The sequence below is a fragment of the Zingiber officinale genome, chromosome 9B, assembly GCF_018446385.1.
Source record: "Zingiber officinale cultivar Zhangliang chromosome 9B, Zo_v1.1, whole genome shotgun sequence".
NCBI classification, from domain to species: domain Eukaryota; kingdom Viridiplantae; phylum Streptophyta; class Magnoliopsida; order Zingiberales; family Zingiberaceae; genus Zingiber; species Zingiber officinale.
This window is the reverse complement of record NC_056003.1, coordinates 44,448,478-44,520,566: the sequence shown is the minus strand read 5'-3', so window position 1 is coordinate 44,520,566 and position 72,089 is coordinate 44,448,478. Positions and strand designations below refer to the sequence as shown.

Genomic DNA, 72,089 nt, shown 5'->3' with positions numbered 1-72,089 from the left:
GCACTCTATATTCACGAGTATACCTCAAGTACCTCAGTACTCATGTTATTCATTTCCAGTGCTCAATACCGGGATTACTTGTGTATTTACTCAATGTACTTACTACATAGGCCAAGTTTTGTCGTGTACAACTCATCAAGTACATCAAACTTCCAATCACTCGAGAGTACACTATTTGAGAGATACTTTCACCTTAAGTTTTAGATAGATGTTGACTCATATCTATCGATATTCGTGCCAACGCAGTATCACCCTTGGTGAATTTTTCAAGAATCTTATTCATGTAATGGGGCTGACTAAGAACAAGTCCTTCTATTGTTCTAAGAATTTTGATTTCTAAAATCACATCAGCTGGGCTCATGTGTTTCATGTCAAATCTTGAGTTCAACATATCTTTAATGGATTTGATTATCTTATTATTACTCCCAATGATAAGTATGTCATCTACATATAGGCACAAGATGACGTAGTCATTCTCTGTGACTTTCATGTAAACACATTTATCACATTCATTAATCTTGAATCTACATTCCTTCATGGCATTATCAAAATTTTCATGCCACTGATTTGGTACTTGTTTCAAGTCATATAATGACTTCACCAATCTATAAATCTTATTTTTCTATCCTGACACAAAAAACCCTTCTGGTTGCTCCATGCAGATTTTCTCTTCTAAATCCCCGTTTAGAAAGACTGTCTTACATCCATCTAATGTATTTCGAGATTCCATAGAGCGGCAATAGCTAACAATACTCTAATGGAAGTTATTCTCAACATCAGAGAATACATATCAAAGTAATCAAGTCCTTCTTTTTTGTCTATATCCTTTGATTACTAATCTGGCTTTGTACTTACCAATTGTACTATCTGACTTCATTTTCTTCTTGAAGATTCACTTGCAACCTAGTGGTTTATTTCCCGGAGGAAGATCCACAAATTCCTAAGTGTGATTTTGCAAAATAGAGTCTATCTCAAATATAATTGCCTCTCTCCAATGAGGTACATCAAAAGAGCCTACAACTTCTAAATAACTTCGGGGTTCACTTTCCAACATAAAATGATAAAATTTGATCCATAGGATTTTTCTACCTGAGCTCTTTTGCTCTGTCTAAGCTCAACCTCCACTAGTTTCTCATCATCATCTTCACCTTATGTTTCATATGCCTTCTTTGAGGAGCTAGCATCCTCTCGGGTCTTATACGGAAACACATGTTCAAAGAATGAGGTATTTCTCGATTCTATTATCGAGCTCTTGTGTATCTCCGATATTTGTGACTCATGCACAAAAAATCGATACGCACTGTTGTTCTGTGCGTATCCAATAAATATGCAATCAATAGTCTTTGGTCCTATCTTAATCCTTTTCGGATCAGGCACCAATACTTTGGTAAGACATCCCACATTCGTAAATATTTGTAGGATGGTTGTCTTCCATTCCATAACTCATAAGGGATCTTATCTATTTTCTTTCGGGACACCTTATTTAAAAGGCAATTAGCTGTTAACATAGTTTTCCCTCACATGAACTCTGCAGTCTAGAGCTCAATAGAAGAGCATTCATTATCTCTGTTAGAATAAGTATAGGGGTAGTTTGGTCTTTTGACTTATTTCTTCTTTTCTATATAAAGGCCTAACTCGTGGTTCCTAGTGACACGAGATTTTAGGTTTTACTTTGTACATGGTATCAGAGCCAGGTTAAAACCCTAAACCTAATTTCCTCATCTCCTCGTCAGCGCCGCGCGCCTCTCTCGCCACGCCTCTCTCTCTCGCCGCGAGCATCTCCAGCGGCCTCCTTCCTCGCGCCGCCTCCTTCCACGCTGCCTCCTTCCTCACGCCGCCTCCTTCCTTTCTGCCGCGCGAGTTCTCCACAGGACACCTAATTTCCTTCCTTCCACGCTGCCTCCTTCCTCGCGCCGCCTCCTTCCTTTCTGCTGCGCAAGTTCTCCACAGGACACCTAATTTCCTCAGTGTTTTTTGGCCACCGTCTGTGTTTCGTGGTCGGCAACCCTAGACCAAGATCTCTCGGAGGTTCTTCTCCCGTGGCGGGCGGCCGCTGGTCTGGGCTCGGGTTCGTGTTTCTTTTCTCCTGTTCGCGATTTCTTCCATCCGGCGACGGCAGCAACTCCGACAGCCCCTACGAGTGGCAATGATCTCGTATTAGGGTTATCTACTGGCGGTGTGGATCTGCTCCGGCGGTGGTGAGTCCCTTCGCTCCCGATTCTGCCGTCTCCAGCGGCCTTTCTCCAGCAGCCAACAAACGTTTCTGCGGCAGCCAAGAACCTGTGACGCAAAGCTGCTATCATAACCTGATGTCTTGCTTCCTTACCTCTTTCATTGAATGGAAATGGATTGAGGAAGGAACCAGGGACCCCTTAGATTAAGATTAAGTTGAGGCAGCCCTTGCCCTTTCCGGTTAAGGTGGAGCTCCTTCCAGTTGTTGTTTCCGATTTGAGAGTTCAAGCAGCCAACAAGCCTGACGCCAGAAGAAGCACTGCTGACAGAAGCAAGCGCAGTCCGGTTCATAGTTCTATTCATGGCTACATCTGGCGCTCTAAAGCCAGATACCTCAATCTTTACCAACCATATTACTGCACCCCTCTCTTCCGAGCAGTTGGATGGTAAAAATTATATCTCCTGGGCATCTCACATTGAACTTTGGCTTGTTGGACAGGAGTATGAGACACATCTCACTCAAACTGAAGAAGATGTTCAAGACGCCGATCGTCCTCTGTGGAAGAAGGTTGACGCTCAGTTGTGTTGTATTATCCGAGCCACCATCCATTCATCTCTTAGGAATGTCTTCCGTACTCACAAAACCTGCAAAGCTGTTTGGACACAAGCTCAACAACTCTTTACAAACACCTCTCGGCGACTCTATCAAGTTTGTGAAGATCTCATGACTATCCTCAACGCCAATCAGATTAAGGATTCAATGTCAACTTATCTGGGTTCAGTTTCTAGCCTTCTTTGTGACTTCAATGAATTACTCCCACCTGCGGCTGATCCTGTTGAAGAGCTTGAAAATCGGAAGAAATTTTTTATGTCTTTGGCTTTATATGGTCTGCCTACAGATTACTCTCATGTCCGTGACCAGATCCTGGGCAGCCCCACAGAAGCTACCATGGAAAATACCTGGGCGACTCTTCTCCGTGTTCCGGCCAAAGTCTTGACGATGCCTTCTTCTGTTCCTGTCGACTCGTCAGCTTTGGTCTCTCGACACAAAGGACCTCCACCTCGTAAGGGTGGCAAAGGACGCCCTTGGTGTGATCATTGCCACCGACCGGGACACACGATTGATAAATGCTGGAGTCTACATGGTCGTCCTCCTCGTGCTGCTCAGATTGTTCAGAGTTCTGTTACTCCTTCAGCTTCCACCTCACAGTTAACACCTGATTCGACTTCAACACCCTCCTATACTGACTTTCTGAAATGGTTTGAGGATCGACAGGCTTCGGGTTCCACTGCTACCATTGCAGACGCTGGTACTTCCTTTGCTGGCATATCTCGTTCTTCGGGTCCTTGGGTTCTTGATTCGGGGGCCACCGATCATATCACTGTAATAAATCCCTATTTTCCTCTCTCACTACTTCTGGTAATTTACCGATGGTCACCATGGCCAATGGTTCCCAAACTCAATCCCAGGGTATTGGTATTGTTCATCCTTCTTCATCTCTTTCAATTCATAATGTTCTTTATGTTCCCGGCGCCCCTTTTAATTTATTGTCGATAAGTCAACTTACTCGATCTCTTGACTGTGTCATTTCTTTTACTAATACATCTGTTTCCTTACAGGACCGGAGTACGGGGAGTATGATTGGCTTCGGATGTGAATCCCATGGCTTATATCGGCTTCAACAACCCTCTTTTGTTGGTTCGGCGGCAACATCTCCACTACTTATTCATGCTCAGTTAGGATATCCAGGTCTTAATAAGTTGAAACAGTTACATCCTAGTCTTTCTCACTTAGAGTCTTTATCTTGTGAGTCGTGTCAATTAGGTAAGCATGTTCGTAGTTCTTTTTCTCCTCGCATTGAGAGTCGGGCTATGTCTCCTTTTGCTTTGGTTCATTCTGATGTTTGGGGTCCGAGTCGTATTTCTTCCACAATGGGGTCAAGATATTTTGTTACTTTTATAGACGATTTTTCCCATTGTACATGGCTATATTTAATGAAGGATCGTTCAGAATTGTTTTCTATTTTTGAATCCTTTTTCTTTAAAATAAAAACTCAATTTGGTACTTCCCTTCGAATTTTGCAAAGTGATAATGTACGCGAATATTTGTCTACTCAGTTTTGTACCTTCTTGACATCTCATGGCGTGTTGCATCGCACGTCTTGCCCTCATACCCCTCAACAGAATGGGGTTGCAGAACGTAAAAATCGTCATCTCCTTGAGACGACTCGGACTCTTCTTCTCCATTCTCATGTCCCTCATCAGTTTTGGGGTGATGTCGTACTTACTGCGTGTTATCTCATCAATTGCATGCCTTTATCCACTCTCCAGGGCAAAATACCTCATCAGGTACTTTATCCACATCAGTCCCTTCATCCTCTACCACCTCGGGTCTTTGGTTCTATATGTTTTGCTCATGCTCTTGATCCCGGCGTTGACAAGCTCTCTCCCCGGTCTCATAAGTGTGTTTTCCTTGGGTACCCACGGTCTCAGAAAGGGTACAAGTGTTATTCTCCTACCCTTCGTCGGTACTTCATCTCTGCTGATGTCACATTATTTGAGTCGGTTTCTTTTTTTGCTCCTTCTGCTTCACAGGTCGAGGTTTCTCCCTCTCCACCTGCGCCAGTGACTATCTTTTGTCCTCCAGAGGCGCCTCTATCTTCTCCAGCCTCGCCTCCTCCTTTGCAGGTTTATCAACGTTGTACTCGTCCTGCTTTGCCGCCGGCCAACACTGACACTGCTGTGGGCACATCTTTGGAGCCAAGTCCTTCGCCGTTTCCTCTGGTCTCATTTCCTGACCCTGATGTTCCTATTGCACTTCGAAAGGGTATGTGCTACACTCGTAATCCTTCTCCTCACTATGTTTCTTTGAGCTATCATCATCTTTCCCCATCCTATTATTATTGCCTGTCTTCCTTGTCTTCTGTTTCTCTTCCAAAGACTGCAGGTGATGCCTTTGCTCATCCAGGATGGAAACAGGCTATGCTTGATGAAATGAGTGCATTACAGAGCAGTGGGACTTGGGATCTCGTTCCTCTACCTCCTGGGAAGTCAGTAGTTGGTTGTCGATGGGTGTTTACGGTAAAAGTTGGTGTAGACGGCACGGTTGATCGGCTTAAGGCTCGTCTTGTCGCTAAGGGCTATACTCAGGTATTTGGATTGGATTATGGAGACACCTTTTCTCCTGTTGCCAAGATGTCTTCTGTGCGTCTTTTTCTGTCTATTGCTGCAATTCGCCATTGGCCCCTTCATCAATTGGACATCAAAAATGCATTCTTACATGGTGACCTGCTCGAGGAAGTCTACATGGAGCAACCTCCGTGTTTTGTTGCTCGGGGAGTCTTCTGGTCTTGTATGTCGCTTGCGGAAATCTTTATATGGTCTCAAGCAGTCACCCAGAGCATGGTTCAGTAGATTTAGTATCGTAATTCAGCAGTTTGGCATGACTCGAAGCGAGGCTGATCATTCTGTTTTTTATCGCTACTCATCTACTGGTTGCATCTATGTAGTGGTTTATGTTGATGATATTGTCATCACAGGTAATGATTATCTTGGGATTTCACAAGTAAAATAATATCTTTTCAAACATTTCCAGACAAAGGATCTTGGCAAACTCAAATATTTTCTAGGGATAGAAGTGGCACAGTCTAAAGATGGGATCATTATATCCCAAAGGAAGTATGCAATGGATATTTTGGAAGAAACAGGAATGTTAAACTCAAAGATAGTCGACAATCCCATAGATCCTAATGTCAAGCTCCTACCAAATCAGGGGGAGCCTTTTTCAGATCCTGAACGGTATAGGCGATTGGTAGGGAAACTAAGCTACCTTACTGTCACTCGTCCGGATATCTCATTTGCAGTAAGCGTAGTAAGTCAGTTTCTTAGCTCTCCATGCAAAGAACATTGGGATGCAGTGACTCGCATTGTTCGATATATCAGGGGTGCACCAGGAAAGGGTCTTCTATATGAAGACAAAGGACATACTCAAGTCGTAGGATATTCTGATGCAGATTGGGCAGGATCTCCCTCTGATAGAAGATCCACTTCTGGATTTTATATATTTGTCGGAGGTAACCTTGTTTCTTGGAAAAGCAAAAAACAGAATGTTGTGGCAAGATCCAGTGCAGAGGCAAAATATCAAGCTATGGCTATTGCTAGTCAAGAACTTATATGGTTAAAACAGTTGCTTCAGGAACTAAGGTTTGGAGAGGTTACACAAATGTCACTCATATGTGACAATCAGGCTGCTATGCATATTGCCTCAAATCCAGTCTTCCATGAGAGAACAAAGCATATTAAAGTTGACTGTCACTTTGTCAGAGAGAAAGTCATATCTGGAGAAATATCTACTAGTTTTGTCAACTCAAATGATCAGCTGGCAGATATATTCACTAAATCACTTAGAGGTCCTCGGATTGACTACATATGTAACAAGCTTGGTGTATATGATCTATATTCTCAAGCTTGAGGGGGAGTGTTAGAATAAGTATAGGGGTAGTTTGGTCTTTTGACTTATTTCTTCTTTTCTATATAAAGGCCTAACTCGTGGTTCCTAATGACACGAGATTTTAGGTTTTACTTTGTACAAACTCTTTTAGAGATTGATTCTTTTATTCAACAACTCTATTTTGCTGAGGAGTGTAAGGAGCTGTAATTTCATATTTGATCCCATGTTCAGCACACAACTCAACGAACAGTGATACATATTCACCGCCTTGGTCACTTCTAACCACCTTAATCTTTCTATTAAGCTGGTTTTCAATCTCATTTTTATAAAGTGTAAATTTTTCTATAGCTTCATTCTTACTTTTAAGAAGATACACATAATAGTATTTTGTGATATCATCTACAAAAGTGATGAAATATTTATTCCCATTACATATTGGTGTACCTTTGAGATTGCACACGTCGATGTGAATTAGCCCGAGTGGTTCGTTGCTTCTTTCAATAAGTTGAAAGGATGACCTTATCATTTTTACTTTAACACAAATCTCACACTTGTGTTTCAAGTCAAGATGGAATGCAAGTATGCTTTGCATATTTATTAATCTACGCAACACATCGTAGTTAACATGTTCTAGTCTACCATGCCACAAACATGAAGACTCAAGCATATACGTGGAAGAACTTTCATTTTTTATTTATCTTAGGCCTAATGGCTATTACATTGAGCTTAAACAGCCTATCAGATACATAGTCTCTTCCAACAAGCATTCCATTCTTAGACAGTATAACCTTGTCTAACTCAAAAATAATGCAAAAGTCATGCTTACTGGACAGTGATCCGGACACTAGATTCTTCCGAATCTCCTAAACATACATCACATTGTTCAAAGTAAGGTCCTTTCCTGAGGTCATCTTCAGTACCACCTTTCCTTGGCCCTTGATGTCCAAGGTTGCTCAGTTCCCCATAACAGCTTGTCTCCAATGACTTCTTCGAAGTTATGGAGCAGCTCCTTATTGCAGCACACATATTTGGTATCTCCAGTATCAATATACCATTATCGCGGGTTTGAACCAACCAGGTTTAACTCAGAGACCATAGCACAGAGGTCGTCCATTTCTGGTCCCTCATTCAGGTTGGCTTCCTACTTCTTCTTTAACTTTCTACATTCCGAAGATTTGTAACCCACTCGGTCACAGTTGAAGCACTTCCCAGAGAACTTCTTCTTACTGATTCCTCCTCTGGGTCCCATTTTGGAAGATTTGAGGTTCTTCCACTTTGAGCTTTGACCATGCTCGACTACATTGATTTTCACAGTAGCTTGAGAGAACAACTTTCTCTTTGAACACTTGTTGTTTTCTTCGATGTGAAGTATAACGATGAGTTCCTCCACATTCATCTCCTTCCATTTGTGGTTCAGGTAGTTCTTGAAGTCCTTCCACCTGGAGACAGCTTCTCAATGATAGTAGCCACCTGGAAGGTTTCACTCAGAACCATTCCTTCTGAGTGGATCTCATGCAAGATCACCTGAAGCTCCTGAACTTGGCTGATCATCATCTTGGAGAACCATCTTGTAGTCCAGGAAATGACCCACGATGAACTTCTTGACCGCTACATCCTCCATCTTGTACTTCTTGTCCAGGGACTCCCACAACTCCTTAGCCGTTCTTTTTATGTTATACACAGCATACAATGAGTCGGCAAGGCAATTAAGGATGTAATTTTGGAAAATGAACTAAGAATAAGTACATGCCTTCACTACACTGATGGTCTACACATCAATATCCTCAGCACGCTTGGGAGGGTCCTCGGTCAAGAACCGAGCCAGATTGAGCATGGTCAAGTAGAAGAGCATCTTCTACTATCATCTCTTGAAGTTCAGTCCACTGAACTTCTCTGGCTTTTCCCTGTAATTGATTGACACAGTTTTAATCTGAGCGAATGGGACCTTCATATATTGAGTCTGTTGTATCTCAACATTTTGTTCTATGACCATCTCAACTGAACTGACTCTATTTCAAAATTGTTGAAGAAAACAATCTGCCGGAGATATTTGGGATTTTGTCAAATTTAAATTACATGAAATTAAATTCAACTTATCTGTAAAGATGACCTAAGCTGATAATCTCATACTGCCAGCAGAAGCTGGTTTCTACTAATTGTTGAGTGCAGACTAAGCTCCAAGTCCGAGCAGCAAAGTTCAAGATGACTGATGGGTCGGGCAGGCAAGCAATAGATTGGTCGACCAGGTATTAAGGTCGAGCAAGTTCAACCGGACAGAGCAGTCGACTGGGTGAGAGGTCGGTCAGGTGAGCAGACAAGCCGAGCGAGAGGCTGGTCGGGTGAGCAGACAAGCTGAGCGAGAGGCCGGTTGGGTGAGCAAACAAGCCGAGTGAGTGGTCGGTCAACGAAGCAGAGAAGTCAAGCGAGTGGTCGGTCGGGCAAAGTAGACAAGTGGCCAGTTGAGCAAAGCAGCAGAGTGACCGAATGAGAAAAAGGGCGGCCGAACGAACGGGTGACCAGGTGAGTGTGTGGCCGGCCGAGCGGAAGCCGAGTGACCAGGCGAACAAGCGGTCGATCAAACTGAGTGAGCGGTCGAGTGAACTGAATGAGTGGTCGGTCGAGAGGCCGACCGGGTGAGCTTGAGGTCGGCCGAGCAGAGAGGCCAACGAGCTTCTACCAAACGAATGAAACAACCGAGTGGGCAATGCGAGCGGCCGCACGTGTGAATCGAGGCCTGCGATAAGCAATTTCCTTGAAACAAATTCACCCCACCTTCGGTTGTGCTTTGAGGGTTTCTCGAATCGTCTGTTTCCCAAGATACAATAGTGAACCATGATTCCCCCCAAGCATTGATGGTCAGTACAAACTGAGAGGTATCCGACTGCTATCACGGGCTCTCCGTCGAGCAAGAAATGCACGACAGAGGAGAAGGGAATGTAGGTGGAGAGCTTCAATTTTTTTGAGTGTGTAGCCTAAACAATTTTTTTGTCCGACATTCTATGCGCACAGGTCGTGCTCACACACGAGTCAACTTGGTTCAGTACAATCAAAATCCTGGATTTGCACCCCCGTATGCACCCACTCGTGAGAAAGAGCGTCTCCCCATGCATTTGTTCACATCATCAAAATATGTGAATCAATATAAACTAACCAAAATACTTTAAAACTCCCAATGTTGAACTAAGTCCTATTCATAATGAACCTTCTTCCCTCTTCTACCTCTTCTTCATTCATATATATCCAACACATACAGAACTTGGAAGACTTTTAGGGCAAATGTCCTTAAATATATGAGAAGTTTCCATTCTAATACTTAGATTTGTTGGAAAACCAATTGGTTAGAACAAGTTCTTTTTTTCTAGAATGTAAAAATTAATTAGAAAAGCAATTGATTACTAATTAGAACAAATTTTTATTCTTCTAAAATGTTAAAATTACCTGGTAGGCAAACTTCGTCACCTTTAGGAGGCAAAACCCAAACATTTAAATTATATATATACACGAAAAAAAACCACTAGTATTTTACTAAATAGTTCGATTCAGGTTGAGTAATATACAAATAAATAAATAAAATACGAAATTAGTTTTATCAATTTCATTTAGTATAAATTTAAAAGTAATTAATTTAATTTCATCATACAGTTTGTTGAAATAACTAAAAATTCAAAATTGATTAATTTGATTCTATTAGAAAACATTTAGTGAAATAAAATTAAAATTAAGTTATTTTATTTAAAATTAAAACCTATCATAAAACAGATAATTACCCTTTTCTTCAAAATAGTAAATTGTCGCAAGCTATTTTGGAAATATTAAAAAACTCCATTTTGTCAGAAATTAATTTTTAATTATTATATCAAATTGTTTCGGTTGTCATTAACAACATCAAATATTTTTGTTTTCTTTAAAAATATCGATACCAATTAAATTAAATACGAATTTGAGGAAACAACTTGATTTTTAAATTAAGCTATTTGCTAAAAGAATAAAGGAATTTTTGCATCTAATATTTGACTTAGATATCTTACAATAGGAGTATGGCGTTTCTCAATGTTTGATTTATAGACAATTGCAATATAAATTTTCATAATAATAAAATATACTCTTCTATTAATTGACCATTTAACTCACTCAACCATTCAATGGGTCGTTCGAGTAGATCCAATTTCTCTTATTGGTCGATGGACTGAGTCAATCATTCTCAAAATTTATCAGAGTAAACTAAATATATAATATCAACTAAAAAAATTAAATCCAATTCTCTTATCAGTAAAATTGCTTGATTGATTAAACTTCATTTGACCTCATCCATTATCTAGTAGTTAGAACATGAAATATTACCATCAATGAGATCTGGGGTTTGAATCTCGATAAAGTCGAAATAAATGTCTCCCTTATATGTCAGTCACTATTCCAAAGACTAGTAGCCGTCTATGATTTACCTCCTTCGTATTGATCCTGAGACGGATTGACAAAAACACTAGGGGTGAACATATTCACCTTTTATCACCAATGTCACCAACCAATGAGCTCCTACCAATTTAACTTGCACAGCTCATTAGACTTAACTTATTCCTTCAAAATATATACGTTTTAAAAAAGCTGGATAGGTTTAAATTTGTTTTTTAGAAAATTAAATAGATGAAGAATTGATAAAGGTTATCTGAGACTAATGATAACACAATGACAACTCTGTAAAAAAAAATAATATTTTAAATTTATTTTTGGCCACAATTTTAATAAAATACCTCATGTTATTATTTTCATGAAAAGTATGTTTTTATATATATAAAAAAGGTTAATCGTTATTCTAATATACTTCTCATCTAAAAAAATATACTTGTACCATAGTATGATAGCAATTACGTAACTATTATAACGTATTAAAATAAATCAATTCAGCTTTTTTAAAATTACTACACAACGTAATAATGTTGATCTAATTTTGATAAGTTAAAGCAATTTTAATTAGATCAATAATAATAATTTTAATATAATTTAAAAATTACGATTATTTTAATATAATAGAAGTAATTTTAATTAACTTAAAATAATTTTACTCTGGTTACAAGTTACAACTACATCATGATTGCTACAACACTACTAGAATAAGAACTACTATTTTGATAATTTTTTTAAAAAGGAATGCACTTTTAACAAAAATAATAATAATAGGTGCCCTTTTAATTTTTAGCCTGCCAAATTAAAGAATATTAATTCTGAAACTGATATATGGATTCAAAAAAACAAACACACTGTTAATGTGAGGTGAGCTGCCATAGAAATTGTTATTTTGAGTTCCTTCCTATCCACCAATAAAAGCCATGGTAAAACACAACTTCAAGATGGCAGCTTACCAACCAAGAGGCCTGCTAGAAATCTTGAACATTATTCCCAAGGTCCTGAATTCTAAATCCCCCCAGAATGGGGATTGCTTCTAACATTGATAAGAAAAATAAAAACTTCGTAAAGGCAGATTGTCTACCAAAATGGGTATTTTTGGTATACGATGCAGCCTTAGTAAAAACTAAGAATTCCTGAAACCTAAATGCGCCCGTTGGTAAAATGCCAAAAAAAAAAAAAAAACTTGGTAATAAGGCAGATTGTCTACCATGTAAAAGCTGGCAGAACATAAGAGGGATAGGCATCGTATTTACAAGCCAGAAAGTGCACAGCGTCAGAGGCAGCAGTTTCCCCAAAGTTAGCGATTCCAAGTTCATTGGCATGGATGCCACCAGTGACAAAGGCAGATGATATCCCACTTGCTTGCGCACCTTTTATGTCATGGTGGAGGGAGTCTCCCACGGTGATGCAGTCGAATACCTCTGCGCCAACCATGCTCATGGCTGCTGAATATATCATCTGAAACACGGAAATTATTGTAAGAATCTGTCTTTTTAATATACAGAAAAGAAAGTAGTTGCAATTGAGCTAGTTCCTTCTCTGTACATAGATATTTATTGACGGAAAAAAAGAATATTACAGGTGGATCTTTTTTAGCCCATATTACTTCCTCTCAAACTGATTCAAATTTATTAAAAAAAATAACTTATTAAAAATATATTCAACTCTATGCCCTTTCCTCAACAAAACTGTTAATTAGTCGTTAAAACTAATAAAACAAGTAATGATCTTATTAAAATTGAAATTTCTTGCGGTCCTTTATCCTCTCATGAAATAAGAAATTTCAATTTGATGGTCACAAAAAAAACTCATCTACTATGCAGGAGCATATCCTACCTCAGTACTCAGATGCTTAACCAAATAAACTTGCAAGTTGCTAAGGCCATGGCTCTATATTCTTTCTCTGCACCCAACATTATCACCATTATCTGTTTCTTACTGTTTTAGGAAATAGGGTTATCGTTAGTGCCTCTTTGAGTGTTGATGCAAATTTGACAAACATGTTTAAGTAAACAGTTTGTCTTTAATGAATTGATTGTGTGTGCAAGCATCTTGGTTCAAGCTATCTAGGTTGTTAGACTCTTTAGATCAAGTATAAATCAATAGATAGTTGTGGAGCTCAAAGTATTGTCCTCAAAGCTTGAAGAAAAATATCAAACTCAGAGATTGAAAATATTTATGTAATTTGGGTAAAACATATTGTAATGTAAATAATGTACCTAAGTAGAAGAGAGTTACTTGGAGTGTTCGAGACTAGAAGTCATATTACAATTGATATAGACCAAGTACTTAGTTCCAAAGTTAAGTATTGAGAATCACTTGCACATGGTTAAGGAATTCTAAATCATTGGGTTAAGATTGGACACAACTTTCTATGTTAATTAGTCAACCAAATTGGGATTGTTGGTCGATCAAACTGTTTTTTTTTTTAATGTTTATCAAACAACAGTCATAATTGGTCAAACAATCTCTAAAAGTTTTCTCATCTTGATTTTCAATGCGTACTATTCACCATTGGTCAACTAACCAAATACTTTGGTCACCAGCCAAAAATCATCTATAAATAGCTCTTGAAGGCTCCTTGTTCAAAAACACACATTTTCCACATATCTTATCCTGGTTTGAGAAATTACTCTATGAGGGATTTGTGTACGTCTTCTATACATACACTTGGTTGTTTCTTTATAACTCCTTTTCCCTTGTACATGACTCAAATTCTTTAGGGAGAGGCTGTCTTATTTTTTTTCATATTTTGTTCACCGATTCATATCATTACAAAGAGAGAATGTTGAAGTCTGATCTAGAGGTTGTTGTTGTCTTAGGTTGAATATGAGATTGTTGTATTAAAGCACTGGTGAAGAGCACTCTTACTAGAGTGATTATTGTAATATTTTTCTTTGGAAAAGTGTTGTACTAGAGAGACATGGGTTGTGAAATAGAAGAGGGACTCTTCGAAACACATTAAAGCTTTTATCAATGATACAACAAGTCTTTATCGCACTAAGTAGGGTCGGCTATATAAATGCTCCAATGTCATTAGACTTGATCCCCTACTACATCCTCACATATATTTAAATAAATTTTATCATATTTATGATTACTAACCAAACCTTCTTTGGTATCTCTTCCTCGATTAATGTTCATGTTTGTCATGTTCTCATATCACCTAACTAGAGATTTATTAGTCACATAGGTACATGTCCATACAATTTTAATACGTCTTTCTAAATTTTATCTCAACGGATGCAACTTTGACTTTTTCTCTAACATTCTTATTTTTTATCATATCCATCCTTATATATTGACACATCCACCTTAACATCCTCATCTGTGTGACTCTCATTTTCTGCTTATGTGCTCTATTCATAGCTCAATATTCAACTTCATATAGCATAACAGATCTAACCGTCATTTTTAAAATTTTCTTTTAAGCTTTAAAGGTACCTTACAATGATAAAAAAACACATAGGTCCTCTTCCATTTCAAGTATCCTGCTTGTATCCTATGAAAAACATCTCTATTAACCCCTTCATCCTTTTGCATAAACGATCCTAAATACTTAAAGCTCCTAATTACAAGTAACTCATTATTTTATATCTTAACAATTGTTGCTACGTTTAATACTACTAAATTTAAATTTCATATATTTGTCCTTACTCTACCTAAAATCTCTTACTTCTAGTGTTTCCAGTCGAGTTTTAAACTTAGTATTTACTATTTCACGTGTCTCATCGAACAAAATAATATCATCTACAAACAACATATTGTTGGACCCCGTGGTAGTTTTAATGTGATCAACCAAGTTGGTTAGGTCCTGCGTTTTGTCTGACCCCTGTGGGAACACAGGAAGTCGAGCGAAAAAAGCGAGAAGGACGGCAAGGGAGCGAGCTGGTACGAGGAGCTATGGAAGAGTACTCGGTGGAGCGAGAAGAACGTCTGCGGTGTTCGAGGGCGGGGACGAAGCTTGCTCGAGGAGAAGGCGGAATGGGTTCGGGTGAGCCCTATTCTGGATCACCCAAGGAGCCGAGCAAGTCAATCGGGTTGACTTGTCGGTCGATCGAACCTATTGATCGGTCGACCGAACACTAATCCTCGAAGACCAACCGCTGGTGACACGTCGGAAGCCACGTCGGCAAGCCGGCCGTTGGAGGACGATCGGTCGATCGAACCTCTTGATCGGTCGACCGAACCAAAGATTATCCAGAGACAGTCGAGCGCTTTGATCGGGCCAGCGCAGCGAACCTGGCGATCGGTCGACCGAACCTAAGGATCGGTCGACCGAACCTAGGGATCGGTCGACCGATCCCTCTCGAGTCAAACCTGATCCCGAAGGATCAGGTGATCTGATAAGCTCGAGAACCCCTATATAAAGAGGGTCTCGGGTAGCTTTACAGAACAACGATCTCGAACGAAATAGCAACTCTAGTAATCTCTGTTTAAGCAACTACTGTGTTGTCAAAGTGTAAAAGGTTTCTCCGCCTTATGAGAAGGAGTTTTTCTTACTGCGCTTTTCTTACTGCCCTCGATTAACAACCCTCTTGGTTGTAACCAAGTTAATTTCTGTCTCCTTTTATTTCTGTAGTTGATTTAATATTGTTGCTTTATTTTAAGAGTTGGAAAGCTTTGAGGAGGGTATAATTTTTGTCTGCAGGCAATTCACCCCCCTCTTGCCGGTCCCCGCTGCACCAACACATATATCATTGTCACTTATCTATCCACTGAGTTCATCCATAACTAATATAAAAAAATATGAACTGTGATATAATCTTTTGACGTAACCCTATCTTTATAGGAAACATTTTCATTAATAAATCTTCACTCTCATCATTACGTCATTGCACATATCCTTAATTGTTTTAATATACACTACACTAACACTTTAATTCTCCACATAATTTCTCTCAAAATTTTGTAATAAATTTTTTCTAGATTAATGAATATCTTACGTCTTGCTTCTTTTCTCAATACTTTTTAATCAGTTGTCTAAGATATATAACTACTATCATCGACCTTTCAAGCATGAATCCAAATTGACTTTCAGCCAGCTTAGTCTCTTTAATTTTTTTTCTATCACTTTTTTTCTAAAATTTCACAGTATGACTCATTAGTTTAATGCTTCTATAATTCACACAATTTTATACATCTTTGTTTTTATACAAAGGGAATAAAGTACTTAGCCTCGACATTGTCTTTATTTTTAATATTTGGTTAAATGATTTTGTAAGCTATTCAATACCTTGATCTCTAAGCGTCATCCATATCTCTATTAGAATATCATCCAATCCAACCACTTTTCTATTTTTCATCCTATTTAATGTTGTTCTAGAATCCTTCAATAAATATTTAAATTTCTATATTCTTCTGACCTACTTAAATTTCCTAAGCAAAGGTAGGCACTTAACCATTCATTAAAAAGTTGATAGAAATACTTTTATCGCTTCTTTATTTCCTCATCCACCTTATTATATTCATCTTTAATGTATCTTATTTTGTTAAAATCCCTCCTTTTTTTTCTCGTTTTAGCTTATTTGGTCAATACAAGAGCTTTATTCTTAGCTTAACTCATTATTCTCTTGCCTCTTTCTTAGTTATTGCATACTTTTTAACGTTTTCTTCCTTGTTGTCAGTGTACAATACCTTATAGGTTCTTGTCCTTCCTCATTCCACCATCAAAATTCTTAATTTGATAGTGTTGTCCTCTTAACTCACCAAGTACACTCTTAGCCACTATTTTTAAATTTAGCGTCATCTTATTCCATATCGTATTTGAGTCACCATATATTTCTCCTAATATATATACTTCTACCCTCTTCTTAAAGATACTTTGTTTCTCATCCATTTACTTTCACCACTTGATGCTAGGAGTCATGCACATTTTTCTTCGGTTGATATTATGCTTAAGGCGGATATCCAACACCATTAACCTATATTGAATTATTTTCTCCGGGGATGACCGTACCATTTTTATAAATTTTTCTCTCTTTTTCTAACCATAAGTCAATTTATGACTTATTGTTCCCATTTTTTAAAGTAATTTTCTTCTCTTCTTGAAAAATTGCATATGCTATTGCAAATCCATTATAGCTTTTTCTTCTTCATTTCTTATTCCAAAACCATAGTTTTTATGCATCCTATCATATTCCTTGTTTTTTACTTCTACATGTTCATTTAGATCTCCTCCTATTAAAATTATCTCATTTGCCAGAATTTTTTATACTACCTCATTTAGGTCCTCCGAAAACATATGTTTGCTGTCTGCATCTAATCCCACTTAAATATGTTAATTATATTAATAATTTCTTTTGCTACCACTAACTTGAGAGTTATAGTCTTGTCTCCCTTATTAACTACTATTATTACTTCGTCTTTTGACAAACTATCTACAATAATACTTACTCCACCATTTTACTCTTTCCTATGAATCATAACTTAAAATCTAAGTTAAATATCATCTTTCCCTACTCCCCTACTCATTTTGTCTCTAGTAAACATAAAATATTAATGATTCTCTTAATCATTATATCTAGTACCTCCATTGTTTTATCCCTAAGTGTTCCTACGTTCAATATTTCAAATTTATGACGATCAATATTCCTATAATGTCTATTCTTATCCAACCTAAGGTATGAGAACTCTTGCATATTCAACACTACATCCAAGTTCTCATAGAGATGTAGTGATCCTTAATGTTGCAATCAGACCCTATAACATGTTTCTTATGAGGAACAACCTAACATTATCACAATAGTTTGATGACCCATACACAATATTTTCTTGTATTTTATCGCTGAACCTAACACAATAGTTTGTTTTCTTTCCTAGTGTATAAATGACCATGATTTAGTCAAAATAGATTCTATTGTTTCCATGTTCCTAAAGCATTTATATTCACCCATGATATGAGAAGGATCAAGAAGATCATAGGAAGAAGTGTTTACGAAAAACCATAATAAGAATCATTAATTACCTTATCTGGCTTTCCCATCCATTTCACTTGGCCGCCAAGCTTTTCATATTTGTCTCCTAATGTTCCTGTAGAAAATATATACTTTACAATCTAGATTTTCCAAAATAAATGCTGTTGAGATGAATAAATAAGAAAATTAGTAGAAAAACTAGCCTAAAATTGATAAAATCAGAGGGATTCACTAATTTTAAGGCACACAAACAACTTTACCAGGCATCACTCGCAAAGCTCTAGCTTCAACAGTCACATAATCTGGATTTGCCACTACCATAGGAATTTTTCTTTTCACAGCCATCACCAATATTTTCTCCAAATTATCCAAATCCATAGGGAGTGATTCGCCAGAAGGCTGGCCAAGAGCCTCAGTTCCATGGGCAAGTATAAAATCAGCATCATCCACACTGCTCACAACTTGCAAGCCCAAGCCCTGCAGGATCAAAACATAAGCAATACTATATGATCAACTTACCTCTAATTTTAACTGGATTTTCTTCATTGTCTCTCAAGAATTTGAATGAACCAAAGAAGCAAGATTTTTGTTACAGCAACTAAAACTAAGCCATTTCATTTTCTTCTGTTATCCAGACAGAGCAAATCTTGGTTTCCATTTTCCCCTGTGATGGACAAAGAAGAGGTTGTGCATGTCAAGCATCTGCCTAGGATATGTTTTTCTAAAAGTCTATTATGGATGCACAACCCATTCGGTAGTTATTCCCAATTTCAGTTGAAGAATGCAGTCAGATGTTAAGGTGCTATAAGTGACCAAAGAATAGTAACCTGAATGACAAAAGAAAACTTTACTTAGTTCCATTACTATTAATAGGTAGCTTCAAGATTTCTTATGAGCATAGGCATTCATGTAGCTCAGTCCTATGATTCATCAATGGTTCTTCATTTTTTACATATGGTCTCCATTTTTCCTATTGCTCATTTTGTATGGACTTTCAATTTAGTGATGCTATTTGATAGTTATAGTTATAGTTATTGGCAAGAATGCATTGAATCCATCATTATGGCTTGTAACAAATTAAAAGTCACTAGTACAACTAAACTCTTGAAGATAGTGCAAAACTATATGTAGTCTTTCTTTTCTCTTGCTGATCAAACATGAAAGAGTGCATTTTAAACAAACAAGAAGTTCTAACCAAATATCTGAACAATGGAATACTGGGCAGGCCTTCTTTCCAGCCTTTGATTGAGAAAATTGTATACATTCCCATTTGGCTTCTGATTGATTTGATTCCTAAAGACATTCTTTCCATTGTGTGCTGCTATGGTAGGGAGTACAATCAAAATTGATCAAGTAACTACAAGAACTAGGTTGAAGTTCTCAACAGAATTTATGATTTTGTAAATTTTGAGAAACTTTTGGAACAAAGATTCTGGATTGAAGCTGGAGGGCATGTTTCTTTCAATCAATTGCATATGAAATAATCATAATTTTGCAATACTAGTTGCAGGGGAGTGGGGTAGAAGAATGTGGAAGGTAAAGGTTTGGGCTCTTCAAGGATAGAAAATAATTCTGAGGTTATCACTCTGATGGCACTTCTTCTAAGGTTCCTGTGATCTCTATGGCCCTTGGATTCAGGTTGAGTGTGGTAGGAAGAGAAAGAAATGCAACTAGGGTTGAATTACAAGGAAGATAAGTTAATTCCTTTTTGGTCAGTCATTAATGCTGGTGATAAGGGAGTGTCTCAATCTAATGATATTATGATGAAGAATGCTTGTAATATGGAGGATATGGTGGATTTGGTGGAAAATATGATTGAGGATGTATTTCGTTGTTGCGAGTCAAGGCCTTCAAGAAGTGTTGAGCAGAAGAAAGGTAGTTGGTGGTACCAATATTTGGGGTGACTTAAAAGAATGTAACTGGGAGTGCAGAGCCCTAGGAAAGCTGTTCAACAATCTAGCAAAGCTGAAGTTACTGATAATCTTTTCTTTTCAAATCAGACTATTGATGGGGTTTCTATGAAGCAGATGGAATGACTAAAGCAAATGATAGTGTAGAGGTTTCAGTAGATAAGACTACAAAGCAGATCAAAAATCAATTTGTTAAGATCGTGGCTTCAGCTAGTGAACTGGATGATGTGGTGTTGGATATCAATTGGCCCAGGATAAAGGAGTGTAAAAGGGTTGCTATATGGACTAAAGCTGAAAAAAAGGTCTTTAATTTCAAGTAGCAAGAATAGGAATGTGGAATGTGTTGTTCTAGAATGTAAGAGATATGGCAAAGAGAAGAGCTCAAAGTATCTTCATCTATTATACAAAAAAGTAAGGTCTAGGATAAGTTTTTCATCTCTCTCAAGTCCAGTTCAAGTTCAACACAAGTTTAACTCAATCCCCATTGAAAGAACTAAACAAACTTGAAATTGAACGATGATCAAGAAAAAATGAGAGAGATTAATCACATGGGTTGGGCAAAGCAGTCGAGAGAGGAGGGTTGTCTTAATCACATGATTTGGGAGAAGCATTCTTGACTGCTTCTCATAAAATCATCTTCCCAGTGGATGCGAAATGGCCCGCTAGTTGCCTCAACCCCTCCTTACATACGCTACTATCGCTGGTGAAATCTCCCGTGATTTACCTCACTTCTAGACAGTGGGGGCCACCTTGGAAGGGCCGCCAAGATGACGGCTTCACCTTGTACTACCAATCTCTCTCAAACCATGTGATTTTTTTCATATGGATGTCCCTTTTTCATGTGATCTCTCTCCCAAGCCAACCCTCCTCTCTCAATCTCTTCTACCACTCCACCTTATGTGGATCCTTTTCCCCTCCAAGGTAAGTGGTTCTTTATTGGTGGTTATTGTCGACAAGCAACGAACTCTCATTTGACTAACAGAGAACTCCAACAAGGAGTCAATCTTCTCTACATCAACTCGTCCAGGTAAGTTTCTTTCTATTTCCCTCTCCTTCTATTTCACGATTAAAAGGTGTTGTCATATTTCAAAAGGGTTTAACTAACATTTTAAGCATGAAATGGAAAAGCACAAGATTAAATAAAGGGCTAAAGCATGGGCGAATGATATTTGATGAACTATTTTATCTTGTTGATGTATATGCTTCTATGGGGGTTATACATGCAGTTTAATCTTAGGTTGGGTTTTTATTTTGAAAACAATGTTGCTTTGCCTTTTCAAATTTGTTTCGTTTTGGAAATTATGTGAATACCCTTTTCTTGCAGGATGCAACTTTAAATAACATATTCAGTTAATTATCTTAATCAAATCAATAGTGAATTAGGTTTAACCCTATTAAAGGTATGAAATTAGACGAATGACATGAACCTAACCCATTTTGAACATGGAACAATAATAAAAGAATTAAATGGTAAAAAAAAAAACATGTCAAATAAAAGTGTAATAGGTGAAATTAATAGCCACATCATGTGATCTAAGGCTTTATCCCATTGCCAGTTAGTTCAAGCTTCGGCCCTGCGCTTGAGGTGTGGCCTTCAAGTCGGTTATGTTAATCAATGGTTGAGATTTCTCAAATTTGAGGAATCTAGTTTTGGCATTACATCAGATCAAGCCAAGCAAAATTTCCGTTTCATTGGACTTTACTTGGAAGTGCATGAAAGAAGCTACTAAAACAAATGTTTCTTTTATTAGTAAAAAGTGGTTTGATTCATGGGTTCTTATAATGAGGAAGTTAGGAGGCATTGTTCCAATTTGGGAAAGGGTCTTTGTAAAATGTTAGAATAGTTCGCTACAATAAGGCACTTTATTTCTATTGTAAGAAAAAAATCTGTCTCTGATTCAGCACTGATCAAGAGGTTACTTCATATCCGGGATACACTACAAATCCTGGCACTTGCAGGTCTGCTTCCGAGCTGCTGATTAGGTGGTTTTCTGCAGTCAAGGCATGGGTACAGCTTCAGCCTATGAAGCCTTCAGACCAAGAGGCGCCATCAAAGTGTGGGCAAAGGTGGTGTGGAAATCCTGCCTCATACCCAAGCACCGGTTCACTTTATGGCTGATGGCTCATGGATGGTTGGGCACCAAAGGTAGGTTGGTCTATGAGATGGGCAAGGACTATCCTCTTTGTAGGCAAGAGGATGAAACACTGGATCATCTTTATTTAGCCACCCCGATCAGCAAGATGTTATGGGGCAAGGTGCGGCGTTGACTGTATGTGGCAATTGATGTCCACTCACAAGCAACTACTAAGAGTGTTTCACAGGAACATACATGCTACTGGTGACCAAACAAAAGCAAGGTTTTTGGCCACGTCTTGTACAATTTTTCTTCTTAGGCAAGCTAGGAGCAAGTGCCTACATGAGGGGGCAGTCCCGAATGTAGATAGCAAGTTCTTAAAGATACAAACCCATGTAATTCGGTTCTTAGACGCCCCCTAGGCATATCCTCTATAATATTTTGTTTTAGTAATATATTTACCTTCTCAAAAAAAAAAAAAAATATGACTCTTTACTAGGCTGTATGCCTAATAACTTATTGGCTCTTAGGAATAAGCAGCTGATTGCTACGGATTTCAACTGCAGCTGCAAGTTAAAGGAGGAGCAAACGTTTATTACTGGTTTCCCAACATCATTGATTGTGTTGACCTACCAAACCTGGTACTTGTGTTGGGCTACCAAATCGGGTCTTATGAAGTATTCTTGAAGTGCTAAACTTTTCCTGAATAGCGATAATGAAGACTGAGGTGCAAGGGCTGAGGAAATCTAGAAGTGTCGAAAATACTTCATGGGTTTTCAGGAACTTCAAAGGTGTATGATAGAGCTAAGAGGATATCTAAAGATGCAAATTGGATGCATTGAGCAGTGTGGTATCTGGGATGATCCCATGAGACTCCTATTGCTTAATGGCCTACCCATATTAATGCTAGTCAAATTGGCAGCTATGAGTTGGTTTTGGAGCTGATCAAACAGGGAAGTTAGGTTGTTAGCTGTTTGCAATTTTTGTCTACGACTCACATGATGAGTAGAATTCTTGCAATCCATGTTACTGATAGTGAAACATGAAAATGTCTGGGGTTACCATTCAAGCTTGAACTTCATACCAAGGTAGCTTACAATTTCCTGTGTGAATGAGAAAAGATTGAAGGTCAACTAGAATGCAATTTGGAGGCCGCAAGTGTCTCCTAGAGTATGGAATTTTATAATTGCTCTACCATCATCAACTGTCCTGTGATGTCTTTTTTCAATTATGGTGGGAAGCAAGATTAGTTCTATTTATTGGAAGAATGTGATTTTGCTAAGGATGGTCGGAGGATGATGAAGAATACATAGGGATAAAGTTTTGCTTTAATTGACAATCAGGAAAGGGAAAGTGGCTTACTGACAGCACTGGTCAACATAGGTGGAAACAATGGAGATGAAGGCTTATATCTTTATGACAATGTGGCATATCAGGAAGAACAAGAATAGAGGGCATAATGATGATGTCTGACATTCTGCTGCCACTTTGGTGAGGAATATAACTGCTGAAGTAGTAGATGTTATTCCTGACATTAAACCCCCTAAAGCTTTGAAGACTAGTCTCCTGCTGTACTGATGGGGAGAATTAGAAGAGAAGAACTTTTATGCTTTGATATAGCTCAGCAGCCTACTATTGAGGTAGTTGCAGTGGCCTTGGTGGTTTGTTAGCTGGAGCTAGCGGTTGCAATAAAGGAAGGTTTGGTTTTTTTATTTGAGGGGTTTAGTACTGGTTTTTATGTTTTGTAAGTTTATAGCGTAGCCATTGATTGTTTGTTGGGTACTGTTGCAGTTCAATGGTCATTAAAGCATTTAGCTACTGTTCTTGAATGAAGTTATGTTAGTTGATGATGGGTCTTAGAATAGAAAGATGAATGATAAGAAGGAAATTGCTAAGTTTCATTTAGGCAGTGGGACGATGTTTCTGTAAATGGGGACCCAAAAGGGCTGTTCTAAAAAATTATTTTAAAATCAAATGACAAGTGCACTAGTACCTAAAACTATGGGTAAGCTATAATGTCCTTGTTATTTAGGCATGTTATTGGTATCAAGAATTATCCCGTAAGTTTACACTTTCCTGAACAGCTGACCAACAACTAATTCACATTAGACCATTCCATGTTTCTTTTGCCTTTCTAGTCAATATTTGAACTCGCCTGTTCAACCAATCAAGTAATTGCATATAATCAAAATCAATTTAAATTTCAACCCGTACGGAGGTTTCGGTTTCAAATCGGAACGTACGGTTTCAATATCGTATCGTACCGATACGGTTTCAATATTTTTTATTTATATATAGTAATTATAAGATAAATATGTTTATGGTGTATATAAAAATAAGTTGTATATTGATTTTGTATAAGTTCTCAATTATTGAAAAATTTAATATTGTTAGAAAAAATAATTAAATATAATTTTTTTAAATAAAATTGATTTATCAATAACTCGAATTAAAATTGATCTATCTATAATAATAAGTATATAAATTAATACAAAGATATATAATAATTATATAAATTAACTATTTATTCATTTAATCAATTATTAATTAAATAATATATATTTTAAATAGTAAAAAAATATAAAGTAAAAAAATATAAAATAATAAAAAATATCAGAATATAAATATAATTTATTAGAATTTTTTTTAGAAAATTAGAATTTTTTAAAAATTTTAAATGAAATTTAAAATAATATAAAATAGGAAAAAAATATTAGAATATAAATCGTCGCCGAAGGTGTCACCAGAGGCATCTCACAACGCCTTCGGCTTTAGCACGTCCCGCAACGCCTTCGGTGCCACCGAAGGCGTCCCGATGCTTCTGGCACCTCCAGAGGCATCCCTAACTTCTCCGAGGGGCTTGCGATGCGTCTCAAGACAAGGACACCTCTTGTGTCAGTTTCGCCCGCCCGGCCGAATGGTAAAAATCATCCGTGTCAGGCGACACGGAACAACATTCATTCCATGATCAAAACTAGTATGATTCTAGATAAGTTTGATGTACACAATCCTGCCAACGATGTGATCACTTTGCAACCAAGTCAAGTTCATTAGCTAATATCCATAGTCTCATAAAGTTTTCATAAATGTATATCCTTATATGTATTGAACCTTATGCTAAAAGGATAATGTGGTTGTTAGTTCAACTTGTGAGAGAAGAGGGTCATACTTCAAGAGATATTGCACCCCTATCACTCCATGTCATATGAATGCAAGATGTTCCAAGGGTTGTAAAAAATGGATCACCCCTCCTATTATAAGAAAAAGCACAAAGACGAAGTTTAGTAATGATGATATTTTCTATGCTCAACAACTATGCGTAGCAAACATTAAAAGAGACTTATTAACATCTTGATGCATGACTAAAACTAGAAAATACATAATCAAGTGTCTAGAACTCAGGTCCGTCAGCCAATCATAAAATTGTATTCAGCAGAACAGCAATATGCTATCAAATGTAGGCCGCTTTGCTTCAATTAACCAAGTATGAACTTTGAACATATATAGTAAACCTGTGCTAGTAGAGAACTTTTCATGAACAATAGAAAGAGAGTTTCATGGACAATATATATAAAAAGATGAATTAAGATTCAAGATCATCAAAGAATCCTACAATCCAAAAGCAGAGAAATCAATGCAGAAATTGACCATAATACTTTATAAACCTAACAAGACCACTTGCATTCTTCTAGTTGAGAAATGTCAAGTGGATACAGTTTGGCTGACAATTATGCATTATGGCAACTATCAAGAAGATGAAACCCTGTAAAGAATTTCATATTTGTTAATGATATTTTGCATTCTTGAATATTAGGACTCTTAGACACAGAAACTAACAATTAGAAACAAGTAATAGAAAGATGAGAAAGAATAGAAGAAATAAGGGTTACACTATACCGCACAATGTTCTTGGAAATCAAGCTCTATCAGATTTTAATTTCATTACTTATATGAGAAGATGAACAATTTATCCTATGGTGAGGCCATGGCTTAAAATCTCGAGCTATGTCGAGGTTTCAGTCTAGATCGAAACGCAAAACTATATCATACCGAGGCATTGGGAGGCGTTGTCGGGCTCTCGTAACGCATCCGGACACATCGCGGCACGCTGGCGCCATGTGTCGGCCCGTATCGGATAAAACGGCTCGAGATTTTAATCCATGGGTGAGGCCATGAGAAGCCTCATATTGAAAAGTTGATTAAATATGATGAATTTACACATTTGATCATATCAATAGTATTGACTTAGCGTATGGCTCGTTAATGAGCCATATCCATTTTGACAAGGCCAATGGGTTATCTTGAATAAGGAACAAAGAATATCATTTTTCATCCATAAGTTTTATATCCTAAGTTCAAAACTTATCATTTATCATATTATGAATGACAATGCTTGTTCATTGATAGAAGCACAGTATAAAGTACCATACGGTGTCAATGGACACGACCAAAATTTATTGTTCCACAAGCCGACCAGCATTGGCACAGAGCCGCAACCTCATAATGCCCTCCTCCAGGTCACAGAGGTCGATGCGACCTAGCAAGGTTGCAAAGGCAACCATGAGGCTGCATCACTTTTTTTTTAAATTTTTTCATTTCCATTTTTTATGTTTATTTTTTTTAGAAAGTTAATTCCAATTTCTTTCCCTAATCCTTCCCCTCTCTTAATTTCTTTCCCTTCCTTCATAACATTAAGTTTTTTTCCTCCTTCATTGTTATTTTTTCCCTCCATTCATCCACGAGAGTAAACAAAGAAAAAAACCCCTCTTTACCATGGTTAGTTTTTTTCCTTTCTTTATCTGTCCATGAGATAATCGGAGAAAAACAACTTAAGGATGCTGGTTATTTTTTTTTCCCTCCTCCATTTGTGCACAAGGTAAATAGAAGAAAAAAAACCTATTTAAAATGGAGAAAATAGATTGTTAAGAAAAATAAAATAAATACATATAATTTCTAATCTTATAAAATATATTACTATGAATTAAATTATTGTATATATAAATTGGGGTTAGAAGAGGAGCTTTGGAGCAACGGTAAAATTGTTGCTCTATGACAGTCTCTTGTAAAAAACAAGGTAAAGCTGCGTACAATGGATCTTTCCCCGAGACCCCGCATGGTAGAAACTTCGTGCACTGGACTGCCCTTTTTATATTTATATATATATATATATATATATATATATATATATATATATATATTTGGTTTAATTTTAAATTGATTAAAATAAATCCAAATAAACCTATTTGATCCCGACATGTCTACTTGTTGGACTTAAGCTAACTTTAATTGACTTTTACTTTAAAAGCATCAAAATCATATCTGCACGACACAACATTGTACTGAAACCATATCGTTCTAGTTTCTTCAACACTGCTCGAAATTTTAAATCTTGGATAAAAGGTTATATAACCTCATGCTAATTGTTGTGAGTCTGTTACATTTTGGCTGCTAATGGATATCCTTATTACTATGCAATCTTTACCACAAGACTTTTTATTTTCTACAATTCCTAATCAATCCTCTTAAGACTTTGATCTAAAATCAGTCCATTTTTATGTGTCAAAGAGTGTAATTAAATTATACACAAACTTGACTTTGGAATTGAACTTTTTAGGTTTAATAAAATCATAACTAAATATATGAATGCACTTTTAACAAGGAGGAAAGAATCAAGGGAATAATTAAAAAACGGTCCATGATAGATTCTTGCAAGAGTTTTAAATATCTTGGATCAATTAGTCAGCAAAAGGAAATATAGATAAGATAATATTAACAAGATAAAGGGTACTTGTAAGAGTTTTAGATATTGAAAGAGTTTCTAGAGTCTTTTGTGATCATTATGTGCTGCTTGAAATAAAAGAAATATTTACACGACGAATTGTTTATGGATGAGAGAATGAGAGCATGGTTTGAAATTTCATATTGTGTTGAGCAGCACAATCCAGACATATGGTTCTAGCAAATTATTGAAATCCAATTTTGATCAGCATGGATAATATCCCATACGTGCCTGCGTCGATCATGAGAATGAGTATCATACCATGTCGACACTAAGAACATTTTAGCACCTTTTTACACGCATCAAAATGTATTCAATTTTTTTTTTTATTTTGTATAGGTTATTTCTCAAAAATTTAAATTCAAAAAAGTTAAGTGTAAGAATATTAAAGTAGTAATAATTATATGAATTCATCTTAAGATAAGTCTGGAATAGATATAGTATTACCAAAAGTAGAAAATATAAATTAAAAAGAATTAAACAAGTAAAAACATTCATCTTGCATACTTTAACACATGTCAAAACACATTGAGTATCGAGACGTTATAGTACAATAAAATTTTAAATTAATGCACTATCTAATTCCTATAATTTTATTTCTAAAAGTAAATACACTTAAGTGAAAGGGCATTAAAGGAGTAAAACTATCTAAATCATCACAGCACACTTCGATGAGTGTCAAGACAATCCAGTGCTAGAGCCATACTATTCAAGCCAGGACTGAACTTTGGCAAGTTAACCCTTCTCAACCAATTCACCACACATGTTTTGGTATTAGGAAGGTGCAATCAATACTTGAGATGTTTGTAATATTTTAAAACCTATTAAACTAAAAATTTGATTCAATAACTTTTAAATTGTTATCAATATGTGTTTGAAAGTAAAAAATATCATGTGAATAGGGATCATTAGAACAAAACTCATTGAATCATCTTGGTACTCGATATGCTTTCAAGTGTATCAATCCATGCTGAGTGTCTACATGGCACAACACCAAAGCCATACCATTCTAATTGGATACTGGTACTTCAGCACAACGTGAGATTTTAAGCCTCGATGAGAATATAAATTATCAAGAAATAATACGTACACAATTAATATAACATAGATAAGAATGTTAAGGGGTTTAAGAATGTTAAGATAGATGTGTGAGGTTCCTCAGACTTGAGTGCGACTACTAGACATGAGTGTGGGTTTAAGTGTCTGCAACAATAGTTTCTGAACTTTTACACATGAAAATTAGAAGCTTTAAATGTCAATTTAGGATATTCAAATTAACACGGGTAGAAAAGAACAGAGTCCAAGTACCAAAGCTTCATGCATAGTTGGAGCAAGATAAGTGGCCACTCTAAGGGTGAGTTGATGAATCCTCATTAAGGTATTGTCCACCCTGATAGGAATCCTTATTGAGGTATCACCAAAAGATTATTAACGCATTATGCATATTGCTATTACAAAACCTTAGCCACAAGGGTCTTACCACCGAGGCTAAATATCTATGGATATTTGAATTATCTTTTGTTAATTTGGAGACATTCATTACTAATTCGAAAAGTGTGCTTTTATGGAACCTCAGGAAGCCATGTCTCTTTTTTCCTTTTTCTATTTTCTATTTAATATGTTTTAAATGGTATGAATTATTTCAGATTGAAACTTATGTTTAATAGTATTTAATAGATATAACAAGAACAACAACAACCAAGCCTTATCCCACTAGGTGGGGTCGGCTATATGCATCCTTTATGTCATTGACCTCTATCTCCTACTATATTATCATATATACTTAAATAAATTTTATCTTGTTTTATTGTTGCTAAACAAGTATTTTTTTGATCTTCCTTTTCCTCGTTTAATATGCGTGTTTGTCATAGCTTCACATAGCCTAACTGGAGTATTTATTGGTCATCTAAGTACATGCCCATACTATCTTAAACGTGTCTCTCAAAATTTTCCCTCAATAGATGCAATTCCGACTTTCACCCTAATGCTCTCATTTCTTATTATGTCCATCCTCATATGTCCACACATCCACCTTAACATCCTCATCTCTGCAACTCTCATCCTCTACTCATATGCTCAAATCATAGCCCAACATTCAGCTCCATATAGCATAGCCTCTAACCGTGATTTTGTAGAACTTTTCTTAAGTTTTAGAGGTACTTTACGGTCACATAAAACACCTGACGCTCTCCTCTATTTCAACTATTCTGCTTGTATTCTATGTAAAGCATCTCTCTCAATCCCTCCATCATTTTAAAAAAATGATCCTAAATATTTAAACCTCTCGGTTCCGGGCAACTCGTCATCTTCTATCTTAACAATTATCTCATTACGTCTAATATTGTTAAACTTAAATTCCATATATTCTGTCTTTATTCTACTAAGCTTAAAATCTTTCCCTTCTAGTGTTTTCTGCCAAGATTCTAGTTTAGCATTTACTCCTTCACGTGTTTCATATACCAAAATAATATCATCTGCAAATAACATACACCTTGAATGTGTACAATGAGTTCATCCATAATTAGGGTAAAAAGATAGGGACTTAGAGTTGATCATTGATGTAACCCTATCTTTATTGGAATTATTCCAGTAACTCCACCTAAAGTCTTTCCTATGGTTGTACATCCTTATATATATCCTTAATAAGTTCAATATATATTATGCTAACACTTCTCGTTTCTAAAATTCTCCATATAATTTCTCTTGGAACTCTATCATAAGCTTTTTCTAAATCAATTAATATCATGTGTAGATTTGTTTTTGCCTCCAGTATTTTTCAATTAGTTATCTAAGAAGATGTATAATTTCTATTGTTAACCTTCCAAGAATGAACCAAAATTGATTTTCGATCACCGTGTTCTCCTTAATTTTTTCTATTACTTTTTCCAAAAGTTTCATGGTATGACTCATTAGTTTAATACTCCTATAGTTTACACAATTTTGTACGTCTCCTTTATTCTTATATAAGGAAACTAGAGTACTTACCTTCCATTGATCAGGTATTTTTTTCATTTTCAATATCATGTTAAATAATTTTGTAAGTCATTCAATACCTTGTTTTCATAGGCACTTCAATACCTCTATCAAAATATCATCTGGTCCAATGACTTTTCCATTGTACATCTCATTTAAAACTTGTTCTACTTCTGAAATTTGAATTCTACGATAAAAATTTAAATTTCTATACTCATTTGGCCTACTTAAGTTACTTAAGTTAAGTTGGTTCCCTAAACCTTCATTAAAAGTTGATAAAATACCTCTTCCACGGCTCTTTTATTTCTCCATCGTTTACTAGTACCCAATTACATTAATCTTTAATATATTTTATTTGGATAAGATCTCTTGTCTTCTCTTACTTTAGTTATTCTATAAATGTCGCTTTCCCCTTCTTTTATATCTAATTTTTAATATAATCGTTTAAAAGTTTCATTCTTTGTTTCATTCACTACTCTCTTAGTTTCTTTCGTGACTATGGTATATTTTTTTTTAAGTTTTCCTCGTTCTTACAAATATATAATTCCTTATAAGTTGTTCGTTTTTCCTTCACTTTCTTTTGTACTTTCTCATTCCACCATCAAGATTCCTTACTTAGTGGTGCATGTCCCTTTGACTCACCAAGTACACTCTTAGTTACTATTTTCAACTTTGATACCATCTTATCCTATGTCGTATTAGAGTTACTATATATTTCACCTAATGCTTGTACTTCTACTTCTGCTTAAATATATTTTGCTTCTCATCTTTAACTTCCACCACTTAATTTTAGGAGTCATATATATTTTCTTTCTATTGATACTATGTTTGAGGTGTGTATCCAACACTGCTAATCTATGCTGGGTAGTTAAGCTTTCTTAAGAATAACCTTGCAATCTTTACAAATCTTTCTATCCTTCTACCGAATCATAAGAAAGTCAATTTGCGATTCATTATTCCTACTTTTGAACGTGACTAAGTATTCTTATCTTTTCTTAAAAAATGTATTAGCTAATGTAAAGTCATATGTTATCGCAAAATCTAATATAGTTTTCCCATTCTTCATTTATCGTTCCAAATCCATAACCCCCATGTATCCTCTCATATTCCTCATTTTTCACTCTGATATACTCATTTAGATCACCTCCTATTAAAATCATTTCATTTGGCGGAATGTTTGTAATACTTCATCTAAGTCGTCCCAAAACCTTAATTTGGTAATTTTATCTAATCCTACTTGCGGTGCATATACGCTAATTATGTTCATAGTTTCTTTTGTCACTATTATCTTAAGGGTTGTAATTATATCCCCTTTTCTAACTACTCCTACAACTTCATCCTTTAATGAACTATCTACAACAATACCTACTTCATTTCTTGCTTTACTTTTTCCTGTGTACCATAACTTAAAATCCAAGTTCTCTATCATCTTTGTCTTATCGCCTACTAATTTTGTCTCTTATACACACAAAATATTAATTCTTCTCCTAATCATCGTATATACTACCTTCATTGATTTATCAGTAAAGGTTCCTATGTTCCATGTTCCACATCTTAGACTATTAGTTTTCCTATCATATTTGTTCTTATCCAACCTACAGTGTGAGAAATCTTACCTATTTAACACTACACCCAAGTTCTCATGGAGATATAGTGGTCCTTGCCGATACCGTTACAGTCGGACCCTACAATGCAAACTCTTACATATTTAGCATTACACCCAAGTTCTAAAGATGTAGCGGTCTTTGCCGAAACGTTACTGTTGGACCCTACAATGCGTTCTTTCTGGGGAACAACCTAGCATTAGCACAATAGTTTAATGGATTCATTCACTAAATATTTATCATAGTTTTAATGTTGGTCGGCAATCTAACGCAACCCTCCTCTTTTATCCGAGCTTGGGACCGGTCATGACTGGTTTGTTATGGGCGGAGTTAATATAGATAATACTAACAATGGGAAAGAATTATAAATTATTTTTGGAAAAAGTTTACTCAATGTTGGTATCTCAATTTCCAATCAATTTTGGCAAGACAACAAAGTTGAGAAACAATTGATTGGTTAACATACCAAATTGATGTTTAGATTAATTACATCTTGATTATTTAACCAATTAATTGCCATTAATTGAGATTTCTGTGGATACGTTACTATGATGTATACGGAGCTTTTATGAGCATCTATGAATCCTTAATTTATTTTAGATACTTTTATACATGTTTTTTCCAATTCAATTTTTCAAACCCTGTTTCTTCAACTTCTACCACATACTCATAAATATTATCCTGCAACACACAATCATTCAACCAATTTAGATTGCACATGTGGAAGCTGCTTTTGCTTCTAACCAATGCAAGGATCTTCCCTGCAACAACAGTCAATGAGAAATCTCAGAGCACATGGACATTAGGCCTTGATGGGTAAGCAAAATCCCTATTCTTCAACTCCACAAGCCACCTCTATCCATATCCACCAATGTATTCTTCTCATGTGCTCCATCATGTTTCCTTTATTTGATTTTATGATTTATTTTGGCATCTTGAATTGGAAGGGGAGACATCTCCATCATGTTTCCTTTATTTGATTTTATGATTTATTTTGGCATCTTGAATTAAGAGGGGAGACGTCCATTGGAGATGATGTTCAACAAATTGAAGTTGAATTTGATGCTGCTGATAATGAATAGAAGATAACAATATAGAAATCTTTCATTTTCGGATCAATTGATTAGCATAGGATCCGGAAGAGGAACATGGAGGATAGTGTGCCATGTCCCGACTTTTAACTTTCTTGGCTCTAGCTCACATCCGAGTTCACTGATTATATTAATTAATTAAATACAAAAATATATATAATGATGAACAAAGAGGATGTGTCATGTTTTTTTTCAATAAAAAGAAAAGGATGCATCAAAGAACAAAATGAAGTGGTCGTCTATTGATGAGTAAGACAACATTGTACCCATGTCCAAATAAACTTAATACAAAGCTAAGTATATTTGTTCATCTTCATCCCATTTAATTTTTTTTATTTAATAGATTGTTCCTCTTCTAGATTAAATTTTTTTAATGAACCTTTGTATGTTGCATATGAGTTTATTGCTCCTCTTGAATTCTGAGAGTTTTGGAATTGAATGTCATTAGCTATCATGGGTAAAATCATAGGAAGTTTGAATCATTTTTTACCCTATTATAGAATAATTATGTTTAAACAACTTATTTGGTATTAAAGTGTGCTCAATCCATTAATCCATCTATTTATTAATAAAATTTAATTTCTGATCTATTATAAAATATGTATTATGAAGTATGAAATATAATAAATGCTTTATGCATTAATTAATAATTTATTGATCTATAATAAACGTAGGGAATTGGATTAATTTTTTTAGCAATATTAAATGATTTAATCAAAATCTTCAATTTAATTTTATTAAATTATTTATAAAGAGCAAACAATATTTTAGTACACAGGTTAGATTTTTAGAAGATCCACAATAAAAAAAATGATAATATATATCAATATCTCAAGTAATCCAATTAGCATTTATAATTAAATATGTTTTAGTCTAAAAGATAGAGCTATGCTAAAAGTTCATTTAAATTTTTATGAAAATTAAATTTCAAATTTGTAAAAAAAAAATGGTTCAATTAGTAGAGATTGTTGTATTTTCTAAATTGTTTAGTTGTTTCCTAGTTTTAATATGGTAGAATTTATAAAAGTATTCTTGTATCTCATATAAGAACTTTACTTTCCCTTCTTTGTATGATATTTCTGTCTATGTGAGCTTCGTGTTTATCTGGGTGTGATATCATCTATCCTCAAATCTTTCTTCCCTTCCTTTCACAAGTTCAAAGAACATCTATCCCATTACTTTTGTCATGAGCTTAGTTGTGGGTTCATCGCCTCCCATGTTTCCTAGTCGACTACCACTTAATTGAATGAGAATTCTTAGCTTATGGCCCCAAAATTAAACAGTCTTCATTTGCAAGGGAGAGACCCAGAGCTTGGTTGAAGTGGGTAAAGTTCAAGTTGTAGGCAGCTCACTCGAGGTAAATGGGTTTAGAATTAATTGGGGTAACTGAGTATGAGGTGGAGCTAAAGGAGTGTGGTGGAGCAGTTTGGCCATGTTGGTGTTGAGATGGAGTTGGATTAGGATAAGTCCAAGCAAGAGATTGTATAAGAATGTAGACCGAGGCAGATAATAATTGTCGCTCAAATCTCTATCATTTTGCGATGCATTCAAATGTTTATTTCCATATGGTCGTAGCTCTATTTTATAGACCTCAAAGTAGGCATCTACCAATAATAGACTTCCACGTGGCTTCTATGTCAGGGTGGATCTAGCATGTCATGTATCCAGTCCTTAGCTGTTGACTTCTCAGATTAGCCATTGTCCTAGTCTAATTGGCTATCTCTAACGCACATAGACCAATCCATGTTAATACCTATTGATCTTCCCAATGAACATGTCACTCATCCAATGGCTATTGAGTTAGTGAGTAATTCAACCCACATCAGGATAATGTTGAAACAACCGCAATAGTAGTATAAATTCATGAATTATGCATATATTACTATCATATGCAAATAAAGCATAAATGTACAAGAAGGAAAGTTAGTGTTGTTATGTGAGTATATGTAGATATCAACAGATGCCAAATAGAAGATATTGTATATGACAGACAGGACACCAACTAGCCTGAAAAAAAAAACAGACGACAGACCGGTGTATGAAGCCGCTAATGCGGGTCTTGGAGAAGGGTTTATTGTATACAGTTTTATCTGCTTTGCAAGAGGTTCTTTCCGAGACTCGAACTCGTGACCTTCAAATCATACAGCAGCAACTTTACCGTTGCGCCAAGGCTCCCCTTCATTAATAAATTAACAAAAAATCTTTAAAAAAAAAGAATGAAAAGAAAGAGATTGTATATCGCAGGTAGGACACCAACTAGCCTGAAAAAAAACTGATATCAATTATAAAGGAATAGGTAGAGAATATAGAAAAATTTAATCTATGAGAATAAAAAATAAGAATGGAAATGACATCAAAATCTACATGCCAAAGAGACAAATGACAATTCAACATCAGAAATGAAGGTCCAAAACATTCAAAAGTTGACTCAAACACTAACATTATAATCACATAGGTTCAATCCACACATAGGATTTGCATAAAAGTCAATTGACTAAACTCATCATTAAAAACTTTTATACTGACAAACAATAGTTACAGACTTCACTCAAAAAATAAACAAAGAAAGAAAAACTCTAGATTATTTGCAAAGTATAAATTCCCAAAAATGGAACATCTGAACTAGGAAGGATTGATGAAAAAATAAACATCTTCTACTTTGATGCAATACATGTAAACATTATTTAATGCACAAATATGATTTCTAATACAGACTATCCAGAGGAAAACAACAAATTTGTCAAGTGGAAAAACGAAAGTGAAATTAACACTAGAGATTGCCATTATTCACTATTTTCCAAAGGAAGCTTAGAAGAATGAACTTTAAAGAAATAAAAATATTTGCATCAGATTTTCTTAAACAATATAGGTATGGAAAAGAAACAATGCTCATGTTGAATCCAGATACAAGCATCTAACCTTAGAAGATATTGGTGTGTCAATTCTCCACTAGTGATGGCGCCAGAAAAAACAGAAGGATCAAATCCGAGACTCCTCAACTTCTCTATTGTTACACATGCTCTCCTTGAAGAATTACTTATAACCACAAGCTTTGCTCCTTGACCAGCTAGTTTTTTTACTAATATAGTAACAAGTATTCAGCAGTGGAACTTCAACAGTCCTATGTTTGGAGAAAGCTAATACAAGGAAAAAGGAGGAAAGCTGACATACAAGTGGATATTGCTCCAGGATATGGTTTTTTCCCATCATGAAGAACTCCAAATTGATCCAGCAACCATGCCTATCAAAAAGTAGGAGACAATGATCAAAACCTAGCCATCATATCACATAAATACATAACATGAGCTTTCATATTTATCTTGTCTCTTTATTTGTTTTCCACTTACAATATCTGCCTAATGACTATAATTATGATGGCTTTACATTAGTAAGACCAGGTCAAATTCAAAATATGATGAAAAACTGTGACAAACAAAAATACTCATTAGGAAATGCTAGGTATGTCATTATCTATTTCCTTTCCATAACCAAATACATAATGAGAGCCATCCAATATAGCATATTACTAACAAAAGTTAGTTTCCTAGACCTTGAAGACCAACAACCAAATCCGATGTTTTTCCAAGTACCATGCATTTTCACCTATTATGCTATGTTTCTTCATGGACCATGTACTTCCTTTTCATCATAAGTCAATTCCTCTCATTATAACTAAAGCATATATATTGAAACAGGCACCTATTTTGAAGATGTAAATAGTTTATTAGAAGAAATATTTTCTCAAATTTTAATATTATGAAAGAAAATGTCATCAGTTATAAAAACGAGGATTAGATAGCTAAAACGGACTTCTAGATTCCGCCATTCAGGGGACAGATCTCATAAAGGTGGAAAATGTAATGTTAACTAGAGAAAAGTATTTGCAGTGAAAGAAGAATAAGATGATGGTTCACATTTCCTTTGTAAACAAGAAATGGGTTGTGTGTAGGATATCTATCATCTTAATATATCAATAACAACAATCAAACCTTTATCTCACTAATTGGGATCGGATACATGGATCCTCCTACGTTATTGGGTTCTATCCCATTCTTTATCGTCATCTATATTTAATTGAATTTTTATCGTTGCTAACCAAATTTTTTTTTTTATCTTTGTTACTCAATTAATATCATATTTATATTCTCATTTATATTTAAATGAATTTCATATTGTTGCTAAGCCTTTTTTGTCCACCTCTTAATGTGTGTATTTGTCAGTCTTAAACACGCATTTATTAGTCGCTTAAGTACATATCCCTATCATATTATATGCATCCCTCGGTCTCTCTAATATTATTATTTCTTATCTATCCATCATTATATATTCGCACATCCATCTTAACATTTTTATGTCTCTGACCATTGTCTAAAATCTCGAGCAGTATCAGAGTTTCAATATAAGACCGGAACGATACAATTTTGGTACCATATCGTGTCATACCTATATGATTTTCATATTTTTAAATATAAAATATATTAATTAAAAATAAAAAAATGTAATCTAAATATTAAAAGAATACAAAATACAAAAAAAATTAAAAAGAAAAAGAAAAAATAGAAGATCACAACGTCTCCATATAATAAAAAAATATTATATATTTTTTAAAAATTAAAATATAATATATATATATATATAATAAGATAGTTTTATTAAACTTTGATTTAAAAATATTAGAGCCATCCTCATGGCTTTAAAAGAGAGTTTTAAAATTTTAAAATCTTTCCTTTTATAGCTATCTATAAAAGATTAAAGAGATATTTTAATTTAGTTAAAAAAATTTCATATTTGTAGTTATCTATAATGTTTAAAAGAGAGATTTTAATTTTTAATAAAACTTTCCTTTTTTGTAACCATGATTTAAAAAGAGAAATTTTAATTAATCTTTCCTTTTTTATAGTTGTCTACATATTTTAAAAGAGAGAGATTAATTTTAAAACTTTCCTTTTGTTGCCATGTACAATAGGAAATTTAAAAGAGAGAGATTTTAATTGTTATTAAAATTTCCTTTTTTACCATGACCAAGGATTATAAAAGAGAGGTAGTAGTTGCCTTAGGTTATTGAATTGATCTCTCTTAGCTCCTCTTTTTTCCTTGGTGTGGTCGGCCATCCTCATAGAGAAGAAGGAGAAGAGAAGGCGGCATTGTATCCTAGCATCCCTTGGTGGCTCGAGTTTCTTGGAAGAAAAGAAGTGGTTCGGGTGGAGTTATTTTGGTAGATCGTTGCCCACACGACGTCCAAGAGAATGAGAGGAATACAACAAAAGATCAAGAGGTCTTTAGCTACAAAGAAAGGTATAACTAATTAATGGTTTCCGCTTCGAATTAATTAGTTAGTTTCCTTTGCATGGATTCTGAAACACCAACACAAGAGGCTTTCGATTTTAGGCTATCGTTTATGTTATCGATTTTGTGTTTCGATTTCATGCTTCGATATTGTGCTTCTATTGAGATCTCTGTAGTTAAACCTAATTTAGTGTAAGAAGTTTAAATATCCGATTTCTTTGAAAGGTTTTGTCTAGAAAGTGGTGAATGATCTCATAACCAAGAAGGCCTAGTGTCTCGCCATGTTTTAACCTGAAAGTCAATCTTTGAAATAGATATTTAATCAACTTCTGTAATATGGTTTAACTTAGGAAGATCATATCAGTTAAACTTGGAGTAAAAATGTTAAGTATTGTTTCCAATCCAAGTTTAACTTCTGAAGAGCAACTTGGATTAATAATGTTAAGCATCGTTTGCAATCCAAGTTTAACTTCAGTAGAGCACATGGGTAGCTAGATTAAGTTCTATGCTTGTACAAATTTTTGTACAGGGAAACAAAACGGAATCCAGGTGTAGCAACCAACAATTAGTATTATGTTATTATAGCTAAGAGTTAATTAAAATTATTAACCTAAGTTAATTATTAATTAACATAAAATTCTTCCTTTTCTTTCCCTGTATGTATCATCGCACCCGCCACCCCCCGGCGTCCCCATCGGGAGCCGCGGAGGTCGCCGTAGGATCGCGGCAGCCTCCGAGGGCCTCCATAACCCCACAGCGGGTGTCGGGCGATGGGAGGAAGCTCGTTTCTCCTAGAACAGAATGAAATTTTAAACCATGTCTGTGACTATCTTCTATTCATGTGCACAATTCATAACCTAGTATTCAACTTCTTATAACATAGTAGATTTAATTACCGTTTTGTAAGACTTCTCTTTAGGTTTCAAAGGTAGCTTACAATCATAAAGAATATCTGATGACCTCTTCTATTTCAATCATCTTTCAAGTATTGTATGTAAAACATTTGTAACAACCACTTCATCCTTTTACTAAAATAATCCTAGATATTTAAAGTTCTTAGTTACAAGTAACTCGTAATCTCCTATCTTAATAATTTCCTTACTACATCTAACACTAATAAATTTAAATTCTATATATTCGGTATTTACTAAGCGAAAACTTTGTACACTATATCCTAACAAAATTTGAGTTTAGTATTTACTCATTCATGTGTCTCATCGACCGAAGCATTGTCATTCGCAAACAATATGCACCATGATAACATGTTATAGATGTGTCAAGTAGTTCATTACTAAGAGCATCCACAATAAGATCGAACATTTCTCCCAAATATTTGTGGTCCCCACATTCACATCATCAATCAAATATCTCATTCCTTAAATATCCCACAATCAAATATCCCACAAACCAAATATTTATGAATACCCCACTATCAAATATTCCAAATTCCATCACTAAATATATTTTTTAAATTTAAAAAAAAAACAAAAAGAGAGAGAGAGAGGGAGAAATCACCGGGCATAACTCTATGCCTAGTGATTTCAAATCTCCTCCATAATATCCCCTTCCAATGGGGTGGGGATATTTGGAGAAATATCCCCTCCAAATATCCCCTATTGTAGATGCTTTAATGTAAAAAGATATGGACTTAGAGTTAATCCTTGATGTAATTCTATCTATATGGGAAACACTTCAGTTAATTTGTCTAGGGTCTTCACTCTTATCGTTACATCCTCATATATATGTTTAATTATTTTAATATACACTACACTAATGTCTATATAATTTCCCTCATGATTTTGTTATAAGTTTTTTTTAATCAAAAAATATCATGTGTAGCTTCTTTTTCTAATACTTTTCAATCAATTCTCTAAGATGTATAACTTCTATTCTCAAACTTTCAGGCATAAATCTAAATTAATTTTTGATCACCTTGGTCTTCTTAATCTTTTTTCTATCACTCCTCAAAATTTCATGGTATCACTCATTAGTTTAATACCCCTAAAATTCGCATAATTTTATCCATCTCTTTTGGTTTTACACAGGGGATTAAAGTACTTACCCTTCGTTGATCAAGTATTTTTTTTATTTTCAATATTAGGTTGAATAACTTCGTAAGTCATTATTATCCTACTCGCTTAGATACTTTCATACGTCTATTGAAATATCATCTAATCCAACCTCTTTTTCATTTTAAATCTATTTAATGTCTATTCTACTTCTAAAGTTTAAATTCTCTTATAATAATTTAAATTTCTATACTCCTCTGATCTACTTAAATTATCTAAGTTAAGTTGGTTACCTAAATCTTATTAAAAAATTGATGAAAATACATCTTTTGTCACTCCTTTATTTTCTCATCCTTCACTAGTACTTGATTCATCTTTAATACATTTTATTTGAGTAATATCCCTTGTTTTACTCTCTCTCACTTTAACTATTTTATAGATGTTATTTTTCCCTTCTTTTGTATCAAGTTATCAATACAAGTATGCAGTATCTTATAGGTTGTAACTTACAAGTGTGTACTTTTCGTCACCTTGCCTCTTATTTGGTCTCTTTCTTGGCTACTTTTCTTCGTTCTTACAAGTGTATAGTAACTTATAGGTTGTAATTTATAAGATGTTCGTTTTTCAATCACTTTCATAAGATTCTTTATTTGATGGTGTCCATCCTCTTGATTCACCGAGTACGCTCTTTACCACTATTTTCAAATTTAATATCATCTTATCTTATATTGTATTCAAGTCACCATATATTCCTTCTAATACTTGTACTCTACCTTCTTCTTAAAGTTACTTTGCTTATCATCCTTTAACTTCCACCACTTAAACTTAGCAGAAATGCATGTTTTCCTTCTAGTAATACTATACTTGAGGCGCATATCTAAAACTATTAATCTATGTTGAGTGGTTAAGTTTTCTCCCAGAATAATCATACAATCTTTATAAATTTTTCTCCCACTTTTGAATGTGATCAGGTATTCTCTCTTCTTAAAAAAATGTATGAGCTATTATAAGTTCATATAATATTATGAAATCTGATATAGTTTTTCCTTCTTCATTTCTTATTCCAAAATCATAGCCCCTATGTATCCTATTATATTCCTCATTTCTTACTTCTATATGCCCATTTCTTATTAAAATCATCGTAATTTTTTATGTTACCTCATCTAGGTCATCCAAAAACATATGTTTGGTGTCTTCATCTACTCCTACTTGAGGTGCATATATGCTAATTATATTAATAGTTTCTTTTAGTATCACTATCTTAAGAACTACAATTTCATCTCCCTTCCTATTGATTCCTACTACATCCCCTAGTGAACAATCTACGACAATAATTTTTTTTCATTTCTTATTTTATTTTTTCTTGTGTACTATAATGTAAAATTAGCTGACATCACCTAGTGGAATAAGGCATTGTTGTTGTGCTATAATTTAAAATCTAAGTTTAATATCAACTTTACCTTCTACCCTATCCATTTTGTCTCTTGTAGATTCAGAATATTAATTCTTCTCCTAATCATCGTATATACTACCTTCATTGTTTTATTGGTGAGCGTTCCTACATTCCATGTTTAAAATATAAAACAATCAATATTCCGTTCTTATCCAATCCATAGTATTAGAACTCTTGTATATTTAAAATTACACCTAAATTCTCATAGAGATGACATTTTTTTCCTGAAACGTTATAGTTAGATCCTACAATGCATTCCTTTAGTAAATAATCTAGCATTAGCGCAATAATTTGATGGATCCGCACATACATTTGCCTATGTTTTATACTTAGTGACAACCTAAAGCAACCCTCCTCCTTTATAAAGGTTTGGGACCGACCATGGCAGAGTTTGTTCGTCATGAGCAAAGTGGATACCTATCATGTCAATAATAAATAAATAAAAAATGATAGTAATGAAGAACCACAGACTGGGATCTCCAAAATTGCTCGATCAAAGCTTTTCCAATCTTCAATTTCACCCATCACCTAATCGTAAGCAAATTTGATATCTCTGCTGCCAATATGTAACAATCAGCTAGTTACGGTTGCTTGCTCTATCATGGCATACGGTTAAATTACATTTTTTTCCCAAGCCTTGCACAGCAAAGAAAAAAAAACAACTGAAGAAAGAGCACGCTGTTTTAGTGAACTTAAACTTAAATTGCATCGTCCTCGTGTTCCAATTAGATCATACCTTGAATCGACCAGATTCGGCTATGCTCCGGATCCCATCCAAGCACTGAAAACCCTGGGAAATATCAACGCTCCCACCGCCTGCCTCTCCGACCGCGCACCTATCGGCCATTGCCCTAACCTTGCTCCAGCCCCTGAGAGGGATTGCCGAAGAACGAGAACTATAAAGGTTCCTATATCGGCATGAGAGTTGAATGGATGGAGAAAAGAGAAGAATTGGTACCGTGAGATCGAAATGGAACTGCGATCGGTGAGGAGAGGAGGCGAGGAGAACACGAAAGGCAACGACGACGAGACCATGGAACCCGGTTGATTTATTTTTTATTAAATTGCTCACGCAATTGATCAACTTCACGAAGAGAATTGGGATGAAAAAAAAACCATCTCCTTTGCTATAATCAGATTTAATAATTTTTATTGATTTTTTTTAATGATTGATTTCATCGAATTGATAGATTTTTATTGATTTTCATAAAATCTTACATACTTTGATAAAAATTCTATGAAATTTTATAGATTTTTTTTTTAAGACTTTTACTGATATTTATAAACTTTTTCATAGAAACTTGTGGATTTATGGGAAAGAAAAATTCTAAGTTTCGTTATTACCAATATGATAAACATCGCTCCACATTCGATTTGCTATTGTATCTCTCCATGCATTGGCATTTACTCGTTGTTCTTGAGTATCAAATAATTTATCAAAGCAATAGACACCATGAACTTGTTCCGACAAAGATGATGAAACTTCGTTATCTGGTTCAATTGGAAATTTATCAGAACGACACTCTTTACTAAGAAAATTATGCAATCCGGCACAAATCAAAATAAGCTCGACTTGTGTAGTATATGTAAATAGAGGAGCTGTTTTGAATATTTTAAATTATGATTTAAATATTCCAAATACCCTCTCGATGACATTTCTCAAGGCATGACGAAGATTGAACAACTCCTTTTCATTTTCTACAACCTTGGAAAGCGTAGGTGGCCATGATCTCACGCGTATTTATCTTTTAACAAAATCTAAAATACCTAATTAAATTTTTAATTAATAAAATAATAAATAACATACTTGTCAAAAAAAAAAAAAACTTGTTTTTAACTTTTTACATTTTTGATTTGGTTTGGCTTAAAAAAAAGAATAATGTCTTAATTTTATATTTTTTTAAAAAAAAATTAATAATATAATTTTAAATATAACAATATTATAATAATTTTAAATATTTTTTATTTATCATGAAATATTGGTTAACTCTTTAATTTGGTCAAACTATAACGTATTGAATTGAAAGAGTAAAAAAAATATAGTAATTTGAGAAAAAATAAAATATACTATATTTTTCAAGTCCCAAAGTTGTTGTCTCGGATGCATTAACTAAACAAAATTAGCAATACAGAAAGATCCAAAATGAAGATATAAGCTTCTTGCAATCTTTTCGTAGAGAATGTAATCCATACAGGAAGATCCCATAGATGCCTTGATCTTCTCTCTGTTTATGGTTGGAAACAAGACTTTTGTAGATGAGAAAAGAGATGCCCTGAGTTCACAGATATCATCGCTATGGACGATGAATGAAAGAGGAGGACAAGTTGTGGGTTGGTCGGTAAATTGAGGAGCGGGAAGAGAAATGACTTATTCGTAAAAAAAATTAAAACAATTTGAAATCTATAGAAATCCCAAAGGTGAGGAGAATATTTTTTATTTTATATTTAAAGTTGTACCATGTATGTTGAAGAGTTCTTATTGATTAAAATTTGTATCCAAGGAATTTTAAAAGAATCTATGAAAATCTATTGAAATTTTGGATACCAAAAGAATTTCATAGAGTTTTAAAAAGTCAAGTTTGAATACCACATGACTTTTTAAAACTCTATAAAAATCCAATTTGTATACCGTTAAATTTCTATTGAATTTATAAAAATCTAGATTGAATACATCTAGACTTTTAAAATCCATAAAAGTCATTTAAAGTAATTAAAAGTTCAACATTGAATACACCCCCCTAAGATGAAGGTCAGGAAATCGCTCGTAGAGTAATAGGGGGTGTTTGGTTTAGAGGAATTAGGGTGAGGGATGGGAATAGCAATTGTTGATTATCATTATTAATGTTTGGATTACAAGAATGGAATACAAATAAGGGAATGAATCCTTATAATTGAGCAATGACCCATTCCGTGTCTACCCCTCAATTAGTCATTACCATATTTTTAACAATCAAAATATTCCCTTATTTCAAAAATACCCTTCACCTAATACTAATTTTTCCCTCCTTAATACCAAATATTTTCGTGCCCCCCTTCATCTGCATCCCTCCGTGCCACAACCCCATCTCCTCTATCAGCCGAGAAAGTGGAAGCTGGTCGGAGTAACTCAAGCGAAGGAAATCCGGCATATGGGTCAAATACACCATGCTACTGCCTTCGGCAGCAACAGTCATCACCTGTAAATTGCTCCTAGATGGTTGCACTGTCTCCTGCTTCCTCTCTCCCACTGCCACTTTCCCATCCTTTCGGTCAAAGAACTCATTCAAATGATGCAAAATAGACGACGATGACCCAGAGAACTTGGATGCCATCATATCTCACAGGCCCATCCAGTTAAAGGTCCTCCAGCCAGCCCGCAACTTTTGCCTCTTAAATGTAAACCGTTGCTCAACAACCCCCCCTATCCCCAATCGACGAATAACGGACTCGCAGCCTAATCGACGAAGTCGTCATCCCACCAACCCACAGAGATCTGGAGGAGGAAGTAGAAGCAATTCAGCTTTATCGTGACGTTCACCGGTGCGATCGATGTAAATCATAGGTTTATGTTCTTTTCCCTCCGCGAGGGTCATAAGACAAGGGGTGAAATGACAAGAGGAAAGAGAGATGTGCCGACAAAAAAAGGAAAAGGAAAAAAAAAATAAAAGCGCTCAAATTATTGATATGTTAGAGTGAGATTTAAACATTCATTCTCTAAGGAGGTCCATCTCTTACCACTGCACTATAACATAGAACCATGATTTTAATATTTTTATTTTTATGTAATTACTTAGTAATTATAATTATAAAAAAATAAACAAACTTATTTTATTTTATTCAAAATTATTGTGATAGTGATGATCATACCTATAAATTATAGCGAGAGCATAGACACTATAATAATTTTATCCCCGAAACTAAAATATAACAGAATGATATTAAGGGAGTGTTTTGTTTAGGGGAATAGGAGTTGGGAATGAGAATCATTGATTATCATTGTTAATATTTGGATTATAGGAATATGAATGCAAATAAGGGAATGAATCTTTGAAATTGGGTAATAACTCATTCCCATTTACCTCCCCTTCAATGAGCCATTACCCTATTTTCATTAATCAAAATATTCCCTTATTCCAAAAATACACTTGACCTAAAACTAAATTTTTTTCCCTTAATATCAAATATCAAAATATATTTATTTATTTTTTCTTTCATATCACTTCTCTTTCCTTGTTCTCTCTCATCATATTTTCTCTCTCATCATTTTATCACACCCTTTCTCTCTCCTTAATCTCTCCTATCACACTCTCTTTTCTCTTTTTTCTCATTACACTTTCTCTCTCATCATACTTTCTCTCTCCTCAATCTCTTCCATCGCACTCTCTTCCTTCTTTTTCTCTCATCATACTTTCTCTCTCCTCAATTTCTCCCATCACACTCTCTTTTCTCTTTTTTTTCTCATCACACTTTCGCTCTCATCACATTTTCTCTTTCCTCAATCTCTCTTGTGACACTACCTCCTTTTTTTCCTCAACACACTTTCTCTCTAATCATACTTTCTTCCTAATCATACTTTCTCTCTCCTCAATCTCTCCCATCACACTCACAGTTCTCTTTTTTCTCATCACACTTTCTCTCTCATCATACTTTCTCTCTCACCATACTTTCTCTCTCCTCAATCTCTCTCTCTCCTCATTCTCATTACATTTTCTATCTCTCTTCATCTTCTCCCATCATACTTTCTCTCACATCATATTTTCTCTCTTATCTTCTCTCATCATGCTCTCGCCTATCACACTCTCTTTTCTCATTTTCTCTCATCACACTCTCTCTTTCATTCTTTCTCATCACACTTTCTCTCTTATTAGAATTTCTCTCTCATCATTCTCTTTCATCATATTTTTCTCTCATATTCATTTTTCTCTCATATCTAATTTTTTCTCTAATTTTCCTTTAAGGGTAAAAAAGGAAATTTTAATTTATTCCGATAGAAAATATGCAACTAACCAAACATTGCTTTTAAGAGTGATATTCATGCTTATACTCATTCTCATTCAATAATACAATGATTCTCATTCCGATTCTTATTCCTAGGAAAGAACCAAACAACCCCTTAGTTTATATGTGCTTCTTAACCTGCGGACCAATCCAAGTCTATCACGGGCCAACCCATATGGGTCGCGGCCCTAGGTGGGTCAGCCCATGGCTGGTCGACCCTCAATGGACTTGGGTTGATAAAGTTTAAATTCAATCCGTTTAAATTATTTGATAGGATGGACTAAACCAATAGATCTAATCTAAATTAATGGCTCTAAATACACCCCTCCCAATACCTTATTGGGTATTGGGTAGAGTCAAGTGGTAATAATCGCCTTAATAGAAGAACGATTATGGAGCCACTTAAGAACAATTATGGTTGCATGGATAGTTAATGGATGGATGTGAGTAATTAATGGAAGGACGGTGTGAATAGGCAATCAATGGGGTATAGACAATTATGGTTGCATGGACAATAAATTGACGGAGTGGGTGATTAATTGATGAGTTGAAGTTATACATAGGATAAATAGGGGCAGCTAACACATTCTTATCTGCTATACTATTTTTACTTCTTTAGTAACCGGCCACTGGCAGGACATATAGGGCTCCTATTGTTATTGGTAATTATTTTAAATATATTAAATATATGTTTATATATAGTTTTTTAAAAAAATAGAGAAAAATAGGCTCACATGATAAAAGACTTGGATGATCCCATTTTTTAATCAAATTTTTAGATGTTATAAAGATCTCGTTTTCACTCCATCCAAATGTTTAGATATTATAAAGATCTCATTTTCACTCTAATGGATAGAGTTATAAAGGGCTCTATTTTTAATATTTTAATTTTATTTTTAATTATATATATTATTTTATATGATGTAATATATTGTTCTTCAATTTCTCTAATTCTAATCTTCTCTCGTGTTTCTCTTTTATTTGTTGGTGATGCTTTATCCTCTTATCAGAAAAAATATGAATTAAAATTTTTTTATTCATATAATGTAAAATAAAAATGTTAATTTTTTTCAAGTTGTCCTTTTGCCTTTTTCCAATTCCCTCTTTATGATTCTTTTGCTCGTTGAGATTGAGGAAGAGAAATCATATTTAATAATCACACTGATTCAAGTTGTGCTACTACACTCCTTGATTAAATTTAAATGATGATACATTTATCCGTATTGTATTTGATCGAAATGGAAGATTTTATTAATTTTGAATAACAGTGAGTTAGATATCTCTATCATTCCACTTTTTTATAAATATTAAATTTAACTTTTATTTAGATGTAATTTAGTTGTATTCACAGTTATAATTTTTTTGATTTCTCCTTCATCGCCTTTCTATCATTTACAACGGTTCTAGTTTAGATGATAAAAAATATTATTTATTTTTTCTTTTGTTCTGTATCTAAACAATCTCATTTAATTTTTGATAAATGATAATAATTAATTTGATCTGATCTCACTATATATGGTATGTAATTTTTAGAAATTGTATTGAATTTTGTCATTTTTTTATATGAGTTTTTTTTTATTTTTTTTATTCTTTTTGTTATTGTCTCATTTATTTATTATTATTTTCTCAATTTGTTTCTTTTTATAAAAATTGTTCTCTCCATTTTTGTTTATTTTTTTATTTAAGTAATTAGATATTTTTATTTAAATACTTTGACATATTTCTATCGTTATGTTTTTTAAATAATTCTGAATATATTAATTTTCAGCTAAGTCGCTAAGGAAGAGAAAATGTTTAATTTTTTTTTCTAAGGTCTGAAATACGCTTGAGAGGCCTCCATGCATGAAGTGGATAGTAGGACAACTAGTTCTACCGAATAGAATGCACCTGGAGGAGAATAGGACGGAACGAGTTTAAAACGAAGATAAAGGGATTTTCTTTGAGAGTTTTTTAAAACGAATCATGATCACTTGTTAGGCTTCCCCGTGCTCAGAGTTAATTAATATGCTAAAAAAAATAGTACCAAAACAAAATCTACATATTTATAGGTAGGGGGAGGGTACGATATGAATTTATCTTCTTCTTTTTTATATTAATAATAGTTATTATTATTATTATTATAATTATTATTATTATTTTATAACCAAATGCCTCGGCAACTTGCAGCTTCCCTTCCTTTCTTCCAAATCGATCATCCGAGCGTTTCCAAATCCGACTCGAGGAGGTGTTCTTGATCATCTCCTTTCCCTGTCTTTGATTTCGTTCCTAGCCTTGTGTTGAATTTCACCTCCGGTGAGCTTGATCCGACGGGTATTCAATCTCTCATTTGTTTATCTGATTCCATTTTTTTATCTGATTTGTTTGTTCTCCCTGAAAACGTGGAGGAAAAAAGTCAGCTTTGTTGAATCTTTCTTTCGACATGTATTTTGTTGAATCTTGAACTTGCATCGATTTTTATATGTATTTAGGATTTTCTTCTTCGATTTCGGGCAGATGGCAGGGGAAAGATGCAATCTTAATAAGGATGAAGCTGAAATCCTCAAACCCTCTTCCCCTTCTCTCACTTCCTCCTCGCCGCCGCCACCACCACCCTCCCCGTCTGCTCTTTGCCTTCAGCCGATACAAGAGCTCTCAGCTCCAAATACACCGCCTGAGAATTTGGGAAACCCGGTGGCCGTGGATCTTCCGCACAAGCTGAAACTCAACGACGAGGCTCCGCCACCGTTTCGATTCATCAACCGCTGCTCCAGTTGCCACAAAAGGGTAGGGCTTACTGACTTCTGGTGTCGGTGCGGGGATCTCTTCTGTGTCCTCCACCGCTACTCTGACACCCACGATTGCCCTTTCGATTACAAGGCCGCTGGTCGAGAGCAGATTGCCAAGGCCAACCCGCTCATAAGAGCTGCTAAGATCATCAAAATTTGATCTATTGTTATCCTCCGCGATTTTTTTTGCTTGGTAGTTTATAGCTGATGTGCTTCATCTTCTCCAAGTCTGTGAGATTGGAGTTAAAATAGTATGTCGTCGTCAACCTTGAACAGCAATATAGCTGCATTATCAATTGCTTCCACACCATTTCCTTTAGAAGTTTGTAATTGTGATTACTTTTGCTTTATCACTCCCTCACTGTTATTTGATATGATTTTTCTCTCTGGTTGGCATAATGAGAAGGGGTAGGCCAGGCATGTTTTTGCATTAGCTCAGCTTTGTCAAGCTAAGAGTTCATATTTTCTTAAACTCCGGCATGCCTTGGTTATCCTCCATGGTTTTTGTTTGCTTACTAGTTGATTGTAACATTTGTATGTTAGGCTCTGATTGAGTATCCAACATGAGTATGGATCAGCTTTCACAATCTTTGAAGTTATCTGAGGTATCAGGCTACTGAAACAGATGTAGAATAGAGTAGGGAGATTTAAGGTGCTTCCTCTTCTCAAATATGGCAGCAAGTAGAATTGCTTTCAGTACCATTTTCTTTAGTCTTGGACTGCAATTTGCTTTTCAGGTTAGGTAAGTTGTTCTTGGCTTTCCTTTATGCCATTTGATTGTTACGTTTGCTCACTCTGATCTTTATAATCCTTATATTGAGAAAGATGTGACAGGCAACTTTGTGTATAAGCCTATTTGTTTGTCGTTAACATGAACTCGAAGATAATTCCTGTTTTGAAATAGTTCAGCATAATGAAACTTATCGTCCCATGCAACATGTTATAGACGGTTGATCTAATGATTTCATGGAATAATCAGAATGATGAATGACTTCTCTTTAGGCGGAAAGCTGGTTCTTGTGTCCCTTATTCAGTATTTCGTAATTCTAAACTAAACTATTTTCTAGTTGCAACAATGATAGGATTGTCTATTAGTTGGTTCTTGTAGTATTGAGATTTAGTTTTGGCTTAGAATGAAATAATGGATGATTATTTTATTATTATTATTATTTAATTGGGGAGAATCCAAAAGGGTGTCATTTTTTTATTATAATCGTTAAAAAAAATACCCTTTTTTCATTTATCATCAAAATAACGTCTCATCCAATCTTACCCTATTTTGGTTCCTGAAAATACTCTTGTTTTAAGTGTTGTTGTAATAGATATAAAATACAGCTGCTATAACATGGACACTTCAATTTTGGTCAACACTAGTAACATTATATTGTAGTAGTAATGAACTGTAGTTGCTATAACATGAATACTTCAGCTTTGATCAATATGAATCATAGCTGCTACAACATAGACACTTCATCTCTTATTAACACTAGTCAACATTATGTTGTTTCAACTATGGTTCATAGTTGTTATAACTGTATAGTAGTTACAAGATCTAGTTGTTGCAGCTATTAACTGTAGTTATTATAACTATGTAGTTGTATTAACTATGAACTATAGTTGCTATAACTGTGTAGTAATTATGATTTGTAATTGCTACAACTATGTTTAAGTTATTTTTTCTATGTTGTAGCAATTGTATATGACTCGTAGCTACTACAATACATCGAAAATTAAGATATTTTCATGAACAAAAACGGGATGAGGTGGGATGGGGCATTGTTATGATGATAAATGAAAAAGGGTGCCGTTTTGATTTTTTGCTCCTTTTTTCCTTTTGGAAACTCACGACAATCTTAATTATATGATTTCGTCCCTTCAACACAAGCAAAGTATTCACGTGTGGCATGATTTGAACAAGCTGTTGCCTTTTCTCTTTGACCTTTCTACTGGGCGCTGTGACACCAAAATTTCCATTGTGAACCTAGCAATCTTGGCTAACAAATAGAATGATGGCCAATGGTCCATTTTATCATGTCTATGGTGTCATAATCTGTTTACAAGAGAACAAACTCCATGTGAACCATTTGTCATCATTGCTTGTGTCTCAGGGAAAGCAACCAGCTGGTTCAGAGCTTCTTTTCTCTAATAATACAAAAACTGCGAAAGTTTTCCTCTAGAGCTTGGCCTTTGAGCAATTTTTGAATAAGTTTTAGTGATATCACTTTCTTTCCTTGCATTCGTTTCTCACAAGGTAAAATATCGAGTTTGTTATTATATTTACTGATGTCGATGGTGGTGGGGGATTACAAGGAAGGGGGAAGGAAAAGGGGTAGGGTCTCAAGTGTTTCTCTGATAATATATACTTCAGCATGTTCGAACTTTCACAGCTCAATCCTTGTTTAGAGTTTAGACATCCTTTAACTTCTTGTGGTAGTCAGTATCTACTTGATTGGCATCCCTGAGGTACAATCATTTATGATAAAGAGCCATAACAACAGACCCAAAATACTGTCGAATTTTAGAATATCTGGCAGCCATAATAAGATGCCATGATGTTTCTATAGTTGAATTGCAGAAGACAGCTAGTATCTACCAAAAAGTATCTTCTTGGCCTTCTTGGTGGCAAAGGGATTCCAAGTATAGATACATCGATAGCGGCAACTGAAACACCCTTAAATGTTTTGCAGGTTAATTGTGGAGCTTCATGTTCATCTATCTAGAAATTCGCCTGTTTGCAAGTGTTCGGTTCTATATTTATACTAACGTAAAAGAGTTGTAGAATAAGATGTAGGATTGTATTGAGGTTTGGAAAGGGAATCAAGCTACTATATTGATATTGATATAGATATAGATGTAGATATAGAGCTATTTATATAATTAATCTAATCTCAATGATTAGCAACTTGTCAGCTGGCAACCTCACCGGCCATCATGCCACTGGTCTCCACACCTTCTCGATCGATCAACACTGGAACAAGTTCTATTCTGCTGCCTCATTTCGTCTGTGTTGGTGGTCGAGCAAAGAAATATGGCAGCAGAGTAGAGCTTATTTCAGAATCAAAGCAGGAATAAATGATTTAATTACAGTGCTAGAAGGTGATGGTGTTGATATATATAGGATTTTCTATATGGCTAGGGTTTACTCGTATGCACCCAAGAGTGTGGATAAGTTATCCAACGCTTCTAGACGCCAAAATTAACGGTTATCCAAAACGTTTACATCATTCACCAGATTAATGGAATTTTGATTGACTGCATGCAGCTGGTGGTGTTTGATTTACAACGTTGTCTGTTCTGTACGTGCAGTGGAGTTAAGTTGCCGGTTGCGGTTAATCTCTTCTGGAAGCCTGCAACTAGTTAAATATTTAGTTAATTGGCTTAATTTGACATGGACGATGCCCAGAGTTATGAGGGTGTGTGCAAACGACAATGATATTATTATTATTATTATTATTATTATTATTATTATTATTATTATTACATGTATATCATCTTGAGTTCAATTAGTCTTAGGGTGGATGGTCTGATTTCTTAAACTGGCTACTAGCTTGAGTTCAATTAGTCTTAGGGTGGATGGTCTGATTTCTGAAACTGGCTACTAGGTAAATCCAACTATAAACAATCAAATCATAGAATAAAGGAACGTAAATATATCAAACTCCAAAACAACAAAACGTCTACATGTTAGGGTTATTCCCTAGTTCTATAATTAAGAGTAGGGGTGTAATCGAGCCGAGCCGAGCCGAGCCGAACTCTTGAATGTTTGAGTTTGGCTCGTTTATAGTCGAGCCGAGCTCGAGCTTTATTTAACGAACATATTCATGGCTCACGAGCTTATTCAAGCTTTTATCAAGCCTAAACGAGCTTAATAAATATAAATCATAAATTTAAATAATCATTAAAAACTAAATTATATATTTAGATAACATTATAATATTATTATTAAAATTTATAATTTTATTCTAATAAATAAATTTAATATATTTGTTTATATTTTTCATAAGTAGAGTGTAAAATCTATAAATTCAATATCAAAACTATCATTTTTTTTATTTAAAAGTTGCTTAATGAGCTTAACGAACGTGTTCACGAGCTAACGAGCTGAATATTACGAAGCTTGAGCTTGGTTTGTTTATCTTAACGAGCCTCATTAAACGAGCTTAAACGAGCTTTTATCGAATCGAGCTTCGAATAGCTCGCGAGCGGCTTGGTTCATTTACACCCCTAATTAAGAGCACTACTCCATGGATATATAGTTACATTAAGAAGATATAGTAAATAAGCTTTTACAATCTAGAGTAGAAAAGATAGAAAGACTTATTCTATGAAACATAGATCATCTCCAGGCTGCTCATCCAACTCCTCTTGCTCCTTGAAACGACTCTCCTAAGGTTCCTTATCACCAAGGAACTCCTCCTCCTTCTATGAGCCTTAGGGATCCCTTTATAACCTCGTCGCCCTCAAAATAGGAAAGAACTTCCAAAAATACTAACGTTGCTAAATCTGCCGCAGGGTGATACTATAGGATAGGGTTAAATTGAAATACAAACGTGCAGCGAAAAAATAAAAACAATTGAGTAACAATAAACAAAATAGGACACGATTGGTTACTTGGTTCGCAGCCTTTAAATCACTTAGATCATATCGACGAGCTATCCACTATAAACCTCTTTCGAAACCGTCAGAAGAGAATCAAATACAAGTATGAAAAAAATAGGAAAGTGTTGTAGGATCGTAAAGATGCTAGAAGGAGGGTGAAAATTGTCCTTCACTTTTTCGGAAATCATAAGATTATGTAGCGGAAAACAAACAAACTCAAAATGCTAACACAGTAGTTTTTACTTGGTTCAGAGCTTTCGATAACTCCTACTCCAAGGTCCGCACACGCTGAGTTCTTTCGTTGGGCAATCACTATAATCACGAATGATAAATATAAAGATTAAGTACAGATTGCAAGAAATAAAAGTATACTGATAATACAAAGTAGAAAGAGCAAGCGTAGTTTGTTAAAGCAGCTTTTCGGTATCCCGGAGGCCTTTTTGGAGTACCGTGTGAGTACGAAAGTCACAGAGAATATTATATTGAAGCTCATGGTTGAACCCTTCTTTTATAGCCTTATCCGGGTATCTAGATCCCCTCCCGGGTGTCTGGACTGTGCGGACGTAGCGAGCTCTCGTCAAAGCTTTATCCTTGAAGTTTATCTACTTCCGGGAGCCTGGACCATTGATAACAAGTCTGTCACACTCGTAGAACAAATTAACAATGTATATTCACTGAACCCCTTAACTACACAATAATGTTGTAATAACGAGCTCGGGATCGATCTCTCGAGGAACTAGTGGTTGGATGATAACTTAGGATTGTACGTTATTCTCATTTTTGGGGTTTTTAATATAAAAATGGGGGTTTTAAGCTTTGAATGTAAATCTAACAAATGAAAAGCACAACAATAAGAAATTAATCTAATACATAAATGAAACCTAACTAGGTGCCAATGATCAAACCATAACGCATTGTCACCCTACGTCATAATTAAACCATCAACACATTCAAACTAAATATGAAATGACGAGACGCAATTAAATCTGATCTAAAGCAAGATGTAAACCCTAACTTAGAACTTAAACACTAAACAATTAACCAAGCATCAAATAAGACTTAAACTAAGCTTCAATGAAATTATATCTACTAAACATGATAAGGAAATGCTAGATGACATCAAAAGAAATATAATCTAACTGTAAGAACAGTAACAAAGTGAAATAAACCCTAACTTAAAACTACCCAACTAAACAATTAATCAAGCACAAATTAAACACAATTAAGCTTTAACAAGGTAATGAAATGCTAAATTACTTGAATAAAAACATAACAAACATAAAAGGAATCTATTCTAAGCTATAAAACAGTAGCAAAATGAAATAAAATGGTAAACCAATCCATTCTCACAACCAATCTATCAAGCAACACACTCTTGCTGTCACACAAGAATACCAAAGTCGAGAACACCCAACTCCGGACCTCAATGGAGCATCTCAAGTGCGTCTCAGTTCAAGGAATGCTCAACAGTGCCGACGGACCACACTCGACACGTTGGAAACAACCCTAAACCAATCAAGTGCCGAAAATCTGAACATCTTCAATCCGGAATCTCTGGATCTGGGATGAAGTTGCGGATGATGGAATGCTGTCGGATGGAGCTCAGGAACACCGGAGGACCACCGCCGATAGTCGCTGATGTGAATTGGAGTCACCGATTAGTAGAACACCTCCAAATCGGTGTTGGAACAGAGAAGATCCGAGAGAAGAATTCCGCCGGAGGAAACATCCAACGACGGCTCCAGATGATCGGGATGAGCTGCTGTAGAGATTATCCACCGAGGTTGAAATTTGAGAGGATGATCGGAGAAAGGAAAGGGGCCGAAATCCGGAAGAAGACGCGTGTCGGGACTAAGCTGCGTGGAGGAGTCGACGAAGCCAAATGCTACTGTAGCTTCTCTTTTGAATCTGATCCAGATCTGAACGGATGGCTGTGAGTGATTTGGAGCTTGATCAACGGTGAAAAGCCACCCAAAATCCGATCCGGAGGTACTGATCTTCATTAAGGGTCTGGATCTACTCTCCCTTAGGTCGGATCGACCAGATCTTCACTGGATGGTTCAGATCTGTCCAATCTTCGATGAACGACCCATAATACTCCGTAACTTGATCTTCTCGTTTAAACTCCGATTTAAGCACAATTTCGATTCGAATAGATCCAAATCCAAGATCCTTTGATGCCTACAAAATAAGAATCAAATATTAGCATCAAATAACACAAAAATAAGATAATTTGTAATTAAGTCCAAAATCGATACAATGCATAAAATGTGATGTAACCATGATTTAAACCTATGAATTCAACATCAAACCATGCATATATGAATCAAAATAATATAGTAAAATCATGATTATCAAATCCCCCACACTTAATCTTGAACGTCCCGTGCAAGTAAAGAAAACCAAAAATCATCTCCACACAAATTCCCTAACAATACCTAGAAGATAGTAAAAGGAATTTAACTGAGACCATCTAAAGATCACAAACAATCATGAGTACAATCCAAACAATAATCAGTAGGTATGGTAGTTTCAATGCAATTGAAAAATTAAGCAAGTTGCAATCTCATAAGGGATTTACCTAATCTATCTCTCACACTCAAACATACATATAAATGGAGCTCACTCAATGCAACTCACAACATTTCACTACCATAAGATTGCTTATTTTCTAATTCTCCATCACTATAAAACATAGCATACATGAATCAAAAGGATTTTATCATCAAGAATTGAAATGGAAGCAAGAAGAATAATAAAAGTGAATGAAATGGCAAAAGAAAAGAATTTAGTGAAGAAAATTGAAAGGATAAGAGTATTGGAGGAATATATTTTGATGAGTTGACCATTTTGATGTGTAAAGAGATGAATACCATTTGTCATTGCCAATTCAAAATATCAAGCTAACCTCTTCTTCAATTTGATGGCTAACATAGAACTTGATACTCTATCTCCACACTTTGATACTCTTTGTCTTGCCAATTTTCTCTTTTCTATTTTTTTTTTCACACTTCAATTCAGAATCTTGAAGTTAAAACAAACTCAAATCATGAAGAAGAGTTCCCTCCCCCATACTTAAATCAATGTCCATCTCGGACAATTCAACGCTACATGTATCCAAATCTTAACACATTTAAACCACTGTCTTCATTTTTTTTTCTGCTGCAAATTTTGTTCTCTGTTTCTGTCATTTTCAGAAAAAATGTGCATCTCTAATGCCTTGGCAGAAGACCAAGTCAAATTCCATTAACCACCAAATGCAGCTTTGATTATAAAATTCAGCAATAATCAAACACAGCTCCAAAATTAGCAAATCAAATCTATTCCTGCAACTCACAATTACATAATTTGAAATTTTGATGTACATTCAGACACAACCTCAGAGATTCTAATCACAGAAATTGTGAGCCAACGCACAGGTGAATACTGTAATTTTTAGTTATGCAAATTCCAGTGAAGTCCTAGATCAAATTCGTGCAGACCAGTAATTTTTGTAGAATTTCTACAGAGTTTCTATAGTGTTATGCAGTTACAAGTTTCCCACAATTTCAGCAGTGTAGGAGCATCCTCTTAGAGTTGTTGTCATGGAAAACATAATACAAATCTGGGCACAAATTCAATCCATCCTGAAGAATAAATCTCATCAAAATTAATCCAAGTTGATACATCAGTTTCCAAATCTGATCTGTAGCTTATGTTTCTTTTTTCTTTCTGTTTAATTCTGCATCTCCTATCCATACTTAATTCAGATTTAAATCCAGCAGGAGCTCATCTTACTGTCCTGAGGTTTGCAAAAGAATTCTTGGCACACACAACTACACATCACATGCAAATTCAACTAGGCATTTACAGGAATCACAACCACTGAATTCCACATTCCTTCAACAACAATAATAATCATTCTACAATAATTTTTTTTTGCAATGGAGCTGGACAATTCCAGCAACACAATTCCATCGAATTATGCATGCATCCATGATTCTCCTCTACATTGATTGATAATGGAACATCAAATCCTCATCTTTAACTCTCACCGGCCAGAAACTTGCAACAGAAATTCATCACCCATATAAATCAAAAACAGTTAGTTCGAATAGATTCTGGAAATTCAGGAATTTAGGTTCGAAGAAGTTTCAAGTTCTTGAAACAAGAAAGCTTGAAAAGGATATAATACCACTTGATAATGATTAAATAAGAACTTCATTTCAGTTTCTTTGACCAGAACCTTGCAATACCAACCTTCTGAGCACTTTCTTCAATTGTATTTCCCTGTTTTTAGATGATACTTGCCATATCTCCACTGATCTTTGATTTCTGCAGCATATTTTAGAGATCATCTCAGCTTCAAAGTAGTTCAAGAAGTTTGTTTCAGGATTTCAGATTAAAATTTAAAGACTTCCTGCATTACAGAGCTCATCATTTCCAAATTGGCACAAGAATGCTACATTCCTTATTCTGCAGAATTCTACACTTGTTCATTTCTCTCTTTTTTTTTTCTGTTCTTGATCTGGCTACTTGATACTTCTTTAATGACTTAAGTGTGCCAATTTTCTCTCCTACTTGCTACATTGTATCAACTTCACCCTTTGTCTAACAATTCCTGACATTTGCTTCTCCAAAAGTTGGAAACTGATTACTCAAAAGCATTTGTTTCAAAGAGTTGTGGCAGAGGAATATTGAACATTAATATATGTGTAGATTATCCAACAGTTACACCCATTGTGATGTCAAGCTTGTCTTCCATGGAAAATATTGTTGCAGTAATATCAGCTGCAATTCCATAAATTGAATTGTAGGCAATGCTTTGACCCATGTAATACCAAATGTATAAAATGAAGTATTGTCAGGAACATCAGGCCCATCAGTGCCATGAGTAGCAATCTTAAGTTCACTGCAGCAGAAATCTTATTAAAGATCTGAGCTTTGTTGCATTAACATCCCAAAATTAAATGCATGTTTGACAATATGGAACCCAACAAGGATAATTGCAAGGATAGTTGAATCATTCTGTCATGCAATGCATATATTGAAATTATTATTTCTGTTGCAATTTCATTTCTAAGGTTGCTAAACTAAGAAAGCTCCTTGTTGACAGTTCTTATACACAAGTTACATTGTATCATTTTCAGAAATTCAGATAAGACAATCAAATTTAAGGAATTCAAGAAATTGGGTTCAAAAATTCAAATTCAAGAAAGTTTCAGAAATCAGATCAGAATCAGTTGTGGCATCTGATGAAACAGGAGCCTAGTATCACTAACATCTGGATTCTGCACAGGTTGATACTAATTGTAAGCAGGAGTAATGATTCAGATGGATACAGATTTTGATTTGCTTCAAAGAATTGAGCAAACATTGCTGGTCAATTAGTTGTACTAGAATTTAGCCAAAAATCAGATCCAAAGTATCAGAATTCCATTTAGGAAATCAAACTTAGGTTCCGAGCTTAAAGATTTGCAAATTCCAAGGGATCCATAGCTTCAGAATCAGATCCTATCTCAATTGGTTCCACAGTTGGATTGGAGTGGAAGTTAGTGAACTCCTCAATTCAGCTTTTACAAAATCAGGAATTTCAAAGTCTCTAAATTTCACATTTCTGAGCATTTTCTTCAAATGTATTTCCTAAGTTATAGATGACACTTTTCCCTTGATTAGTTGGAAAGATACAGTCATCTTTGTATGGTTGAAAAGGTAACCAGAACTTGGTGTCCCAGCAACAGCACAGTTCAAAAATTAGAAATTCCAATCTGTCTCTGCATTTCCGGCACCCCTTTCTTCCAAGCTTCTGAGTCGATAACATCAAATAGCATTGCAAGTTAGGTGCTTAACTAGGATTAGTCACTATTTAAGAAGTTTGTAAGATAGCTTCCCACAAAACAATTTAAATTTATGTCACAATTTAAACTCTTTGACATAAACAGATTTATTGATAACTGTCAAAAGTTTCAAAATTTGGAATTCAAGATAGTTCCAGCTTGAATCATGAATAGCTAAGCTTAACAAGAAAACACATTTAGCATTGAATTGATATGGCTGAAATTCAGTTTGTATTCTGGACAATTACAGTAAGAAAATTGGCACAAAATTCTGTTTTATCAAGTTCTGTTGAAACAGTTTTGTTTTTCAGCTGTTTTGGATGATCAGTATATCACCACTTCAATTACATGCTTCTACTATGACTGATCCTAAACAATTCAATTTCAAGCCCAGGAATTCTACTTCAGTTCCTGTAATATAAGTCTCTGCATCTACAATTCCCAAAAATCTGATACAAAGGCACAGTTCTTTAGAATTCAGCTCCATGAAACCAGATCTCGTATCATTAAAGACTTGAGAAAGAAAGGCATCACTTGTACTAAGGTAACAAAATCTTTACTTAAGTTCACTGATCAAGCAGCTGCATAAGAAACTTGGCATACAATAGATTTATGTTTGTACATCATCTGATGTTTTATTTCTGCAAATTTTACAAAATTTCAGCAAACAACAGTTTGTTAACATCCAACAACTCCTTCCTTTGAAAATAACAATTTGATCTAGCTGTTCACACAGCTCCTGGGATTACTGATTAGATATCAGATTCAATCTCAACAATCTTCTGAATTCTGGACATCTGGAATCCACTTTCACAACATTAATGTAGCAACTTCCTCAATTTCCAACAATCCTTAAAACTTCCCTGCTTCTTTGAAATCTTTTCTAGTAACAACATATTTAGATTCTGAAGTTGATTTCTGAATTCTAGTTCCAGAATTTGAACGGTTAAAGTAGTTAAGGCTTGAATCATGAAAAGTTTACAAAAGTTATAACACCATTTAGTACTGAACTACCAGGAAACTCAACTGGAATAGTTGCTGATTATAAACTTGATAATTTCTAAATTTCAGAATCGTAATTTCAACAGGGTTTTCCAAAACTCTGATTCCAGGTTTAGTATCAGAACTCTGATCCCTTGAAAACTCCAAGTTTTGCACTCAAGAACTTGAAAAAGGTAGAGCATTAAATAACAACAAAAACCAACAACTTAACATAGCTCCTCACCAATTCAAAATTTGCAAATAAAACTTGGCACAAACATATATACTGCTGTGATTTTCAGCTTTCTTCATTAACTTAATACTGTCCAGAGAGTTTGTAAAAGAAGTTGGCACAAATCAAGTTCAGCATTTAGCTTCAACACCACTAAATTATCACTTTTAGCAAATCATAGAGATGAAGGACTCTTGTCACTTCCATTTCATTCCCGAAAGTCAAAAAGCAACCCTCATGAAGCCATCAAAAATCCTTCAAGCCCTCTAATTTTGTCCAAAATCCCTCCCCCACACTTACAACCTTGTCATCTTGCATAATCTAACTCATCAAGAATTCAACCAACACTCTCAATATAAACATGACAAGCAAAGCTGATCAAAGGTTAAAATGCTAGATGCGAATGTTTCAAGAAAATTGTGGAGAAAGAAATTAGAATTTATGATGAAACAAGAATGACAATATCCTTAATCTCCATGCACACAAATGCTATTGTGACTTTGAAAAGAAGCAAAGCAAGTTCTAGAGTTTCAATTGTTGTAAGTGCATGCCACATAAAAATATAATAGTGATTAGGCTTAAAGTGGTCCTCACTAGGTAATATTTATGCAATCAAGCTCAATTAATCAAATTGGAATCAACTACCATTTTAACCAAAATCATGTAAGTAGAGCATTCAATCATGTCGCATGACCTAAAATTGACGATCAAATTTAAGAAGCTTTTACCATCTTAAAAATATTACTAGAAAAATTCATGGAGAATTTTATTCAAAATGATGTGCTATGTATACCAAACTAAATGTAAAGTATGAAAGCAAAATGCAAATGTAAAGTATTAAACTAAAGAAATGTATAAAGAATTTATTAACAAAGCATGAATTAAAATGCAAAAGCAAGCAAAATTGGAACCAACTCCCCTTTCATTTCCCGGTGGTTGAAGAAGGTTCAAAAGGAGTATCCATGCCGGTAGTAGAGTAATCATGGTTCCACTCAAATTCTTCTTATTAATCATTTTTCCTTTTACCATTCTTTCTGGAGGTCGGAGACGGTTCAGATTTAATACCCACTCCGGAAGCTTGTATTCTCCTACAACATCATTAAAAGAAAAGACCTCCCATACACATGTGGGATAAAAAAAATAGGAGAATATTAATGTGGGTAGAAAATTTATCAAGAAATGAATCACACCTAATTAAATCAACAATTGGTACCTCTATTAAATTTTTTGAAAAATCACAAAAAATACTCACCTTGTCATCTTGAAAGGTACCTGGAGTGGTGATTGCTACCTCATTTTCATCAAATGAATGCTCATGTCCTAGTTCTAGTGAATGTTCAATCTCATGTAGTGATTCTTGGATGCTTGAATTTATAGCACAAGTCCCTACACTTACATCCTCTATCCTTGGTGATTCTCGAGGTAATGCTTCCAATAAACATTCCTCTACACTTAACTTTTCATCAATTAAATTTTCATTTCCTGCATCTTCAACAACATCTAAAGCAACACTATTAGTAGAATCAGAAATTTGTACAACTACATCATCATCACAAATAATACTAAAAAAATCTTGTGAATAAATGGGAGTAGGGTCAGGCCTGACAGAATCACTACTTTCCATCTCTCCACTGGAGTTTTGTGCTTGTAACTGATTGATGGATAATGCAATTTGATCTGACTCTGAATATTCTGTATCCTTGCAAATTGTTGCTCTTGATGCTCACTCATTTGATGAATAACTTCATTATATTTCCAAACTGACTTTGCAAATTGTTCTTGTACATCCTCATACCTATTCCGCTGCTCCATAGGTAAGTAGTACTGAGATTCAAACTGATAGAACTGAGTCTGAGGCTGGTAGTAATAACTCTCCATCTCATCTCCAAAATACGAATAATATGGATCCATGGTAAAAAGAATTTCCTATTCTTACACTGACAATTAGTAAATAAAATTAGAAGACTCAGGAACAAATAAAATTAAACACATGGATATATAATCATGAAAGCAATCAAAACAGCAATTTTTTTTTTTAAGTTTTCAAAATAAATAACAATCCTAAGATTATCAAACACCTCTACAATGTGTCCCCGGCAACGACGGCAAAATTTGATAGCAAGTCTGTCACACTCGTAAAACAAATTAATAATGTATATTCACTGAACCCCTTAACTATACAATAATGTTGTAATAACGAGCCCAGGATCGATCTCTCGAGGAACTAGCGGTCGGATAATAACCTAGGATTGTACGTTATTCTCGTTTTTGGGGGTTTTAATATGAAAATGGGGGTTTTAAGCTTTGAATGTAAATCTAACAAATGAAAAGCACAACAATAAGAAATTAATCTAATACATAAATGAAACCTAACTGTTGGACCCCGTGGTAGTTTTGATGTGATCAACCAAGTTGGTTAGGTCCTGCGTTGTATTTGATCCCTGTGTCTGAGTGTGCAGGAGCTTAGGAGCACAGGAAGTCGAGCGGAAGACGCAGCTAGCGAGAAGGACGGCACGGGAAGGGAGCCGACGGGCTCGGTGCGTCCGAAGGACGAGAGAGCTGCGGAAGAGTACTCCGGTGGGCGTGAAGAGCGTGTGCGACGTTCGAGGGACGTTAAGCCGGGACGGAAGGTTGCTCGAGGAAGGCCGGAAATTGGGTTCGGGTGAGCCCTATTTCGGTTGGCCACAATCACCCAAAGGATCGGAGCATCGGAAGTCGCAACAAGCTGGAAACGAAGTCAAAGGAGCTGAGCTGCCTACATGGAGGCGCCTCCAACCTGACTGGAGGCGCCTTCAGCCAGGTTGGAGGCGCCTTCAACCAGTCAAAATGACCGTTCTGCGCGCGGATAAAGTTTTATCCGCTGACTCCCATGGAGGCGCCTTGGACCCTCGTTGGAGGCACCTTGGAGCATCGGGATAAGATTTCCAGGACCTATATAAAGGCCCCTGGAACTAGGAATTCTACAACAACTCAAGCATTCAATCTGTAGTGTTTCCTAGCAATAGTTCTGAGCTTTTGAAAGTGTAAAAAGCTTCTCCGCCTTCAGCAAAGGAGAGTTTCTTTTAGTGCGCTTCTATTGCCTTGGATTAACAACCTCCTTGGTTGTAACCGGGTTAATTCTTCTGTGTCTTTCTTTTACTGTTTTATTATTTCGTTAACTATTGCGCTAACTGAGTTGAAAGTACGAGGAGGGTATAGTTACTTCTTGTTTTCAGCAATTCACCCCCCTCTTGTCGGCCTCCGCTGCACCAACAAGTGGTATCAGAGCCTGATCGCCTCAGAGGGACTAACCGCCAACTGAAGCACTACGATCAAGACGATGGCCGGAGCGAACATCCATCCCCCGAAGTTCGACGGAGACTTCGCCACTTGGAAGCGCAAAATGGAGGTATTTTTTAAAACGAATTTTGATATTCTTATTACAATAAAATATGGTTTTGCAGCGCCGAAAGACAAAGAAGAAAACACATGGAGCAAGAAGGAGCAAGCCGATTTCGTCGCCAACAGAAAGGCGGAGTTCCACCTGCTTAGTGTGCTGCCACCACAAGAAGTAAATCGGATCGGAAGCTACGACTAAGCGAAAGATCTTGCTAGCGAAGCGCGACATCCTCCGGAATCAGTTAACAAACCTCCGGATGAACCAAGGCGAGAAGGTAGCGCAACTCCAGGCGAGAATCAAGGAGCTGATAACGCAACTAACGAACCTTGGAGAAGAGGTAACCAACCGGGATTCTATCCGATACGTGCTCAATGCCTTCCCGAGAACTCCAGAGTGGGTCTCCTTAGTAGATGCGTACTACATCTCTAAGGACCTCGAGGTAAGTACGTTAGAACAATTATTTTCAACTTTTGAACTTCACGAATCTCGAGTTTCAGAACCCAACGGAGTAGAGAAGACAAGTCAGAACATTGCCTTAAAGGCAAAGATGAACAGTTCTGACTCCGAAGCCTCAGTCGACGAATCCGAAGCGGCACTACTGGTAAGACGCTTCAATAAGTTTTTTAGTACTAATAAATTTAAATCGTAGAGGCATCATCGAAAGAAGAGGACGGTTCGCTGCTACAACTGCAACGAAGAGGGACACATCAAAGATGACTGCCCAAAGCTAAAGAGAAAGGAGAAAGAAAGGGCAAAGCCAAAATACAAGAAACCAGAACCCTCCAAGCACAAGAATCTGAAGGCTACTTGGTCAGATTCGTCAACCTCTGAGTCGGACATTGAAGAATTCTCAGGGTTAGCACTATTGGCGAACCATCAACCGGAAGAAGACTCAAGCTCAGAGATGAGCATCGATGAAGGGGGAGGAACATCAGAAGAAGAAAGCAACAGTGAAGGGGGAGCGTCACCAGACCAGGTAAGTAAGGTACGCAATCTAACCTCAACTCAATCTTTCAAACTTATCAAGTCCCTTTCTAAAGAGTTAGATCAATTAGAAAAAGAGAATGCTGAACTAAAGTTGAACCTAGCAAGAGCATGCCCGTTAGAAATGTATGATCATCTAAAATCAGAAAATGAAAATTTAAAATTAGAAATTAAAAAATTGAAAAATGATGCATGCTTAAAGAAATTTCCAAAGTCAAAAATTAGAATTTATGGTAAATTAAATTGGTATATAAGGAAGCATCAAGGTCAACTTAGAAAAATACCAAGAAACTATGTACCCCCTAGATTTTTGAATAATCCTGTAGGAAAGAACCTTTATTGGGTTCCAAAATCTGTGCTTAATTAATTTTTCAAAAATTAAAAGCTTACAATGAGAAAATTAAACATTGAAATTCTTTATGGAAGCTTTGTCTAAGGAAGTGGTTGTTGCTCCAATAACCAAGAAGGCCTAGTGCCTCGCCACGACCTGGAAGCTAAAATATTGAAAGAAAATGTTTAATTAACTTTCTGAAAAAGCATTAAACAAAAATTAAATAATGCTTTGAAAGTTTATCAAATATTTGTTAAAATAAACAAAAATTCCTTAGAATTTTTTTTAAAAATTCTAACTTAATTTTTTGGGTTAGAAATTTTCTTCTGGAAAATTCTAAAAGTTCATTCACTTGACTTAGAAATTTTTTTGGGAACATTTGAATATTTACTTAGGATTTTTTTATACTTAGAATTTTTTTTTTGAAAATTTATTTTAACTTAGCAATTTTTTTCTTCAAAAATTCATTTTTAACTTAGAAAATTTTCAAAAAACTTCAATCTTACTTGAATATTCTTAATACCCCCATTTTTGCTGTGATCAAAGGGGGAGAGAAAAGTACAAGTTTAGGGGGAGTTAGAGAAAACTTAAAATTTATTTATTTTTTTAAAAAAAAGTGTTGCAATTTTACTAATTGCAAAAATTATTCTTAACTTGTTAGTTTAGTAATTTTTCTTTAAAATTACTGTTTTTTGTCTATTTTTAACCCTAACTTGAACTTGGGTTGATGCACATTAAAAAGGGGGAGATTGTTGGACCCCGTGGTAGTTTTGATGTGATCAACCAAGTTGGTTAGGTCCTGCGTTGTATTTGATCCCTGTGTCTGAGTGTGCAGGAGCTTAGGAGCACAGGAAGTCGAGCGGAAGGCGCAGCTAGCGAGAAGGACGGAACGGGAAGGGAGCCGACGGGCTCGGTGCGTCCGAAGGACGAGAGAGCTACGGAAGAGTACTCCGGTGGGCGTGAAGAGCGTGCGCGACGTTCGAGAGACGTTAAGCCGGGATGGAAGGCTGCTCGAGGAAGGCCGGAAATTGGGTTCGGGTGAGCCCTATTTCGGTTGGCCAGAATCACCCAAAAGATCGGAGCATCGGAAGCTAAAGCGAAGTCAAAGGAGCTGGACCAGGCCTGAGGCGCCTCCAGCTTGAAGGCGCCTTCAACCAGGTTGAAGGCGCCTTCAGCCAGGTTGGAGGCGCCTTCAACCAGTCAAAATGACCGTTCTGCACGCGGATAAAGTTTTATCCGCTGACTCCCATGGAGGCGCCTTGGACCCTCGTTGGAGGCGCCTTGGAGCCTCGGGATAAGATTTCCAGGACCTATATAAAGGCCCCTGGAGCTAGGAATTCTACAACAACTCAAGCATTCAATCTGTAGTGTTTCCTAGCAATAGTTCTGAGCTTTTGAAAGTGTAAAAGGCTTCTTCGCCTTCAGCAAAGGAGAGTTTCTTTTAGTGCGCTTCTATCGCCCTGGATTAACAACCTCTTTGGTTGTAACCAGGTTAATTCTTCTGTGTCTTTCTTTTACTGTTTTATTATTTCAATAACTATTGCACTAACTGAGTTGAAACTACGAGGAGGGTATAGTTACTTCTTGTTTTCAGCAATTCACCCCCCTCTTGCCGGCCTCCGCTGCACCAACACTAACTAGGTGTCAATGATCAAACCATAACGCATTGTCACCCTACGTCATAATTAAACCATCAACACATTCAAACTAAATATGAAATGACGAGACACAATTAAATCTGATCTAAAGGAAGATGTAAACCCTAAATTAGAACTTAAACACTAAACAATTAACCAATCATCAAATAAGACTTAAACTAAGCTTCAATGAAATTATATCTACTAAACATGATAAGGAAATGCTAGATGGCATCAAAAGAAATATAATCTAACTGTAAGAACAGTAACAAAGTGAAATAAACCCTAACTTAAAACTACCCAACTAAACAATTAATCAAGCACAAATTAAACACAATTAAGCTTCAACAAGGTAATGAAATGCTAAATTACTTGCATAAAAACATAACAAACTTAAAAGGAATCTGTTCTAAGCTATAAAACAGTAGCAAAATGAAATAAAATGGTAAACCAATCCATTTCACAACCAATCTCTCAAGCAACACACTCTTGCCGTCACACAAGAATGCCAAAGTCGAGAACACCCAACTCCGGACCTCAATGGAGCATTTCAGCTGCGTCTCAGTTCAAGGAATGCTCAACAATGCCGACAGACCACCCCCGACACGTTGGAAACAACCCTAAACCAATCAAGTGCTGAAAATTTGAACATCTTCAATCCGAAATCTCTGGATCTGGGATGAAGTTGCGGATGATGGAATGCTGTCGGATGGAGTTCAGGAACACCGGAGGACCACCGCCGATAGTCGCTGATGTGAATCGGAGTCGCCGATTGGAAGAATACCTCCAAATTGGTGCTGGAAAATAGAAGATCCGGGAGAAGAATTCCGCCGGAGGAAACACTCAACGACGGCTCCAGATGATCGGGATGAGCTGCTGTAGAGATTATCCACCAGGTTGAAGCTTGAGAGGATGATCGGAGAAAGAAAGGGGCCGAAATCCGGAAGAAGACGCGCACCGGGACTAAGCTGCTTGGAGGAGTCGACAAAGCCAAATGCTACTGTAGCTTCTCTTTTGAATCTGATCCAGATCTGAACGGGCGGTTGTGAGTAATTTGGAACTTGATCAACGGTGAAAAGCCACCCAAAATCTGATCCGGAGGTACTGATCTTCATAAAGGGTCTGGATCTACTCTCCCTTAGGTCGGATCGACTAGATCTTCACTGGATGGTTCAGATCTGTCCAATCTTCGATGAACGACCCATAATGCTCTGCAGCTTGATCTTCTCGTTTGAACTCCGATTCGAACACAATTTCGGTTCGAATAGATCCAAATCCAAGATCCTTTGATGCCTACAAAATAAGAATTAAATATTAGCATCAAATAACACAAAAATAAGATAATTTACAATTAAGTCCAAAATTGATACAATGCATAAAATGTGATGTAATCATGATTTAAACCTATGAATTCAACATCAAACCATGCATATATGAATCAAAATAATATAATAAAATCATGATTATCAACCATTGACGTGGGTCGACCAGTCATCGCGCTCCAATTCAACGTGAAGATGAAATTTCCCTTATCCGGGCGCCTGAAGCAACTCTGGGTGCCCGGACCGCTCGGCTACCTGGCCAGGCACCCACCTAGGGGTGCTCCCTCTACGAAGCTTGCTCGGGCGCCTGGAGCAACTCTGGGCGCCCGAATCACCTTTTTTTAATCTTGTCTTTCTTACAAAAAAGAGTTAGTCCTAACAACAATACATTTAACATCACTACAACAAAAACCTTCATAGACATCGGTTTTCCACCGGTGTCTATTTCATTTTCGACCGATGTCTATGAAGCCGATGTTAAAAGTCTGTCATTTTAGACATTGGGTTAAAACCGGTGTAGTATCACTTAACGACACCGGTCTTCGAATCGGTTATTAACCGGTGTAGTATCACTTAATGACGCCGTTTCATCAACGGTGTAAAACCGATGTAATATTGTATGTTAATAACACCAGTTTTGGCAGCAGTAAATGACCGATGTAATATTAGTTAATAACATCGGTTTTGCACCGGTGGAAAACCGATGTAATATGCATATTTTTTAACAGCACAAATTTGATTTCCGAAACAATGAAAAACCGACAATAATAAAAAAAAACACAAATATTCACAAATTATACAAATATTCTTCATTCAACAATATCCATAAAATACACAAATATTCATAAATTATATAAATAATCTTCTTACAACAATATCCATAAAATACCCAAACATTCTTTTTACATCAAAAGCTAGCTAATAGATATCAAAATCAAGGCAGAACATTCTTTTAATAACACATCAAGATAGAACCGCACTTCAAATGTAATCTAGCATGCATTCAGCCCACTTGAACCGCACTTCATCAATTTCAACTCTGGAGTACTTGAGATTTGTAAACTGTAAAAACACATAAATAATATATTAGTAAACCAAGACTAAAAATCATAGTTGAAAAAGTAGTAAGAGCACCAGGTAACAAGATGACTAATTGGAATGCTTAAAAAGAAAAACATTCATCATTTATCTCAACCACATCATATAGTGATAGATCTATCATTCCTGGGAACTTAATATAATCCAAACCAAAAATTTTAATCTAACTACATAAACAGCAATTTAATCTTTCAAATTTAATTCATTAGTAGTCGACCCAAATGACATAACTGTTTACCACTAATAGTACATGAAAAGTAAATAAATTCACTTTTAGTTTGCAAATAATAAATTCACTTTTATCACTAAGAGTACATGGAAAGTAAATAAATTCCTCAGCAGCAATAAAGATGAGTAACATCAATTCATTTATATGATTTCCAATGAGATATATATATGCACCTTAGATGATAATTTATGTTTCAGAAGTGAAGCAACAGAGCATAAAGCAACAATAGTCAATAACCACACCGCATCGCCAATGTCATTCATGTAAAGATTCAGCCGTAGCAAGGACTTAGTTTTCTTAACAAACTCAGCGATGCTAAAGGCGCCTTTGGGACCAATCTCATTGTTGCCAATATCTAGAAGTGTTATTTTTCCTAAACAAGAAGAAATATAGTTTTACATAATTGCTGAGAAGTAGTACAATCAATAAATACTGGAAAGCCAACAGATCTGATGAAGAAATTAAATCTGCAAGAAAGAACTGCATGGATAGAAAATCTAAGTGTGTGTAAGTCTTATTAGCTTGAGATGTATAGATCGAATTGCCTTATTCTCAACTAGTGCTCCAGCAAGACTTGCAAAACCCTATAAAATTTCACATGGAAATAAGGTGTAAGGAGTAAGGACACCAGAAACAAAGTGTAAAAGATCTAGGAATTTCATAAAAAAACATGAAAGATTGCCCAAGAATAAGGTCATACAGAATATTCAATCATATTATTGTTAAGTTCCAGTACACGTAAAGTTTGATTTTCTTTCAGCATATCTGCAATAACCCTTGCACCCTACATAACATATTTAGCATTCAAACTTTACCAGAATCAAGAATCATTTTCTTCCTCAAGAAACAAACAACCAGAACTTGCAACAAGTAAAATTAAACAACCTCATCTCCAATACCTGAACTGTTTAGTTGGAGTTCCTGAATACATCCATTTACCTTCAAAATATCTGAAAGAAAGTGACATTATAGACAATGATTTCAAAGTAATGCAAAAGAGGAAGTTACCTATTGAATTTCAAAAGCAATACAAACTATAGAAGGCATCAAGAATCGACATAGTTTGACAAATAGAAAGCACGAGATTATGAACCTCATCAATCCGAATATTATAGATCAAAATACTAGAATCTTCCATTCCAGCAGCAATCATGTTATTATCTTCAGGATGAAATGCTAAAGACGTGGCTGCCGGTGGGGTTGGCATAAAAGTGGTTATAACATGAAAGATATGTTTCGATTTAGTCGGTTTAGTCGGTTTGGTTTCTCCATTTTTGGTAGCAAGAGTAAAATCAATTCATGGCTACGCACCTTAAAAGTCCTCATATTTAACAGAGAAACTTTTCCACCTGATGCAGACGTTGTATAAGAGTCATTCTTAGATAAAGCAATACAAGCAGTTGCTTCTTCTGGATTGTTATCACTCCTTTCATTGGTCATAAGAATACCATTTGGTGGCTGACGGAGCTGAGGAGCAACAGATGCAGTTGACTGAACAAGCAAAGCAAACAATCAGCACTAGGCTTATAGCAAATAGATAATTTTTTACAACTGTTTCTTTCTGACCTTGCCCGATGGATTTCGTTCATCGCACGACCACTGCCAGAGTTTATGCA

General features: G+C 35.5%; 2 protein-coding genes and 1 long non-coding RNA gene across 7 annotated transcripts; 1 reads left to right on the top strand and 2 right to left on the bottom strand.

Moving 5' to 3' along the window:
* Positions 1 to 11,825: 11,825 nt before the first annotated feature.
* Positions 11,826 to 43,232, bottom strand: LOC122025267. Its single transcript, XM_042584047.1, has 8 exons — positions 43,082 to 43,232; positions 42,860 to 42,992; positions 36,547 to 36,616; positions 36,295 to 36,454; positions 25,098 to 25,179; positions 18,204 to 18,420; positions 17,994 to 18,058; positions 11,826 to 12,484 (listed from the first exon to the last, which is right to left on the bottom strand). The coding sequence occupies exons 1-8, from the start codon at positions 43,156 to 43,158 to the stop codon at positions 12,230 to 12,232; spliced, it is 1,059 nt and encodes a 352-aa protein (XP_042439981.1). The 5' UTR covers positions 43,159 to 43,232; the 3' UTR covers positions 11,826 to 12,229.
* A 6,023-nt stretch (positions 43,233 to 49,255) lies between these two features.
* On the top strand, positions 49,256 to 50,239 carry LOC122024242 (zinc finger AN1 domain-containing stress-associated protein 15-like). Of its 4 annotated transcripts, none has more exons than XM_042582817.1 (2): positions 49,256 to 49,392; positions 49,594 to 50,239. In XM_042582817.1, the coding sequence occupies exon 2, from the start codon at positions 49,594 to 49,596 to the stop codon at positions 50,023 to 50,025; it is 432 nt and encodes a 143-aa protein (XP_042438751.1). In that variant the 5' UTR covers positions 49,256 to 49,392; the 3' UTR covers positions 50,026 to 50,239. The 4 variants fall into 4 exon arrangements, with proteins under 4 accessions (XP_042438751.1, XP_042438750.1, XP_042438748.1 ...); XM_042582816.1 differs by having other exon boundaries at positions 49,569 to 50,239; XM_042582814.1 differs by having other exon boundaries at positions 49,256 to 49,410.
* Positions 50,240 to 70,570: 20,331 nt separating this feature from the next.
* Positions 70,571 to 71,635, bottom strand: LOC122025301. Of its 2 annotated transcripts, XR_006123659.1 has the most exons (4): positions 71,567 to 71,635; positions 71,359 to 71,423; positions 71,174 to 71,257; positions 70,571 to 71,057 (listed from the first exon to the last, which is right to left on the bottom strand). It is a non-coding gene; the product is annotated as an uncharacterized LOC122025301 (long non-coding RNA). The 2 variants fall into 2 exon arrangements; XR_006123658.1 differs by having other exon boundaries at positions 70,574 to 71,057; positions 71,359 to 71,629.
* Between the last annotated feature and the right edge of the window lie 454 nt (positions 71,636 to 72,089).

Coding starts and splice junctions, on each gene's coding strand:
- LOC122025267 (XM_042584047.1), bottom strand. CDS start 43,158: ATGGTCTCGTCGTCGTTGCCTTTCGTGTTCTCCTCGCCTCCTCTCCTC. Junction 36,617..42,859: donor CCGAATCTGGTCGATTCAAG/GTATGATCTAAT, acceptor ACTTTTTGATAG/GCATGGTTGCTGGATCAATT. Junction 18,059..18,203: donor AGCTTTGCGAGTGATGCCTG/GTAAAGTTGTTT, acceptor TATTTTCTACAG/GAACATTAGGAGACAAATAT.
- LOC122024242 (XM_042582817.1), top strand. CDS start 49,594: ATGGCAGGGGAAAGATGCAATCTTAATAAGGATGAAGCTGAAATCCTC.